The sequence below is a fragment of the Heterodontus francisci genome, chromosome 12 (genome assembly GCF_036365525.1).
Source record: "Heterodontus francisci isolate sHetFra1 chromosome 12, sHetFra1.hap1, whole genome shotgun sequence".
Classification (NCBI taxonomy): domain Eukaryota; kingdom Metazoa; phylum Chordata; class Chondrichthyes; order Heterodontiformes; family Heterodontidae; genus Heterodontus; species Heterodontus francisci.
In genome coordinates this window covers 47,328,292-47,400,380 of record NC_090382.1, presented here as the reverse complement: position 1 = coordinate 47,400,380, position 72,089 = coordinate 47,328,292, and positions in this window count along the sequence as shown.

The following is a 72,089-nucleotide window of genomic DNA, read 5'->3' as shown; positions in this document are numbered from 1 at the left end:
AAAATGGGCATAATTTTGAGTGCAGTTTGCCAATTGGATTCAAAGCAGAAACCCAACCCCCTGATCTTTAGTGTTTCAAATGGAGTTTGTGTACAAATCACAGTCTAAATATTTGGAAAGTGATCTTCATCCAACTATCAATGGTATAATATTGATCACAAATTAAATTCCAGAGCAGTCTAGTACAAGAAGAGTTCATATCCCTAGAAGTCTTAAGAGGCACGTGTGCCAGCTGTCTGTGGATTCTGGCTTCAAAAATTTAGGAAGTCTTGTGATCTTCAACGTCAAAAATGAGTCCTGAAAATAAACATAAACTCTGATTGCTGTCATACTGCAAATTTATTTGAAAATGGATGTTCTTAATTTTGGAAACCTTCATTAAAAACTCCCTGTCTTATTTTATCCCTGTTCTCTTCTCATTTTGCCTAGCTTCACTTTTAAGAACATAAGGACATAGGAAATAGGAGCAGGAGTAGACCATACGGTCTCTCAAGTCCACTCTGCCATTCAATACGATCATGCCTGATCTTCTGCCTCAATTCCACTTTCCTGCCTGCTCCCTTTATCCCTTGATTCCCTGAGAGATCAAAAATCTGTCTATCTGAGCCTTAAATATACTCAACAAAGGAGCATCCACAGCCATCTGGGGTAGAGAATTCCAAAGATTCACAATCCCTGAGTGAAGAAATTTCTCCTCATCTCAGTCCTAAATGATCAGCCCCATATCCTGAGACTGTCTCCCTTTGTGCTAGATTCCCCAGCCAGGCGAAACAACCTCTAAGTGTATAGCCAGTCAAGCCCCCTCAGAATCTTGTATGTTTTAATGAGATCACCTCTCATTCTTCTAAACTCCAGAGAGCATTTACTCAATTTACCCAATTTACTTAGCCTCTGATCTTTGTAAACCCATATTGACTTTGTCTGATCATACTATGATTTTCTAAGTGCATTGTTAAGACCTCCTTAATAATTTTCCTGAAGACTGAAGGACGGCACGGTGGCGCAGTGGTTAGCACCGCAGCCTTGCAGCTCCAGCGACCCGGGTTCAATTCTGGGTACTGTCTGTGTGGAGTTTGCAAGATCTCCCTGTGTCTGCGTGGGTTTCCTCTGGGTGCTCTGGTTTCCTCCCACAGCCAAAAGACTTGCAGGTTGATAGGTAAATTGGCCATTATAACTTGCCCCTAGTATAGGTAGGTGGTAGGGGAATATAGGGACAGGTGAGGATGTGGTAGGAATATGGGATTAGTGTAGGATTAGTATAAATGGGTGGTTAATGGTCAGCACAGACTCGGTGGGCAGAAGGGCCTGTTTCAGTGCTGTATCTCTAAATCTGAAATCTGAAACTGATGTCAGACTAACTGGCCTATAGTTCCCTGTTCTCTCTCTCTCCTTTCTTGAATAGTGGTGTTACATTTACAAACTTCCAATCCACTGGGACTGTTCTAGAATCAAGGGATCTCTTCGTTCACTGAATAAGACCTCTGACTTAAGCTTGGACTCATCACAAACTGGTGTCCACCATAACTCCAGTCACGGCAAAAATAAATGGATTCGAGTAAAACCACAAACTTCACAGTATATCATTCATAAGATAATGAATACATCGGAATTATTTCAAGACTATAATCTCTTCCTGATGTTCAGGTAACACATATAAATTGCTAAAGTTTTGCACTCGTTGTTTATGGTGAACCCCTCAATGTGATTACTGCCTTTTAACTACTTTCGAGTATCCATTATACGCTACATAATAAATCCTAAACTTACAATTTCAACTGTAGATCATTTTTGATAAACTTGCAGAATTTATGTCCTAATCATTAATTCTCTTGAGTGATGTTATTGCACATTAAACATATTAAGTACCCTGTCAACCCAGATCCATAATTACAGTCCCCGCAACAGTAAAAAAAGGAACAAAAAATATAACTCTCCTGCATAAAACTGAAACAGCATACAGTGGAAAAGGCAATTAATACCAGAGAGTGCTTTCAAGGCTATAATCTAAAGTTGGGATGCAGACAGCAATTTACAATGCCTTGATTAAATTAGTATCTTCATTTGGACCCTCAGGGATTAGTCTAAGTAAATCTCTTTATCCTTTTTTTGTTCTTAGTTCTAGTTCAATAATGAACTACATACTTTTGGTCTAACGTCCTCATTTAGTGTGTGGTTTATTTACCTGAAAATGTATTCTGCTGGGTATATACTATTTAGAAGAATATTCTTTAAAACATGTTGTTTTGCAATCTATTCTTATTTTTTCCCACCTTGCAGGAGAAGAGAGAACACGAGGGAGAGGAAAAGAATCAGAGGGAGCCCCATACTCATTTCGCAGCAACTGCAGAGGAGAAAGCAATGGAGATCAATGGAGCTTCAGCGTCACTAACCATCGAAGATAGTGGCGTAAATAAATATCAGCCATCCATATATCATACAGCACTCAGTCTTATTGACTTGATTTTAACAGTAAGTGAAATACGATCATCTTCACAGTGCCATCATTAGGACCGCCTATTTTACCTCCGTAACATCACCCGACTTCATCTTGTCTCAGCTCATCTGCTGCTGAAACCCACAATTATGCCTTCGTTATCTCTAGACTTGACTATTCCAATGCACTCCTGGCTGGTCTCCCACCTTCTACTCTCCGTAAACTTAAGGTCATCCAAAACTCCACTGCCCGTGTCTTAACTCACACCAAATCCCGTTCCCCTATCACCCCTGTGCTCACTGATTGACATTGGCTCCCAGTCAAGCAACATCTTGATTTAAAAATTCTCATCTTTGTTTTCAAATCCCTCCTTAGCCTTGCCCCTCCCTATATCTATAATCTGCACTAGCCCCACAACCCTCTGAGATATCGGTACTCCTCTAATTCTGGCCTCTAGTGCATCCATAATTTTAATCACTCCACCATTGGTGCTGTGCTTTCAGTTGCCTAGGCCCCGAGCTCTAGAATATTCTCCCTTAAAACCTACATCTTTGGCCAAGCTTTTGGTCATCTGACCTCATATCTCCTTTTATGTCTCGGTGTCATACTTTGATTATAATGCTCCTGTGAAGGGCCTTGGGACATTTTAATACTTTAAAGGCACTGTATAAATGTAAGTTGTTATTGTGATATCTTGCAATATTAAATTTTCAGGAATAATTCATGTCTTCTATCCCTGACAGGGCCTTCACACGTGCAGCAGAAGTCAGTAGAGGTGGCCAATAATGATTTCTCAGAGAAGCTGAGTCCTCCTGAGGATTCACCATTACAGGACTCAGGCAGATCATGCACCAGCTTAATACTTGCTTTTTGAAGTAAGTCACCTATGACTCACACCACACAAGTGAGCAAGTGCAGATTGTGGAGACAGGGACAGCAGTGAAAAGTGCATGTTGGAGGGTGCAGCCCTTTCCAAGCTCTACTCAGCTGGACACAGATGCTGTACTGCAGGGGCCATCGATGAAAAGAAGAACATTGAGCAGCAGCAATGTGTGATGCACTGACAGGCTTTCCAAGGTCACTATGTGTTGATGTCACAGCCATTGAGATGATGTGTTCTTCTATGGATAGAGTGGCCAGCACCATGGAACATCAAACAGCCAGATCAAATGAATGCATGCGCACCATGACCACTGTCATGTAGGTTCTGGACATCAACATGTCTGCCTCCTTAAATAGAATGATAGATACCTTAATCTTGGCCTTACAACACCCCATTAATATGCACCAAAATGCTCTCTAGCATGGTGGTAGCAGTGAAGTGTGGCTGGGACCTGAGACGGTTGATGGCGAAAGGGACATGTAAGTGGGGACTCCAATCAAGGCGTTTCCACTTCTCATCCACTGCCTCCACCCCCTCAGTCAGTAACCCAGATGCTGCCTTGTCTCCTGATTGCCAAGTCTGCCCTTGCACAGCTGAACAGCTGGAAGGATCCTGAGGCTAAAATGTTGAGGGGGTGGTGACTTTAGCCACTGGTAGCGTATAGCCACTAGGTCCAGCAAGGAGCATGTCCTCTTCTAGAAGGCTGCAGATGTCTGTTACCACCTGATGTGACAACCTGAGCTTCCTGAAACATTACTGTTCAGGCATGTCAAGAAAACTGATCCTCTGCCTGTACACCCTGTTTTGTAGGTAGTGCCTCCTGTGAGCTGCACTTCTCTGCTGGTCCCCTCCTTGCTGCTAACCTCTCTGTCACTGACCTCTCTGCTGCTCTCTCTCTGGTCTGCAGCTACAGGTCTGTGACCAGCAGGTCGGTGCTGCAGATGGTCATGTTGCTCCTAATCTGAGGTCCAACCTAAGGTAACATAAGCGATACCCTTCCTGATGCAAAGGAACAAAACTCCAAAGTGTAGAAAATCAACTTTCAGCAAATATGCTGTGATCAGTCTTTCCCACTAGCAGGTAAGAAAGTAGCTGTGTGTACTGAGTCTTTCTTATCATATTTCCCCAACACTGATTCAGGGTCCCTCAATTGCTTTCAATGGTGAGTTTCAGGAATCTTCAGAAACCCATGGACCCTTGTTTTAGTTTTAGTTTTTTTAGTTTTAGAGATACAGCACTGAAACAGGCCCTTCGGCCCACCGAGTCTGTGCCGACTATCAACCACCCATTTGTACTAATCCTACACTAATTTCATATTCCTACCACATCCCCACCTGTCCCTATATTTTTCCCTAGCACCTACCTATACTAGGGGCAATTGCTAATGGCCAATTTACCTATCAACCTGCAAGTCTTTGGCATGTGGGAGGAAACCGGAGCACCCAGGGGAAACTCACGCAGACACAGGGAGAACTTGCAAACTCCACACAGGCAGTACCCGGAATTGAACCCAGGTCCCTGGAGCTGTGAGGCTGCAGTGCTAACCACTGCGCCACTGTGCCACCCTTGTTAAACTTAAAAGTGAGCAATTAATATATGTTCATGGGGAACGCACCTCTAACAGAATCACAGAATTGTTACAGTGCAGAAGGAGGCCATTCGGCCCATCATGCCCACATCGGCTCTCCGAAAGAGCAATTCACTCAGTTCCATTCCCCAGTCTTCTTTCTTCCTTTTCATATAACAGTCCAGAGGGGGTTGTACACATGCAGCCTAATGCAATTGAGTGAAATGCAGAAGTTGGCGGGATGGAGCCAGCTTCCCCACATCCTGTCAGTTTATCTAGTTTTTACCACCCCCCCACCCCCACCTGCACCCAAACCATCACAATCCACCATGTTAGATTTACTCCCGAGTCTCACCAGGCTAGTTGGTAATGTAGGGACGTCACTACTGTACCCAATTATGCTCTCAGCTGATATTGATTGGCACTTGCACATTTTCAAGAAAAACCATTGGACAGCAAACAGGAGGAGCAATTGTGGCTTCTCCCCAACACAATACTCTGAGGTCAATTGTAACGTCCCCACCTCTACCCTAAGTAAGATCAACTAACTAAGGACAGACCAATGATTAATTCCTTTATTCAGATCTGTGTGAATGAGCTACTCACTGGATAAACTCATAAAGCCATTACATTAACTTTCATTTCTGAGAAACTCAACAGTTAGGCCAGACAACTGTGACATCACTGTGCTCCAAGTCAGAGCCATCAATCCTTTTTTATAATTACTTCTTATTAAATTAAGCAGACGTCACACATTCTAAATGTGGCGGTGACTCACAAATTTTCTTGGAAGAAAATAGGTATTTTTGCAACAAATATTCTTTTACCAATTTTTGTAAGTTTTAGCTACGAAAGGCTTTATTCAATTTTAATAATTTAACTAACAAGATTTGTTGTTAAAGGATCCTTTCATTCTGCTGTTGTTTCCAGGGAGAGGGAGTCAGAGATTGACCCTTGTGACCTCTCTTAGTCACCTGTAAAACAATACATTCTCCAGTGTATCTGGATTGATTTAAAACAAAAGATTTCAAAGAGGAAATAATGTCAGAGACTGATGTCTTAGTCAATAGCACTGCCTAGCCACCAACCACCAACCCCCCACCCCCACCCCCCAACCCCATCTGTGTGTTCCTTTGAATTTATTGAGCTGACAATGTTATAAAGCACATTCATTGTTTCACAATATTATGCCAACTTCTCGTCCTTTCTTGGTGCCATAAAGCTCACAATACATGTTGGTTGGTAGGTAAATTGGCCATTATAAATTGCCCCTAGTATAGGTAGGTGCTAGGGAAATATAGGGACAGGTGGGGATGTGGTAGGAATATGGGATTAGTGTAGGATTAGTATAAATGGGTGGTTGATGGTCGGCACAGACTCGGTTGGCTGAAGGGCCTGTTTCAGTGCTGTATCTCTAAACAAATAACATGAAACCAGTATTATGGCTTTCATCATTACTATGGCGTGAGTACAATAACTTGCAATTAAAGGAAAGATCTAAATAGCTGATCAAATTTAATAAATATGTTCTGAATTACCATTATTTTTTTCAAAAAATACCTAATGGCAAAGGTCAATAGGAATTGAGAAGAAATTCAGCAAATTCATGTGAAATCTGTGGTATCTGGCGCTCAGTAAGAAGCTCCTAATGGCACCCTTTTTTGTATTACTGAGAAGCCAGCAAGGCAAATTTAACCAGTACAGGTCTCAGAATTTTCAGGAAATATAATATTACTCCACTCTTGACATAGCAGTGTCAATTCTGGTTTTTCATTTCAGCAAGATGGACTGACTGACAGATTGGGCCTATAGAAGGGCCATGAGAGGGCACTCTGGTTCCAACAGAAGTATCATTGATGATTGACAGACATGACAGACTAATGCTTTCACTTCTTTTTATTTTTGTAGACAAGCCAGATAATCATTTTGAATGATGGAGCAGCTGTTTTATAGCAAGGATAGCAGCTATTTACAGCACCATAAAGAGTGATCTGTAATTCGGGACAGACTTTCAACAGCATGTCCAATTTGATTAATTTTTAACTTTATTTAAATTGCGCTGAAATTAAAAATAATTTTTCAAGCTCTGTATGAAAAAATTGTAACAATGTGGATATAATTTTATGAGAATGCACCACAGATAAAGAACAGAAGCCAATGCTGCACTCTACTGTTAGCAAAGTAAAATGCAGCCTATAGCATAGAGGGGTTTAAAAGAAGAATCTAAGTCTTATGTATGAGAATTTCCATTGTAGGCCATATACTTTCAAGTGCCAACTCCTGCTAAGACAAAACCATGGTTAGAAATGGCAAGCTTCCTCTTTCTTGTGGTCACAGCAGATAATTAAGCGACATTTGGATGTTCTCTCTTTCACTTGCTCTTTCTTTTCCTGTCTTTTTCCCCTTTTCTCTTTTTCTGTGTACCTTTCTCTATCTCCCTTTTTCTGTACTTTTGTTGCTCTTTAAACAGCCAGCTTAATGGAAGAACTTTTGAAGAGATAGTTGGATCAGCTGCGATGCCATCCATGGTTTTACAACCTTTTGATAGATGAAAATTGAGCACCACGATAAGGTAACAGAGGGCATGAGGACCCATGGAGCCAAAGTCCAACAAGGTATCAATGCCCTCAGGCGAAGAGGAGAAAACTGGTGCAACACTAGCAATGGTGAGAGATTTTACTGTTTCTGATATTTTCAGTCATTTCACTTCTTGTAATGGTATATCCAAGCAATATCTGTTCACACCATTTAGCAACCAGTAATTGCCAGCATTTCTGCAATTAAATAAGTATTCCTGATCTTGGAAAATATTGCAGTGAATATGCAGCCTATTTAATGAATAGACTATAAGTTTGGTACCGGAACGCTTCCAAGTTCATCCAAGATCCAGTAATGTATATGTGTGTGCTTATGTTCTGAAAACTATCTTAGTGTACTCTCAAATTGCAAGAATTGAACAACTTAACTGAACCTTATTGTTTCCAGATTTCATGTCTCAAGGTTCAATGCAGCAATGATGTGCATGGTGTCAATGGCATTAGAATGTGGAGCTATATAGACATAATAACAGGATACATGTAACCAGAAGTTGTCATCAGATTATGCAAACCACACTTTGGGCTGGATTTTGTTCTTCCCTAGGCATCAGGTTCTGTGGTGGGGGAGTGGGGGCGGTGGGGGGGTAGTGCCTGAAGATGGCTCCAGATGATGCCCGCCATGGACCTCGACACTGGGAGGGCCGGGCCTTATCATCCCGGTGGTGGCGAGGCTCCGTGGCGGCCTCCCCACCAGATGGCAACAGGACCACAATTTAAATATTCAAATGAATAAAATTAATAAATTTTAATAGACTTACCTGTGATCTTGAGCACTACCGCTATCTTCAGTGCGGTGGCCAGCACTCCCACGCCTTCAGATCCCCGTCTGGGGAAACGAGGTGCCATATTGTTAGGGAGGGTGAGGAGGTAAGTTTATCAGTGCGGTGGGGGAGGGGGGAACGGGGTCAAATACACATAACGGGTGTAGGGGATGGTGGGAAGGGTTGAACCTTTGTGCAGTTTGGTGGAGGGATCAGATGTGATAGGTAAGTGTTTTTTGGGGGAAAGGCCAAATAGTTATTGTAATTGTTATTGGGGGGGTGGGAAAGGGGGGAAGGACTTTAAAAATTTAAATTGGGCGGCAGGGCTAGCTGCCCTTTAAAATGGCATTAGCGCCTGCGCATAGGCAGCTGACGCTATTGCGGGGGACGGACAGCCCGCCCCCTCCATGAGATTGGGGGATGGGCCATCCCGGCTATTTAAATGAGCCGTCGCACTTGAGATCATGGTGACTCTTTGGCGTGCAGCCCGTGCAGGCGGGTCGTCATTTTTTGAGCTTGCTGCTGAGATCGGCAGTGGGCTCTTCAAATCAAGCCCTTTGAGTACTATGTCCTGTCTGGCAACTGTGGCATGAAAGAAACATTCAAGTGTTGGAAGTACTGCAGAAAATAGTGTTACGACCAGTTGAGAGAGGTGTCTAGGGGTCTTTTACTATCTTCATCTGGTCTTATTGTAACAGGATTTAATTTTAAGCACACTGTGTTTTGAGCTCCCCCTTTGTGAATTCTTGTTCACAGCTTTCCAATTATAAGGCAAAGAAATGAGCACACCAGGTTTTCTTTGAGTTTAAAGAAGAAAAGTGAAATTTATTAAACCTTAAACTTAAACTCTAATTCGGTTAATGCCTACGGATACATGCTGCACCCATGTTAGCATGCAAACACGATACACACATGCAAATAGAGACAGAAAAGAGAAAGAAAATAAAATGGAGAGGTTTAAGGCCATCTCTGAAGAGGGTTTTTTTTTTTTACTGTGCTTCATGCTCACTGTAGGGTCCTTGATTGTAGGTGTCATGCTTTCTATTGGGGCCCAGTATTCTTCTTAAACCTTGTTCACTGTAGGAGACTTTTCTCTCTCTGGGGTCCATATATCTTCAATGGTTTCCAAAGCTGGTGAGAGCGAGATAAGAGCAGACAGGCGAAAGGTGTTCTCAGTCGAGGAACTAACAGCCGTCTGAGTTCAAAATCCCTGTTGGAAATTCAAATTCAAAAAAACTCCAACAGTCAGCCAGTTTTGTGACCAAACTGGTCCGACCCCATCTGTTTGTGTATTCGGCCATCTTGGTAGTTAACCTGGAATGCTAGCCTTTCCACCTTCAATGTCTGGTAATCAAAAGTCCATTGTGGATTAAATTGAAGCAGGAAATAGTTCCTTTATCCTTTGAAGTACTTGCCTGTTGATATGCTAATGTCTCTTTCCAGCCAAAGTCTCCAATTGTCTTTTAAAGCAAGTTCTTTCTTCACCAACAATAGTTTAAAATCAATGTTCACATGGCAAAATTAATTTTCCTCATTCTTGGCATGTGGGGGGCTTGCCTGACAATGGCCATGTCATGAGGAAAAATTATAGCAACTTGGACTTTTCGCCCTTGAAAGAAAATGTGACAATTGGTCTTTGTTACAAAAGTGCCTCTGTGTTTTGTTAAATATTGATTCACTATTGAAAGATTGAAGAAATGTTAAACTTTGGGGTTTTCAAGGGGGTAATGTAAAGGCCACTTGACTTTAAAAACCAGTCCCTGGAAATATTTTTTAAAAGGTGCATTGAGAGGTCTTGTGAGGGGAAAAAAGACTGTCTGGGAAAGCACCTGACTTCCAGCTCAACAAATAACAGAGAACTTTGGACACATGGAGAAGTTGTTTACAAAGAAGTGACAGGTCAAGATTGATGGAGGTCAAAAGGTTGACCTCCTGTTATCAGTTTTGCTTTTGAATTGTTTGGAGTTGAGGTTGAACTGCATAAAAAGGGAGAGAATTTCCAAGGAGAGAAGAGAACTTCCAAGGAGAGAAGAGAATTCCCAAGGAAGGAGAGAAGACCACAATCCAGCTCAGCTTTCCAGAACCTCTCTAAAAGACCCTAAGAAGTCCACTGTGTCAACTCATGTTTTCTTTTGGCTTTGAAGAAAGCTTGCTAAATTAATTCTGAATGCTGCCTGAAAAGAACCGTTCTAAAAGATCCCAGTGACCCATCTACGTGTACTCGGTGGCCAGACTGCATGCCAGTTTTGGAACACAACATATCTCATCTGCTTTTTCTTCAAGAATGAGCAAGTATTTCATTCCAAGTGCTTTTTTTTTTGTCTGTTCTAGAGCTCTAAAAACAAAAATCCTTTTTTTTACTGTTAACCGATGTATGTGTGCACGAGGGGCTAAGGTAAAAAGGGAACTTTTATATTTCGATCTGCGTGTTTATGCTTTGCTTCATTACTGGTTAAGACTTGTTTTATAATAAACTGATAATGTTGTTATTTGTTAAAGAAACCTGGTTGGTGTGTTTTATTCTGGGATAAAAATAGAATCTATAATTGACCATATCGGTAAGTGGGGAAAAAATTATATGTTGTGACCTGTGGAGAAGTGGAACTAGAATAAAGAGTGCACTCCTCCTGCCTCGGTCATCGCATCTTGTGGATTTATATAACATTATAAATGGTAAGGAAAAGTAAATCTTCAAAATTACTTTCTATTAAATTGCAGCAGTGGAGCCCTTCTCAGTTTTAAACTAGTAAAAGACAAATTTAAGACTGATATCAGGATGTTCTTCTTCACACAAAGAGTGAACAATGTATGAAATGGATTCCTGATTAGTGCAATGGAGGTGGAAACCCTGAATTATTTAGGAAACACTTAAGTGCTGTAAAGGGGGAACTTCGGGGTCATTGTAGATGCTTCATAAGGATGCAAGCCTTTCTCATCCGTAATTAGCTGTGTAATTAGGTGCATATTTGAATAATTCATATGTGAGTCCTAGACATTTAATGAAACATGCATTACTGGAACTAAATTTGCTTCCAGTGCAAACCGATCCTATCCAGAATCTGGGTTTCAGAATCAAATATAACTGGGACAATGGAATAATCCTTAGGTTAAGCCTATTCTAGGTGATAACACAGTTACAAGAATCTAAAGCTTGTAACTCATTTCAAAATAATTATATAAAGCCTTTATGATTTTCTTGCATACCATTGATACCAAAATAACTGTTGATTTATGCTGTATGGGGTTACATTATACATCGTATGATCGGAACATTGGGCTGAATTTTTTGGGAAGGTAAGAAGCCCTGCTGCTGAGACTGAAAGCAGAACCAGACACCACACTGGCGGGCGGTAGGACCCTGGGGTGGCATTTCACCGGCAGTGGCCAATTAACAGACTGCCACAGGGTCCGCTGTCCAATTGAGGATGGTGGCCTGCCAATAGTGGCCCACCTCCCAGAGCTGCTGGCCCAATCAGAGAGCTGGCAGCTCAGCAGCCTCAGCAGCGCCACCATTAGAGGTGGCCACTGCTGAGGCTGCAGGATGAAGGAGAGGGTGCCTCAATGCCAAGGTGCCCTTGAAGACAGGTAAATTTGATTCCTGACCTTGACAGGGTCAGGCAGGTAGGGCTCCGGTGATCGAGGTGGGGGCAACATTTAATCAGTGACGCCATATCCTCCAGGGTGGGGGTGGGGGCCATTGCCGCCAGGAGACCCCTCTGTTGAATGTGGCACAGCCATAAAGGAGGGCCTCACCACCCCACTGGGAGTCCGTCAGGGTTTACCTGGCAGTGTCCCCACATGGTGGCAGCCCCTCCTGAAGATGGGAAATGCCAGTGTGGCAGGAGGTGGCCCTTAATAGGGCAATTAATTGCCACAATTGGCCGCCATTGGGTGGCTGCATAGTTGAGGATCCCGCTGCTGGCAATATGCAGTGACAGTGGGAAAACATCAGGCTCCCCTCCCACCACCTTCCGCCGCCATTTTACCATAGTACTGGTAAAATCCGGCCATGACACTTGTACATAAATTTGGTCAGCCTTAGATATTCTCTCGGATATAGGGACACAATTCACTTCTGTAAGTGTCGTATATTTATGGATGTGCCCACACTACCAAAGATGATAGCATAATCCAGAGGGGTAACAATGGTACCCATTTGTAATCTGAACTGAACATGCCTTTACATGCCTCTCTCCAATCTTTTCAAAAGTGGTCCAAGAAAACTATTAGTAGGTTGAGGCAATATATAAATCATTAAACTGCTTTATTTCACAACAAGTGTACATACAGAGCAAGAGATGATCAGGTTCACTAATTTAAATGATTTTTTTCTTCATGTAATAATACTAAATAATGAGTGTGTTATTCTGCTTTAAATAAACAAAATAACTTTTAATTACAGTGTTGCAGTGGTTAGCACCGCAGCCTCACAGCTCCAGCGATCCGGGTTCCATTCTGGATACTGCCTGTGCGGAGTTTGCAAGTTCTTCCTGTGACCGCGTGGGTTTTCGTCGGGTGCTCCGGTTTCCTCCCACAGCCAAGGACTTGCAGATTGATAGGTAAATTGGCCATTATAAATTGCCCCTAGTGTAGATAGGTGGTAGGGGAATTGAGGGAAGGTGGGGATGTGGTAGGAACATGGGATTAATGTAGGATTAGTATAAATGGGTGGTTGATGGTCGGCAGAGACTCGGTGGGCTGAAGGGCCTGTTTCAGTGCTGTATCTCTAAATAAAAATAAAAGAAAACCCTTCGGCATACTAACCTTTTGAATTTGGCAAATGATTGCTCTTACAGCCCACTCATTAAAAAAAACAGTCTGCAGTCTGTGATTCTTTCTGCCTTTGTTTTTATCTCCCTCAGTCCACAAGCCAAAAAAATGCCTAACCCAGAGTACCACTGCCAAACACTGCGGGGGCAGGACCTTCTGGCACAAGCGTGTGAGGTGTTTATTGATTAATGAGAAAGGCTAATGAATTGCTTATTGTTTTCAGTCTTTGGTGAAAGAAAGGGTCGCTCGTTAGCATTTTAACCACCTTGCATCTCAGTGCTCTCTTTTTAAGAACGCTTGTGAATGCATTTTGATTTAAACCTTGACATGTAAATACAACTTGAAACAAAAATGGAAAAAGCTGGAAATACTTAGATCTACAGAATTAGAAACAAAAGTTTGTCAACATTTCATGTCTAAGACCCTTTTAATGTAACTATTTTCCAAATCCCATCAGTAGAAATCTGGTTAACAAATCCTGAAACATGACAGTTGAAGCATAATAATGTTACCTAATATCAAGAGAGCAGAGAGAGAGGGAGAAAAAAATTACATGCAGTAATCTAATTGAAGGTTCCAGCAATGTCATTAACTGCAAGTACATAACCCGAGTGGTTTATAACTCTCCTTTGCACTGAAAGATTATATTACTGCCCTGAAACCATGCCATCATTCTTTTTCCAATGTACATACAGTTTTTATGGCTGGAATGGTTTCATTCAGTCTGTCTTGTATTGGCAATGCAGTCAGTGCAGCTGTTGACTGTCGGAACATTTTGTGTTGACAAGTAAAGACATTCACACCACAGCATTAAACAAGTGTGAATGTCATTACTGCAGAGCTTTTACTAAATCACTTGCTGTTGATCACCAGGAAGTTCTATAGCTAGTATGGGGCTAATTTTACAGATCCCCTGACGTCAGGGGTCATTGGCGGGGGGTGGAGGGGGGGGGGCCAGAAAATACCTCCGGCAGAGGATTCCATGGGCCTCATCGTCAGCAAGGCCCAGCCCGATATTGCCGGTGGCAGCGAAGCCTCATGGCGGAACATCCTCATGCTTGGCGACGAGACATCCATTAATATCTTTAAATCCATTCAAATGAATGAATTAACCAGACCTGCGCCTCCGCCTTCCATCCCGCTGCGATATTGGTTCCAGTGGCCGGCACCTTAGGAAACCCATCTGAGGATCCGAGGCAGACCACTGGTGGGGAGTGGGCAGCAGGTAAGTTTTTTAGTGCAAGAGTGGGTAGAGCAAAGTCAGAGACTTTTCATTGGTGTAGGGGATGGTGGGAAGGGGTAAAGTTTAAAGTTTACGAACTTTGTGGGGAGAATGTCAGGTGCACAAGGTAAGTATTTTGGGGTGGGAGAGGGCAAGGAATTAAATCTATGGTTGTTAGGGGGGTTGGAGAGGGGCGAGATCAATTTAATTGATTTTTTGAAATCCATTCTCCTTTAAATATTTAAATATAACAATAGGGCTCGAAGCCCTTTAAAAATGGCATCAGTGCCTGCACAAAGGCAGCTGACGCCATTTCTGGGGATGGACCGCCCGCCTCCTCCACAATATCGGGGTGGGGGGGGGACAGTCCGCCCCAGCCATTTAAATGAGCTGCTGCATTTAATATTGTGATGGCTCCATGAAGCGGGCCACCATTGTTTTTGCCCCCTGCCGATTTCAGTGCTGGGGCCATAAATTTTAACCCTATATGTGCAACAGTTTGTCAATTCATGAGGTAAAACCTTCAAACTGTTTTATCACTGGCCCTTTATCACTGGCCCTATTTACATGAACGTGACTAATTTTCCTCAACTATCACTAAGTTCACAAGAACAATCTGAGGCAACATCACAGCTAGAGTAAAATTAACCCCACTATTTAAAAAGGGAGGTAGTGAGAAAATAGGGAATTATAGACCAGTCAGCCTGACGTTGGTTGTGGGGAAAATTCTAGAGTCCATTATCAAAGATCTTATAGCAGAGCACTTGGAGAACAGTGGTAGAATCGGACAGAGTCAGCATGGATTTACGAAAGGGAAATCATGCTTGACATATCTATTAGAATTCTTCGAGGATGTAACTAGTAGAGTTGATGAGGGGAGCCGGTGGATGTGGTTTATTTGGACTTTCAGAAGGCTTTCAGCAAAGTCCCACATAAGAGATTAGCTTGTAAAATTAAAGTGCATGGGATTGGGGGTAGTGTATTGCGATGGATGGAAAATTGGTTGGCAGACAGGAAACAAAGAGTAGGAATAAACTTTTTTTTTCCAAATGGCAGGCCGTGACTAGTACGGTACCGCAGGCATCGGTGCTAGGACCCCAGCTATTCACAATATACATTAATGATTTAGATGAGGGAACTAAATGTAATATCTCCAAATTTGCAGATGACACAAAACTGGGTGGGAGGGTGAGTTGTGAGGAGGATGCAGAGAGGCTTCAGGGCGATTTGAACAAGTTGAGTGAATGGGCAAATGCATGGCAGATGCAGTATAATGTGGATAAATGTGAGGTTATCCACTTTGGTAGCAAAAACAGGAAGGCAGATTATTATCTGAACAGCTACAAACTGAGAGAGGGGAATATGCAAAGAGACCTGGTCGCTGAAGGTAAGCATGCAGGTGCAATAGGCAGTAAAAAAGGCAAATGGTATGTTGGCCTTCATTGCGAGAGGATTCAAGTACAGGAGCAGGGATGACTTGCTGCAATTATACAGGGGCCTGGTGAGGCCACACCTAGAATATTGTGTGCAGTTTTGGTCTCCTTATCTGAGGAAGGATGTTCTTGCTATCGAGGGATTGCAGCGAAGGTTTACCTGACTGATTCCTGGGATGGCGGGTCTGACGTATGAGGAGAGATTTAGTCGGTTAGGATTATATTGACTGGAGTTCAGAAGAGTGAGGAGCTATCTCATAAACTTCTAACAGGACTTGACAGGGTAGATGCAGGAAGGATGTTCCCAATGGTGGGGGAGTCCAGAAACAGGGGTCATAGTCTAAGGATACGGGATAAACCTTTCAGGACTGAGATGAAGAGAAATTTCTTCACCCAGAGAATGGTGAGCCTGTGGAATTCGCTACCATAGAAAGCAGTTGAGCCTAAAACATTGCATGTTTTCAAGAAGGAGTTAGATATAGCTCTTGGGGCGAAAGGGATCAAAGGATATGGGGGGAAAGCGGGAACAGGTTACTGAGTTGGATGATCAGCCATGATCATAATGAATGGCGGAGCAGGCTCGAAGGGTTGAATGGCCTACTCCTGCTCCTATTTTCTATGTTTCTATGTAACCAGTTAATAATTTCTGAAAATCATGGCACACTTATATTACGGAATGGCTTCTACTTGAAGTGGTTCCACTGAGTGCTGTGTTTGCCAGTGCTGCAGAGCTGCTTTACATTGGCCTGAGTGGGGTGATTGGGAAACGATGGTCTTATACATCTGGCAGCACATTCACTGTAAAATTGTTGGATTAGCTATGATTGGCTGGTGGGATGACCATTCTACTGCCAGTGTAAAAGATGATTCTGGCTCTGGGACCACATCTCTGGTGCAGCAACACCACAATTAACCAGCCAGATTCACTAAAACTGACTATTGGGAGGACTGTGTTTTTTTTTTGCTATTCTGAATTACAATGAATGTCATCTCATTATAATTTCACTATCTACTTAAACTGTCAAACAGGTTGAACATCTCATCCAGAGGACACCTCCAACAATGCACTGCTCCTTCAGTGGAGCATGGGATTGTCGACCTGGATTATGCAGGATCCAAATCCACAACTTTCTGGCGTGTAGATCAGTGTACTAGAAACTGACACTTAATTTGTAAAAGACTGGATTGACCTCAGCTGTAGTATGCCTTATGATCGATTATTGTCAAGGGTCATGAATAAAGAATGGTCATTTTGTTAAAATGACAGAGAACTTTGGCATCTGTGGACAAGTGTTTCAACCAAAGTTTGCACCTTTGGGAGAAGAGGAGAAAAAAACAAAAGGGAATAAAACATTGCACCCAGTGGAGGTTATTTTAACCCCTGAGAACAGGTGTCTGGGTCAGCTGAGAAGTTAAAATTTGAAGAATTTCAATCACATCTCAGTCCACCTATTTCCAGTTTTAACAAAGGTCAGATGGTGGGCAGGTGAACAATCTGCTTTCAGGAGGTGGGTTGGTTGCTAATAGCTTTTAAGAAGGGTGTTTGCCTCCATTTTACCTGCCTTTTATTTTTAACCCATTTCGACTGAGTTTTCCAGGCCTCAAAAAACCTTCAGGTGAAAGAAGGGTTGGCTACATAAGGTAAATGAGTTTACAGCACTGTTTGTGGACCAAGAGGAGCAAGAATGCTTACTCCAAACCCAACAAGCTTACCTGATTCCAGATCTGTGATCACTGACCTGACCCGCTCTCCCCCAGTAATATGCTCCCGTCTCCACGATCTCTTCCCACCTTCATCAAGATCTCTCCTCACACCCTAGCTTTTTTTTTATTCGTTTGTGGGATTTGGCATTGCTGACCAGGCCAGAACTTATTGCCCATCCCTAATTGCCCTTGAGTTGAATGGCTTGCTAGGTCATTTCAGAGGGCAGTTCAGAGTCAACCACATTACTGTGGGTCTGGAATCACATGTAGGCCAGACCAGGTAAGGACAGCAGATTTCCTTCGCTAAAGGACATTAGTGATGCTCCCTGCCTGCAGCCTTGTTCCACAGGCTTTCCCATCTGACAGGGAGTCAGCCTGTCAATCAGGCCGGCTGTTAGTCAAAACACCTGCAATCAGTTTCAGCAGGACGTTTGGGAAACCTGTACTTTTGGGTTTCCCATCCAGATCTCCCCACCACCAGCCCCCCCACAACATCCCCCAACCCCCCGTCCCATTCCCTCCCATCTACCCATAAATATCGGGGCCAGTATATCATGAGTGGCTGCACAGAATATCTGGGGCCCTGTATGAACACAATAAAAAATGAGAACGTTCATTGGGATAGACAGACAAGTGGGAATTTTAAAAGCTATGGCACTAAGCAATTTTGGAGTTAGTTTGTTGTGTTTTCTTCAGTCCTTTCTCTCCTGAATTTCATCCACAATACTGATTTTATCCTGATGGATAACTTATGATGAATCACAGTATACATTGCTCTGTGATGAAATTTGCTTGCATATGTCACTATTGAACTACTCCTGAGTCATTTATACAGCCCCAATGATAACAATACCTATAATTTCTTTGTGTTGGGTGAGTTATTTTTAAATTAATGCTTCTTCAGTTAAGGCCATGAGAGATTGGAAGCCACTTGTTATCTCCTCACACCTACATTGCTACAACCAGTTTCATTATGCTGACAGCAGAATTGCACACACATCATTTAATGGGTCTACAATGCTGTCAGGATAAAGCAGTCAGATTTATTTGAATGCAGTGCAGCCAACAGAGGGGTTCACAGGTTCCCCTCTGCTTGGTGATAATCATATAATGACAAAGTGTCCTTTAATAGATGCTTTGGTTTTGATAGTCTAATTTGCATTAGACAAAAGAATAGGCAAACTTTGCTGCATTCTGAAATGAAAATGTACATATTCCACAGTTTAATTTACATACGAAAGCGACAAATAGGTTAACCTTTCAGACGTACGCCTCCAACAGAACAGAACTGATGAAAAGACCCACAGATAAAATTTGAACCTTTCTCGGATATTGGTCAACTTGCTGTGTATTTTTTAGCATTTTCCAAATATTGTGTTCAAAATAGCATTTTTCAGCTTTTGGTATTCAATAATATAAAATTGTGCCAGCCCCTTGGGGCGTCAGCTTGTTAGCGATTGTACACAATGTGCAGCTGACTGCTGAATGATCTAAGCACAGTGTGAAGATTGATGCGCCATTAAAACCGAATCCTGTACTTTTATCCGAGTGATCAAATTGCAAAGGGTCACTTGAACTGACTCATAAATTGAGCCCTCCCTCACCCACAGATTAATAGGTTATGTGTGAAGTGTGATTTGTGAATCATATTTCATCTTTTGTAACTTTAAATGAGCCAAAGAGAGAACAGTAAATGAGAGGATGAACACCAGGCACCAGAAAATTCTTTAAAATGTTTAATCTTTGTTTCAATTTTAATGATTATGATTTTAGATTTAGAGATACAGCACTGAAACAGGCCCTTCAGCCCACCGAGTCTGTGCCGACCATCAACCACCCATTTATACTAATCCTACACTAATCCCATATTCCTACCACATCGCCACCTGTCCCTATATTTCCCTACCACCTACTTATACTCGGGGCAATTTATAATGGCCAATTAACCTATTAACCTGCAAGTCTTTGGCATGTGGGAGGAAACCAGAGCACCCGGAGGAAACCCACGCAGACACAGGGAGAACTTGCAAACTCCACACAGGCAGTACCCAGAATTGAACCCGGGTCGCTGGAGCTGTGAGGCTGCGGTGCTAACCACTGCGCCACTGTGCTGCCCTATTATGTTGCAGTTCAGGTTACATCACGTAGACGGTAAAGGATTTCTAGTCTGTTCCTAAGTCAAACAAATGCAGTCTAGATCCACTCTTAGAGAAAGAATGGATGTGTGTAAGAAGGGAAGAAAATATACAAAAATAACAACAACACCTGTAATGTAGTAAAATGTTCCAAGGTGCTTCACAGGGGCATTATCAAACAAGATTTAACACCCAGCCACATATAAGAAGAGAGCTGATGATCGAAAGCTTGATTAAAGAGGTAGGTTTTAAGGACCAAAAAGAGGTAAAGAGTCAGAGAGGTTTAGCAAGGGAATTCTAGAGCTTAGGGGCTCGGCAATTGAATACATGGCCACCATGGTGGAGCAATTAAAATCGGGGACACTTAAGAGGACAGAATTGGAGGAACACAGACATCTCAGAAGGTTGTAGGGCTGGAGGAGCTAACAGAGATAGGGAGACAGAAGGCCATGGAGGGACTTGAAAGCAAGGACAAGAATTTTAAAATTAAGGTGTTGCTTAACCGGGAGCCGTGATGGGTGAATGGGACTTGGTATGATTTAGGCAGTAGAGTTTTGGATGTCCAAAGGTTTGCAGAGGGTAGAACATGGGAGGCTGGCCAGGACAGCATTGGAATAATCACAATAGACGCAATTTCAAAATAAGGGGGAAGCCACTTAGAAGCGAGATGAGAAGAAAATTTCTTTACTCAGAGGGTTGGAATTCTCTACCCCAGGGGGCTGTGGAAGCTCAGTCACTGAGTATGTTTAAAGAGAGATTGACAGATTTCTAAATGACATAAGGGGATATGAGGATAGTATGGGAACAAGTCATTGAAGTGGATGATCAGCCATGATCGTATTCCGTGGCAGAGCAGACTCGATGGGCTGAATGGCCTACTCCTGCTCCTATGTTCCCATGTTCCTGGTCAGGTCTAGAGGTAATAAAGGCATGGAATGGGGTTTCAGCAGAAGAACTGAAGTGTGTAGTGTTGTGCTGTATTTTTAAGTCTTCATTAAATGACAACCGCAGGCTTTATATTCAGATTCAACACAAACACTATTGCCTTTCTTATCTTCATTTGCATAATTTCAGGTACAGTTCTTTTTCTTGCTGGTTTGTGTCATCTCTCTGTAAAGCCATGTGCTGAGTGAATGTCTCAGAATGCTGACTCCTTATATATGCCTGATGATGTCATCAATAACATCAGTGGCTTGATTTCTTAAAGGTATGGTTCCTTAAAGGTGAGGGTCACCACGGCACTACATTACAAAATGGGATGGAATCGAGCGATACTGCAAGAGTGGATATAGGTGGTTTTAGTGATGGTGCAGATATGTGGTCAGAAACTCACCTCGATGTGAAATATGACACCAAAGTTGTGAATGGTCTGTTTCAGCCTCAGACAGTTGCCAGGGAGAAGGATGGAATCTCTTTTGGTTCAAGTAGTTTGTTCTTTAAAGTGAGGAGTGCATGCCCCTGTCCTATGTCATTGAGAAGTGTCAGGTGAAACTCTGTCCTCTTTCGGTGAGGAGAAATGGATAAGATCTTATCCACAATGAAGAAAAGTGGATGAGATCCTGTTCTCTCAATGAGGATAGGACCATACACTCACTAAGTAAATGTGGTAGCAACAGCTAACTGCTATTTAGGTTTGTATTGAAGTGGTTTTGGCTTTTCCTGCAGACCACCTTAAGAAGCTGTAAACAAAGGTCACCAGAGGAAGTGATGTCACGTCACACATGACCAGGGAGTTGTGGATGTAGCCCAACAGAGTGAGATGTGTTTAGATGTGCTCGTACAGTAACTGTATATATATGTTCTAGTGAGGTTATAATAAAAACCCACATTTTCTTTGGCTATTACTTGGAATCCTGTGAATCTTACAATAGTTCACGTATCAAATGAACAAGTAAGGTTATAAAGGTTGCTGCAAGTTTACCATACAAACACATAAAGCATTGACAATCATAACGCGATGTCCATCAGTCTTGCACCAGCTCTCTCTGAAAGAGTTATTTAATCACTTCCTATGCCCGCAAGGTCATGCATCCATTATTATTTATCACAGAGTTCTGGCAATGCAGGACATTCACTCAGCCTTTGATATCTAGCCTGGCTCATTTTCCTGGTCTGGGCTAATTAAGTTTGTATGGCATCCTCACAGTAGGTGAAAAAGGAAGGAACACAGCTGCATCATCAGAAGATCCAGTGAGGGATATTAAAGGAACAGATGAGCCCCAAAGATCAGAAACCGAGATCCACTGGCAGTCTCAGTGGAGACCAAAGCTTTTAACAGTTAAGTCACCAGGGTCATAGTCAAGGGAGAGGCTCCCTTCCTTATGGGGACCACTTAAGGCAGTTACTGCTGCTCCCCAGGGCCCAGTGCCATTTTCCCCATGACTCCAAGAAGCAGCAGTAACATAAGTGGAAAGGAGGATAATTCATTCAGATTTGGGCCCTTTTGTATATGACAGTTAGGAAAGGATCGAGCAGCCGCATTCCCATTGAGAGTCAGGGAAGGGAAATCCTGGTCAGAATGATGAGGAAAATCTAGGTATCATCACTTCATTTCTGCTGTGATCAAGTCCAATTTCAGGTGGGATTATGGAGAAAAATCCTTCCCAAGACCTTCCTGATCTACATAATCTGACAAAATAAACACCAGATTGTTCAATTTTCCACTAAGCTATCAGAAGAACTTACATACTGTCAGGTCTTCTGTGCATTCTGATCTTCCTCACTTGAAGATGTGTCAGGGGAACCTGAGTGCGTGCCAAGACACATTATCATGGTTCCCTGTTTTATTTAGAACTCCAGTATTATACAAACAAAATGAGTTGGTTAAAGCTCATATTTGATCACATGCAGTGTCTGATGCTGCATATCCTTCTAACCCATGTGATGAGATATATAGAGTTAAAATGTAATTACTCAGAAAGAATAATGGTTGTAAATTAGATGCTAACAATACCTAACAGTTCCAAAAAATATTATTTGACATTAATGGGCCGTGAAATACTTTCTAATTGCAGCATGATTTTATAAAATTGCAAACAGACTTCACAGAGACCAGCATGCATGTTTCATAATTGGTTCTCGCAAGAAGATGTAAGGTGCAGTCGAACAAATTGCTGTGATAATATATTCTGGTTCTTGAGCAAAAGTTGGAGGGAACATTGTTGAGCAATCAAATTAAGCAAAAGTGCAATTATAGCATGTTTTCATTACTTTGAACTTTATAAGCCTGAATTATCATAGTTAAGTTGAGTGAAGTTAAAGAATTATCAAGTGAATTCTGTGAATGCTTGGATTTCCTGACCATTCAGTGAGTACTTACTTTAAATGTAGTCAATGCATTCACTGAACCTTGTAAATTCACAGATTACATGTATAAGAACATACTCTGTTGCTAATTACACCTGAGCAATTGCAGTATGTTAGACTATGCATGAATTAAATTTTGAGCAGTGTCATGAACCATAAAATGTCTCACTATAATTATCTGGAACAGGAAGAAATGTTTAATACTCGAAGGGCATTGTTCTACTCAGGGTACATATTTGAAACCAGTATTTGTTAAGAGTGAAGCAGCGCTTGTAGATTCTCGTTATTTTGGTGACACACAGTTAACAGAATTCACTCACTGGTATCCGATTGCCAGCTAAATTCTCAAAGTTATCAAAGAGCCGAAGGAACGGTTGGTTCTTTACTAGCGTTAAATTTTTAGAAATTAAGTTTGAACAGCTCCTTGGTGGTCCATCGGACTGCCTGAGACTACATCAATTTTGCTTCACACCTGTTGCAGTTATACTGCAACTGGTGCAAAGCCAAAATGGTGCAAGACTACACACCATCTGGTGCACACCATCTGCTCAAATGACTTTGCACCTAAGCCTCTTTTTGTGTGTTAATGCAAAATTGAAATCACTTTGCATCAGTGCAAAATGTATAACTGGCCTGTAAATTGCTCACTGCTGCTGTAAAATGCATTTGTACTTCAGAATGAGACTCATCCTTGACAGCATATGGATTCTACTGGAATAAATATCCTAGAACATCCAGAAGTGATAAGGCAAGACAGCCCTGCAGTTTCTCAAGAGAAACTGGAATGTGGACTATTTGACAAGCTTACTGAAATGTCCTCACTTTTCCATGTGATTTGACACCATCTTCAAAGCATGGATATTCAGACTCATATTTTAATAACATTTAACATGTTTTACTTGATACGTTTCTATGCAACAGGAAAAATGACTGCAACATACAGTTTAAAGATGTGAACCATATGCAGTATACCATCACCTATGAATGACTGGGTATATTTCAATTAATTTCAGTCATTTAAAATTAGTCAACCAATAATATCTGGACATTCTGGGTCGATTCAAATGAGTTGATCATAAATGGGAAGTCTGGAATAATAAAGAAATATTCCTGGTCAGTACAAGTTTTAATCTTTTTTTTCACAAGTATGACAACCCCAAACTCACAAGCAGCAAAATCAAGAGTTTTGCAAAAATGAGAAATAAAACAGCTGGAGCTCTCCGCCTAGGCCACGGTGAACTGATTTTTATAAATGAGACAAGTAGATTTAAGGGTATGAATTTCTCAAATACTGGTTGCTGTTGGCAGTTAAGTTTCATTCAACATCTGTGATTTTTTTAACTGTTTTATTTTCTCACATGGAATATTCAAAACTGTGGACAATGGAATTACCATGGTTTCTACTGATTGAATTTAAATAATTCAATAAGGTGCAAGAAAATTATAGAGACTCAAGGAGAAGATAATGCACTTTTATGTAGATATTCTAATGTGCGTTTATGCAAAGTGTTACGACCAGGTGAGAAAGGGGTCTAGGGGTTCCCTCTCAGCCTTTGCCTGGTCTAATCATAACAGGGTTTTATTTTTAAAAACACCGTGTTTTTAGCTCCCCCTCAGTGAACCCTTGTTCACCGCTTTCCAATTGTAAGACAAAGAAATCAACTAGACAGGCTTTCTTAGATTTAAACAAGAAAGGTGGAAGTTTATTCACCTTAAACTCTTATCCAGTTAATGACTATGAATATGAGATGCGACCACGCTAGCATGCATACGTGATAAACATAAACGCATGCAGATAGAGACAGAAAAAGTAGAAAGAATGAAGGAGAAAAGTTTGAGGCAATATCTGCTAGTTATTTACGGTTCTTTGAGTTCAATGTGGAGTCTTTGGTTGCCGGTAAGTCTTGCTTTCCGTTGGGGCCCATTGCATGCTTTAACTTGTTTCGATGTGGGAGTCTTCTCTCTCTTGAGGTTTAAGTGACTTCAGTGGGTCCGTAGGCTTGTGAGAAAGTGGGAGAGAGCCAGCCAGGAGAGAGGCTATCTTTATCCAGCTTCAGTTACAATCTGCAGTCTGACAAAACTGTGCTGTGTGCAGTTCAACAAAGAAAACCTGGGCCAGCCAGGTCACATAACCAGCTTCTTTAACAAACTCCTGCATTTGTGGATTCTATCATTTTAGTAGACTCTGGCATGCGAGCTTCCTTACACCTTCAAAGTCTGGTGATCAAAATCCATTTGGGTTAATTGGACCAGGGAGTAGCTCTTTTGTCTCCACAAGGACCGTCTCTTAGTATGCAAATGTCCTCCAGCTAAGTGTCTGCTGATCTCTTTTTAACAAATAATTTCTTCACTCCAGCAACAGTTTAAAAATTAATGTCCATATGACAAAATTAATGTGCCTCATTCTTGGCAAGTGGGGGTCTTCATGACAAAAGTATGGAAATAAATAATCTGGGAATAAACATTCTTGAACATTAAAAATTTGATTTTCCATGGCCATTATTCCTATTTCTCTCTAACTCCCAATTCTCATCTACAACCTACAACTTGGTGACATCATAGAGTTTGTTTTCACGTGTACGTGAATGACACCCAGCTCTACCTCACCACCACCTCTCTCAACTTCTCCGTTGTTGCTAAATGATCAAACTGCTGATCCAACATTCAGTATTGGGTGGACAGAAATTTTCTCCAATTAAATATTAGGAAGACTGAGCCATTGTTTTCTATCCCAGCTCAAAACTCTGTTCCCTAGCTACTGACTCCAGCCCTCTCCCTGGCATCTGTCTGAGACTAAACCAAATTTTTTATATCCTTGGTTTCTCATTTGACCCCAAGATGAGCATCTGACCACATATTTGTGCCATGACTAAGACCACCTATTTCCACCTCCGTAACATCACCCAACTTCACCTCTGCCTCAGCTCATCTGCTACTGAAACCCTCATTCATGACTTTGTTATCTGTGGATTTGACTATTCCAATGTACTCCAGGCTTGTCTCCCACATACTACTGTCCGCAAACTTGAGCTGATCCAAACCTCTGCTGTCTGTGTCCTAACTCGCACCAAGTTCCATTCACCCTTCACCCTTGTACTCGCTGACATACATGGCTCTTGGTCAAGCAACACCTTGATTTTAAAGTTCTCATCCTTGTTTTCAAATCTCTCCATGGCCTTCCCCCTCCCTCTCTCTGGAATTTCCAGCCCCACAACCCTCCGAGGATATCTGCAGTCCTGTAATTCTGGCCTCCTGAGCATCGCCGATTTTAATTGCTTCACCATTGGGGGCCCTGCCTTCTATTGCCTGGGCACTAATCTCTGTACTTCCCTCCCTATGCCTCTCTCTGTCTCTACCTCGCTTTCCTCCTTTAAAACCTTTTTGATCAAGCTTTTGGTCATCTGACCTAATATCGCCTTATGTGGCTCGGTGTCATATTTTGTTTTATAATGCTTCTGGGACGTTTTATTACATTAAAGGCGCTAAATCAATTTAAGTTATTGTTATCATTGATTTAATCATGAATATGGCTTTTGATACAGAGTTTAATCTTAAAAAGGAAAGGGATTAGGCTAGAATTATATTGCACATGGTACAACCTTGAACTACCGTAAGATGGCCTCCTGGAGAGAGTCTTACACCTCAGTACTTTAATGTGTTTGACAGTCTCTTGAAGTACACTGTCATTTTGTGTTGATCTGTACCCAATAACCCTACAAATCAGCATGGATACAAATACCACATCTGCACAGAACACAGATGCTCGGTGTGGTCTCGAGAAATGTATAGACTCTGTCTCACATAGCTTTAAACAGGGCTACTATTTCCTAACATTTTTTAAATGTTTTATATGAGAATCATATCGATCTGAAAAAGCAAAACCATTTGAATGAAAAGGGAATGAATAATTGTTGTTTTAATTCAAATACAGCTAGTTCAGGTTGGAGGAAAAAAATAGATTGGTGATTAAAAGATCTGATCCAAACTCATCCTTATACCCACCACTGTGATTGCAGATGGTGACTGAAGAACAGTCAAACACTTGAAAGTACAAGTATCAGACATGCGCAGCAGATCAGGCAACATCTGTGGAGAGGGAAACAAAGCTAACATTTCAGGTCAATGATCTTTCATCAGAACTGATGAAATGAAGAAGCGGTCTAGTGTGGATAAATATAAGAAATCTCGTCTTAAATTTTTTTTTCAGCTAAATGCAATCATTCTTTTGTTTTTAATTTTTGAAATAAGGCAACACAGTCTACATGTACTTAGTATTGCTGAGTTATGTTGTAAATCTAGCTTAAGGAGAAAAGTTTAACATAGATCAGGCTTAATCTTTTTCATCGAATAATTAATTAAAATCACCATTACAGATCTATACCATATATTTTGTTATAGACTATATTTTTGAGGAAGGAATTATGTAATGTCTTTAATCTTATTTCCCCTGTGTCTGAGACACCACCCCTGGTTGAACTTTTCTGTTAGTAATGAGACTACTTTGCACTAAACAATCCTGAAAAATACTGTTGTTATGTGGCTTTTGATAGTTTCTGGGTAGTAGCTGATGCATAACTAACATAACACTAAGGCACTATTCCTACTCGAACTAATGAGACCACAATTAGTCAGCTGAGTGGGCAGCAGAAAAGAGTCAGCATCAATAAAATATGGGCTACTTCAAGTGCTGGCAGGACAGACACTGCCAAAGGTTACCGAAAGTCACTTTCCAATTATTTAGAAAGGAAAAAAAAGGATAAAGTCTAATTATATCCAGGGCTAGTGGCAGGGGATGTGCAATGCAAGCATTCTCTGGGGCCCTCGGGCAAAAATGGGGCCCACTACCATTTAAGGAATATAACATCAAGGACATAGGAGACTGTTTGTTTATTAAAGGAGCACAATCTTTGTCCAAAAGTGTTTGAAAAACTTGCATTTGTTTATTTGCTTGACATAGCAGGATGGCACCATTTGTATTAAACCATATCCTTGCGTTGCACAAACACCATTGTCATTTGCACACGGCATCATCACATTTCTTTCCTCAATTTTCATTCAATCCCTCCTGTCCTTTTTTGAATATGGTGTGCAGTTTGACAGGCAATTGTCCAGTACTTTGACCAAGTACCCATTCTTCAAGCAGCTCAACTGGCGGGGATGAAAATGGCTTAAAGGTTCGAGCCAAGCCCATTTCTGTTGCCATCCATAATCCACATACCACTTCCTAGCAGAGGTCATTGGATAGATTAGAAATAGGAACTGAACCAATTTTTCTCTTGAGACCCTGCTGTCCTGAACACAGATCAGGGAGTGAATTGGGTCATCCTGGTCTATATTCCTCAGTAAACTTGTATATTTTTCTGGTTCTTCCCATTTGAATAAAGTTTTTTAGTAATAAATGGATTCAGATACTTTTATTAGAATCAAATATTTGTTGGCCAGATTTTTATTTCTAAATAATTGGTCATCAAAATCTAATTATCAGATAAGTTTTATATATGCTGACAAGTTAAAGACTTGCAGGTTAATACTACTTTACAGAAACCTTGCAAGCAGCTGGTAAAAACAACTTTTTTACTTATTGATGTTATTGCCCATAGAATACCAGTTGTACAAGGTTATAATTTGGGGCAGTAACATAAAAAATGGGTCCCATCTATATCTTGTGATTCAATTGCACCCTGTTATCTTACTCACTGATACTTTGTACAGCCCATATAAATTAGATTGTTTTTGTAGTTGTAGTGCTATAACATCTGTTGGAACAGTTGGGTCTGCAAATGATTCAGTTTATAACAAAGGCCATCAAATCATTTCCTCAAGATAGCTGGAATGCCTGATCTTCAGTGTACTTCGCCTCCACTGATCACCTCACTGATTGGTTTTAAACAAGTTTTTTTTTAAATCAAGGAGAACGGTTTTCAGTTGAAAGGTCTGTGCCATGCAGAGGTGTACTTTGTCCTTAATGACCTGAACTTTAATACTACTGATGTAGATATTCTCTGCTTTAAACACAAATCATTAATACAGCAAAACGCAAATGGAAGTGAGGGAAGAGTCACTTAAATTAAACACAGTGGCTGATCTTTTTCAGTTTCTACAATTTTTACCTCAGGCTGCGCTGATAAGATATCAATTCTTTAGCTTCGTTAATGTTCTCTTGTCTGCTTATTCTCGTTTTGCGGGTACAGAGCGCTTTAGCAATCTAATCACCATTGTATAAACTGAATATTTTTGCTAAGTGCTTTCACTTGGACTTGTTTAGATTGAATTTCTGGATGAATTATTAAATAAGCTGGGTGCATAGCTGTGCAAATTGTCTGGTTTTATGCACCATTTTCAGAAATTCCAAACAAAGCACAATGTTGAAGCAGACAAACTATATTTTGACAATAAAATATCTCCTTAAACTAGTTGTGCATTTCTCAAGATTTAACTGCACACATAAAGACCCCAGGGTGCAAACTGCAATAATCTGAAAGGTGCAATTACACCATAATTCTGGTGGAAGTTAGAGCAATCTGGGGCTGGACCTTAATCCACCATGTAATTGGTCCTTTTAAGCATTAGCAGGAAATTTTTCTTGAGGGAGGTGTTCTGCAAAGCCACTCCTGGTCCATTCCTCCATTACTCCCAACACCTCGTCCCCTTCCCAGGGCACGTTCCCATGCAATCTCAGGAGGTGTAATACCTGCCTTTTTACCTCCTTTCTCCTCACCATCCAAGGCCCCAAACACTCCTTTCAGGTGAAGCAGTGATTTACTTGTACGTCTTTCAATTTAGTATACTGTATTCGTTGTTCACAATGCGGTCGCCTCTACATTGGGGAGACCAAACACAGATTGGGTGCCCTCTTTGCAGAACACCTCCACTCAGTCCACAAGCATGACCCTGAGATTCCGGTTGCTTGCCATTTCAGTTCACCACCCTACTTTCATGTCCACATTTCTGTCATTGACCTGCTGCAGCGTTCCAACCAACATCAATGCAAGCTCAAGGAACAGCATCTCATTTTACGATTAAGCACTCTACAGCCTTCTGGACTGAACATGGAGTTCAACAATTTCAGTGCATGACTGGCCTTTTTTTAAATTATTATTTTATTTTATTTTGTTTTATCGTTTTTTTGTACCATGTGCCTGCCTTAAACTTGTTTTTTCATATTTGTGCTTTTGGACAGAGCTATTCATTATTCTGTCATTAACACGCTCTCTGCTGTACCACTTTGTCTTTCACCACACCATTAACACACTCCCTTTGCCTTTGTATCATAACCTGCTTGTCAGTTCATCTCTCCTGCCCTCTGCCCTATCACATACCATCCCTTTTGTTCTCTTTCTACCCACCCCCACTTCACTTGCTTAAAACCTATTACATCTCTAACCTTTGCCAATTCTGATGAAAGGTCACAGACCTGAAACATTAACTCTGCTTCTCTCTCTACAGATGCTGCTAGACCTGCTGAGTATTTCCAGCACTTTCTGTTTTTAGGAACAATAGGAACATAGGAGCAGGAGTAGGCCATTCAGCCCATCAAGCCTTCCCCGCCATTCAATACGATCATGCTGATCATCCACTTTAATGCCTTTTTCGTATACTATCCTCATATCCCCTTATGTCATTTGTATTTAGAAATCTGTCAATCGGAATATTTCAGATTTCCAGAATCTGCAGTATTTAGCTTTTATTATTATGCTGTTCGTGGATGTTTGTAAGAGATGCCTCTTCAGTATAAATTTGCTGGGAGTAAATTAGTAAATACTTACGAAGTAATTGAAGCACTGCTACATTGATAATCTGAGGGTGCAATCCATTATTTACAGTTTACTCTCAGACCAGCTTCCTTCCTATTTGTATTTTGAATTCTGGTTCTTTGAAGATTTCCTTTAAGCACTTCTATTTTTTAAAGTATCCTTTGTATTACCTCCTGATCCTTTCCTCACAACCTTTCCAGCAACTTAAAATTTCTCTAGAGAATGGGTGACCAGTTATTACTTTTGCTCTTCTCTGGTCCCTTGTACCCATCATTACCACATGATTTATTTTGTATTTCCATTTGTGTTCTGATTGGTGGGTATTAATTGACTTCATCACAATCTCTGGTCAAGTTTATGCAAAAAAAAAACTTTTTGCCAGTGAACAATTTAGCCACAATTGCACCTTCTTTAAGAACACAGATCAATCAAACAGGTTCTATCATCCAAGCAGAAAGAAAAAGTTCAAAAGTAGATTTATGACTAAAATCTCATTGAAAGTCAGGGTCACATCTCCACAATAAAAGTGTTCCTTAAACTTTGTACTGTCATGTCTATATTATATATACAATTGATAAATTGTCAAACACTGTGACAAGTTTTGTTTAATAATGCTCCTGTGAAGTGCCTTGGGACATTTTACTACATAAATGCAAGTTGTTGTTGTTTACAACAGCATGAACCACAATGCGCCAAACCTAATGTAAAATAGTACAAATCTCATTGGAACAGAGGCATTAAAACTGCAATACAACTGCATTTACACAAAGTATTTTTTTTCCATATGAAGGCTAATAAAAGGTTTTAAAATAGCAACACACTAACGCTTATGATTTATGATGTGACAACTTATTGTATTTAAGACAAAGTAATCATGAAGGCAATAAGGAAAGTGACAGGAAACACATTATTGAACTTGCCTGACGGAACATGTGTTGATTTATTTTTATATCATTTATTACTTGGATTTGTGGAAAGGATCTGTGCCTGTCATATGTTAGTTGTTTTACAGCTGTTAACTGTAACGATTTTGTTTTAACTATCGGTCAATTTTTTCATAATTATTATTATATTGAAATTTAAAATTAGCAGCAACATCTGCTCTTTCTTAAGGTTGTTGGGTTCTAAGTTATGTTAGTTAATCCAAATTACAGTGGCCATAAACTCCAAGCTTAAGGTTCCCCTGAAAACATCTTTAACTAAACAATTCAGCCCCATTCCCCACCTATCCCACTTTCATTCCAGGGACAGAGAATGTGACAAATGAAAATGTCAAAGTTATCATTTAGGGTATGTTGGAACCCATCGATGACAAAGGGAGACGAAGTCCGACCGTAACTTTTAGAAACTTTATTGCAGTAAATGGTTGTTACATTGCAAGGTTACAAAAAAAACAAAAAGCAAAACAAAAGAACATGAAAAAGAACAAAACAAAAGAACATGTGCTCATTACAGCAAGCCTTTCTTATAGTTATTCAAAAAAAACCAGTAACGCCCCCCCCCCTCCCCCCCTTGTTTCTGAGTGGTTTGCAGACTTCTGTTATCAGTGCATGATTCGTTCATTCGACTCAGCATTTTATTCTTGCATTTTATTTCACTAGTTTCACATCTCTCCTCCTTGAACTGTTAGGCCGATTATTAAACAATAGGCTACTATTAAGCTATCTGCAGCTGTCCTGTTAGCTTCTGCTTGTTATTATTTATAAATTGGCTCCGCAACTCCACAGTTAGTCTGTTAGCTGAGTAGCTTACTTTTAATCTGTTCCCACAGTCCCCCCTTTGATTCTTCAAACTCCTTTAAGAATCATCCCATCAATCCCGCCTTGGTGCCTTTAATGGTCTGTACTGGTCTAGAAACAGCCTTCAACACCCGGAGGGGTTGCGCTGAATACATCGCCCGCTTGTGCCACAAGAGGGGACGCTGGGAGCTCTTTAAAGGCAGAAACTTGGCAGGGGCTTCAGTTACTTGTTTACAACAGCACTTAATAAGTAAGAACATAAAATACAAAGTTATGATTATAACAAAAAGATCAAACCCTGTACCATTGAGGTTCCTATTGAGCCCAACCACCCGGTCGCCCAACTCCATAAGGTGGGAGTTGGGGGTTGTTTGAGTTTTTCTATGTCCTTTTGGATGTGCTCCGCCAGATTAGAGATCTCTTCGGAGCTGTCTGGAATGTAGGTGCAGCATTCAGGCCCTATCAAGGCGCAAGTACCCCCCTTTTCTGCAAGGATAAAATCTAGGGCCATTCGGTTCTGAAGGGCAACTGTCCGGATAGCCACCATTTCTGCACTTATTTTAACCAGGACTTCGGCGTGTCATTGGCCACCTTTTCTAGAACACAGGCCATGTTAGTAGACTCCCTGGCCAGCTTAGCTGTCCCAAACCAGGGAAACAAGATCGCAAAGAATCTCTCTGTCTCCGTGATAGCTCGCCTCATCCTTTGCCAGTGAGGTGGCACAGGCAGGGAGGTCAAGTGACGGATATAAGGTGTAACATAACCCAAATAACATGATCCCGTCCAAAGTTTCGGTAACCAGGGATAGGCCTTGTGGCTGCAAATAAAGTAAGTGCCATTATAGGAGGTGAATTTGGACGCATTTAGTTCCTTGGGCAGAAACGTGAGATTCCAATGGCTTTGACCTGTGTGATTAAAAAGGGAAATGGAGACGTTGTCGCCTGGGGGGTCTATGAACACTGGAGAGTTGCAAATGCTATCACCGACGGGGTAGCCATCGGTCAAATTACGGGACATGCACACTATTCCCACTGGCCGTCCCACTCCTGAGGTATTGGTCAATGCAAGATAAGGAGCTGTACTCAAGCCATTAAAGGAAGGTGTATACGAGCCCCACATGCTATCGTTATACCCGGATGATATCAGGTTTTGGCGAATCCTGAACCTATACGAAGGGGGTGGGGGGGTTGCAAACCCTCTGTCCCAACGTATGGGTTGTCAGCCACCATCCCATCTGGGATGTATTAAGAGGTATGGGCCATAACGGAATGCCTCCTCTGGAATGGATGGGCATGTGTGCACATACCCAACAGCTAGAGGTGTTAGCTGCCTTGGCATAGGTATAAAACATGTAAAGGAAAGTATTAACGTGCAATTCCCTGGACACTCGATTAGTTCCCCTAAGTGGAAAGGTTTGGTTAGTCAAAAGCAGATACTTAAAATGCATGCAAAGAGGATAATAAAAATTCTGAACATATTAGCAAATGGTAATTGTCCTAATAGCAGGTCGATGTTTAGTCATGGGTCGCTCGCTTGACGTGAAAGGCGTGTATCCAGGCTTTCTTCCCTTCAACTTTAACTGCTGCCTGGGTGGTCAGTAGCACCTGGAAAGGTCCCTCCCACTTGGCGCCCAATGGTTCTTTATGTATTTTCTTCACATATATAGACCCAGATCCCCGGGAAGATGTTGTGCCCTCCTTCTGGTGGGACACCCCAAGCTGCCGATACCTGCAAGGAAGCAGAACTGATAGCATTTGTTAGGTTCTGACAATATTCGAGTAGAGCGTCACTCATCAGGTGACAATCAGCTTTTCGCAAATCAATTGTTCCCGGCAGAGACATGGGTCTCCCTGTTATTATTTCAAATGGACTCAGGCCCGTAGTTCTGTTCGGAGTCGCCTTAATGCTGCACAGAACTATCGACAACGCCTGGGGCCATGGTATTCCTTCTTGGTGATACCTGGATAGTCGTTGCTTTAGGGTCTGGTTCTTTCGCTCCACTTGGCCTGAGGACTGTGGGTGGTGAGGACAGTGTAAATCCAATGTAATGTTCAGTAGCCGACAGACTTCCTGACAGACCGCGCCTGTAAAATGAGTCCCTTGGTCAGAATCAATGCTGACCGGTACTCCCCATCTGGGGATGCAGTCCTTACACAAGACCTTAGCGGTGTGGTTGGCCGTGGCTTTTCTGGCTGGGATGGGCTCTACCCATCTGGAAAATCTGTTGACAATAACGAGAATGCTGGTGTATCCCTGGCAAGGTGGGAGAGTGATATAGTCGACTTGCAAGCACTGGAATGGGCCAGCTGGAGCAGGAGCTCTTAGTTGAGGCATTATCGTGGTGGGTCCTGGATTGTTTTTCTGCAAGACCACACAATGTTCAGCCACCAACTGGTCGTGTTTTTTGAACCCCCGACCCCACCAGCTTTTCTGGAACCAAGCCGTCATCTGTTGCGGGGCCAGGTGCCCCCAGGATTGAATCTGTTGGGCTAAAAAGGGCATCAGCGCCTGTGTTGCGACTGGCATATCGGTGTCCCTTTGTCTCCAGATGCCGTCTTCACATAGCTTGATCCCTGCCTCTATCCATCTCCATTTTTCGTCTCTGGAGCACTCGCCCTGCATCATTTGTAGATCTTGTGCCAGACTGGGTGCGCCCAGTTTACATATTTGCGTCCCAACATCCAACGAATCACCCTGCGAGGCAGCTCCCTTGGCTGCCTGGTCGGCTGGGGCGTTCCCCTGCGCCTCTATGGTATTGTCCTTCGTATGGGCCTTACATTTCAGAATGGACACCTCTTGTGGTAATTGCATGGCCTCTAGCAAGTCTCGAACCGCTTTCCCGTTTCGGATAGGCGTAACAGCGGCAGTGAGAAATCCTCTCTAACGCCACAACTGACCAAAGTCGTGAGCAACTCCAAAGGCATATCATAAGTCCGTATAGATATTAGCTGTCTTTCCCTCCGCTATCCGACATGCCTCCGACAGGGCCTGCAATTTGGCCTGTTGGGCTGATGCCCCCGAGGGCAGACATCCCATCGCTACGACTTCGTGTAGGGTTGTCACCGCCCATCCTGCTTTCCAGGTACCGTTGTCAACAAAGGAGGAGCCGTCTGTAAAAAGGATTAAAATCTGGATTGTGCAATGCTTCCTCCGCCGCCAGGGTCAATTCTTCTGTCTCTCTCATAGCCTCCACGCAATCATGCTCTTCCCCCTCTTGCTCCCCAGGTAACGGGAGCATATTTGCTGGGTTTACTGGACTGGCTCGGACTATATGGAGGTTGGGGGCCTCTAGGACCGTTGTCCATCGGGTCTATCTGGCTGCTGTCACTTGGGATGCTCTGTTCATGGATAGCAATGTGTGGACGGTGTGCGGACACTTGATTGGTAGCTTTTGATCCAATACCAGACCTACAGTAGCCATCACAGCTTGGCATGTCGCTTCCATGACCCTTAGGCAACTGTCCCATACGGTGTCCAGTTTTCTCAAATAGTATCCAATAGGTCTCTGTCCCCATGCCCCTGTGTCAGTCTGGCAGTCATATATCCCTCTTTTTCATGTACAAACTGGGTAAACGGTTTCCCGTTGTGGGGGATTCCCAGGGCTGGCGCCGAGCTCAAGGCGCTCTTTAAGCTTTTGAAGGCCTCTTGTTGTTCTTTGGTTAGAGTAACTGATTCTTTAGAGGCCCACTTTTCCTTCAAGAGATCAGTTAATGGTCGGGCCAGCTGTGTGTAGGAGTCCATCCAATTTCTGTTGAAGTTACACATACCCAAAAAGGACCTATGCTCCTGGATAGTGGTGGGCTGTTTGGCAGTCCGAATGGCTGTGGTCCTGTCCTGGGTGAGTTCCCTATTTCCTTTTGAAATCTTTTGTCCCAAGTACATGACCTTTCCTTGGGCTATTTGTGCTTTGTCGATACTGGCTTTGTGCCCTCTCCGATGAAGGTGGTCCAGCAGGGTACGCAGATCTTGTTCGTGTTGTTCTTCCGTTTCAGAGGCTAACAGGATGTCGTCCACGTACTGGATGACCGTGGAGTGCATGGAAGGTAACTCCCTCAAATGGTTTTGTAGGGCCATATGAAATATCGTAGGGCTGTTGTGGAAACACTGTGGCAGCCGGGTCCAGGTGTACTGTTGTTGTTGAGGTGAAGGTGAACCACGGTTGGACCTCGGGTGCCAGTGGCACTGACCCGAAATCCATTGGCCATGTCAATAACAGAGAACCATTCATGTTCTGGCCTCAGGGCATTGAATACCATAGAGGGGTCAGCTACCAGAGGAGCCTTTTGATTAATACGCTGGTTAGCCCTTCTATAGTCAACAGTAAGCCACCAGGTCCCGTTTGGTTTCCGTACTGGCCACACAGGGCTGTTGGAGGTACTGTGTGTCTTAACCAGCATGCCTCGCTCCTCTGGCTGTCTAATTATGGGTAAGATTCCTGCAATAGATGTTAGACTAATGGGGTGTTGTTTAGTACAGGGCGGAGCGGATCCTGGAAACATTGCCGGTTCCATTTGAAGTAGTCCACAATCGTTCTTATCCCGAGCCCATATTGGGTGCTCCCTCAGCTCCTCTTTCTTTAGACTTCGGATGGACCAGATTACCTGGCCGCCTTCAAAATGCAACGAGGAGTTCAGCTGAGTGAGAACATCCATACCCAGAAGGGCCTGGTCCACTGACTCCGTGGGCAGTCTTAACTTTACTGTCCATCGGCATAGAGTTCCCGTATCGTTGAGGTAGGCACGTCAATTCGGCTCCGGTATCCAGTAGGCAGTCTATGTCTTGGTCGCCCACCCTCGTAGTTATGTACAATCCATCTCTTCGTTGTTTTATTAATGCCAGAAGGGGCGCCAAAAGGGCGAGGGGGGTCTCCCCAAGTAACTCCTTCTATTGCTGGGGCGTCAACTGTTTGAACTTCTCTAGGAGGTCATTACCATCAGGGGATGGACCTGGTCTTGGTGCCGGATTGTATCCTTGCCGTCCTCTGCCCCGTCCCTTTACTCTGCACGTCTTAGCCCAATGGCCTTCCTTTCCACAGTAGTAGCAGGCCCCGGGTCGCTTATCAGGGCCTTTGGGCGTCCAACCCGCCTGCAGGGCTCGGAGCTTTGCTCCCATGTCCCTGTCCAGCTGACTGCATCGGTCAACCACTGTTGTGAAGGATATATCTGTGCCGTCCCAATTCGGTAGGGTTACCTTCAACATCTTTGATAGTTCTGGTTTTAATCCCACAACAAACGCCGACTTCAGAGGTGGAAAGCCGGAGTCGTCTAGTGCCTCTGGGGCAAGGTCCATTATCCCCGAGTATTCCGACCAAACGGATCTAAACCTCTCTTCATACTCCCACACCTCTTCGGTACCGTGTTGGTGACAGGCTATAATTTTATTCCAATCCGTCTTTGCGGGACAGAACGCTTGCAGCCACTGTCGAATCACGACCCATCCAGCATCTAGTTGCTGCTCGTCCTCGCCCAAAGCAGTTTGGACCTCTCTGTTCAGCTTTCGCCCCGCTCACTCGGGCACCATGACGGTCAAAATCTGTACCCCGTCCCACGGGTGGAGGTGGTAAATTCCCTTCAGACGTACCAACTTTTCCCTTGTTTTCTGGCCCCCCTTTTTCGGGTCAGGCAATTTTTCAGACCATTTGTCAATTTTCTCAGGGTCCGCCGGGACATGTACCCAGTCTATCTGGTGCTCAGACGTGATCACCTCGTTACCGTCTGTAATCTTCTTTTCCTGCTTGACCTTAACACGTTTCTGTTTAAGGGGGGTGAGCCGCGCAAAAGGAAACTTATCATCCGAATCACTTTGATCGCTGGAGGACTCAGATTCCTCTATACCTGCTTCGTACCGTTGTGTTTTCTGTAATTTTTTTTGGAGTCCAAGTTCGGATACAAGTGGGGTGGTGGAGGTCTGCGGGGTGCGCAGGGTGGTCCTGGTCCCTTCGGTTAGGTCACCTGTTCTTCCCGTAATTGTTTCTTAAGTTCTTTTAATTCGGTTTCTAACTTTTCTGATTTAAGTTTCTCCTTCCTCAGTTGTCCGCAAACTGCCTTCAATTGGTCCTTCGCACTGGTCAGATCACGGTCGCGTTGTTTGTTGGATAATTTCATAATCTGTTGGATGTGTCCCATTAGGGCTAAGGATCATTGGGTTCGTTCTTTATCCTTCAAATGGGTCGTTTTCCCCCAAGCCCTCTTTATATCTTCCAGGGACCACTGTCCCTTGGAGGCACCGTATTTCTGTTCAATTTCAGTACAGGTTTTAGCCAAATTAAACTGTTGTTCTATATATCCTTTTAGCTGTTCAAGAATTTCATCTTCGGAAACGTCCGGCGGGGCCCGCCCGCCTTTGACGGTAGTCGGTAACTGTCGGTTTCCTTCGTCGGTTACTGTATCGATTCGTTCAGGGAGGGAAGGGGGTCTCGAGCCATGAGGTTTTTCAGCCGATCCGGTGTGAGCACAGTCAAACACTGCCGAGTCAGACGTCTATGAAAGGGGCCTCGAGCCTAAGAAAAGTTCGGGATCGCGTGGTGGTGAACCGAAATCAGACAACGGCCGAGGACTTTTTAACGTAAAGAGGAGTCGTTACCTCCGGGGCGCCGATATAGGTCCGATGTCTAGGGCTTCAGTTTTAATCCGCCAGCGATCCTGCCGACTACGCCAAGTTGTTGGATCCCATCGATTACAAAGAGAGACGAAGTCCGACCATAACTTTTAGAAACTTTATTGCAGTAAATGGTTGTTACATTGCAAGGTTACAAAAAGAACAAAAAGCAAAACAAAAGAACATGCAAAAGAACAAAACAAAAGAACATGTGCTCACTACAGCAAGCCTTTCTTATAGTTATTCAAAAAAAAACTAGTAACCCCCCCCCCCCCCTTGTTTCTGAGTGGTTTGCAGACTTCTGTTATCAGTGCATGATTGGTTCATTCGACTCAGCATTTTATTCTTGCATTTTATTTCACTAGTTTCATATCCCCTCCTTGAACTGTTAGGCTGATTATTAAACAATAGGCTACTATTAAGCTATCTGCAGCTGTCCTGTTAGCTTCTGCTTGTTATTTTTTATAAATTGGCTCCACAGTTAGTCTGTTAGCTGATTAGCTTATTTTTAATCTGTTCCCACAGGGTACAATTCTCAGTATGACTAGTTTCAAATAATAATGCAAAGCCATGAGAGTTCTGTTTATTCATGATCCAGTTTCTTGTTATTGGCACGGAGTAAAAATTGTAAATTAAACCTACATTTTGATGAACAGAGGAAAAAAAATCAAAGGATTTATAATATTGAAGTCATCAAATTTAATACTGTACGCTGAATTTAATGTGGCCGTTTAAAGCAGGAATGGTGACATGGGGGGACAGAGAATTGTGTCCAAATCATCCACCCGGAAATCTGGTGTGACATCGGTTCCGGATTATGTCAGAGGCAGGAAAGCACCAAGGCGGCATTGCCACCCCAACACGATGGGAATGTCATTTAAATTGCTGAGCAGATGATTGTAATGCTTTTCCGTCTGATCCACCTCTATTTACTTGTGATTTAGTGGACAGAAGGCAGCACTCATGTGCCTTTGTGGTCATGTCCATTAAGAGCTGGTGGCACCGAGGCGAGAAACTTCAGTGCCGTGATGGGCAGGCAGCCGTGAACTGTGCTGCATAGGGGAGAAGTGGGGGTTGTGGAGGGCATTGTTAGTCTGTGTGCTCTGCAAGGGGGTTCGGTATCTTGGTGTCTCTGACAGTGTGTTCAAGGTCTTGGGGTCTCTGACAGTGGATTCGGGGCTCATTTACTCTGCCAGTGGGTGGGGGGGGGGGGGGTGCAGGGGACGTGGTGGGGAGGGCGCAGGGGGCCTGGGTTTGGGTGGCTGTATTGGATGACCAAACTGTTGTGTGAGATGTTTAGGCACCCATACTGCTGGATAAGAGGGTTGGCAGCCAACCATGCCAAGAAGGGCCCATTGACACCAGAAAGTATACCTCAAATCAGAAACCTTCAAATATCCGAGCGGTGTTATCAGCACTGACTATGGCTCTCCAGGGAGGCTGTCACCAACTTTGGTGCTCTGTTGCAAGATGAATTGCGGCCTTTGGAATTTGGAGGTCACATTATGCCAGTGGCCCTAAAGATCTCAGTGGCGCTGAACTTTTACGCATCTGGATCTTTTCAAGGATCCACCAGGGACATATGTGGGTCTCCCAGGCAGCAGCTTACTGCTGCATTAAGGATGTGACCAATGCCCAGTGCAAGAGGGCCGGCAACTTTTTGGCATCGCTGGGGAAGAGGACCTCCTGCCTTTCCATTGCAGCCTGGAGAATATTGAGGAAGGCATCACTGAACTGTGGGGCCACCCTGTGTCTTCCTTCAGGTATAATTGCTGCAGGCTCAGGTTCAGCTCCTTGACTATCAGGCAGCAGAAGAGGTTCCAGGGCAGCAGAGGCTGCAGAAGAGGCCTCGGGGTAGCAGAAGCTGCAGAAGAGGTCTCGGGGCTGCAGAAGAGGTCTCGGGGCAGCAGAGGCCGCAGAAGAGATCCTGGGACAGCAAACAGTACTCTTGCAGACACTCTTAAACCAGGCAAGAGTGAAGGCAGGGCTGGCAGGCCTTTAAATATGGTGCCAGCACCTGCTCCAGGGTCACCTGACACCTTATTTAGCATCTCGCCTCCCCCGCTCTTGCCCACTGCATGATTGTGGGGGGGCCCACACCTCCAGTATGTAAAATGGCCACCCACTGCATGATCATGGTGGGGCAGCCATCCATATTACAATCGGAAACAACATCCATTTCCCGTCCCACTCACTAAATTCAGCCCAGTGTGTGTGGCAGAAGTGCAGTTTCTCTGAAGGATAGATTGTGAAAAGAAAGAATGCAGAAGAGATAGATGGGGCTAATTTTGATGTGTGGTGTTCCAGAGGTGGGGATAAGTGATGCGGAATGATTGGGATGCCCACTTGAATAGCAGAGTTACATTCACTATTTCCCAATCTGATTGGGGCCTTTCCAGAATCTAGGGAACTTTGGAAAATTAAAACCAATGCATCCACTATCTCAGCAGCCACTTTTAAGACCCTAGGATGAAGTCCAGCAGGACCTGGGGACTTTTCAGCTTGTAATTCCAATACTTTTTTCAGTACCCTTTCCCTGGTGATGGTTCCTCCCTCCCTTTCAACTCTTGAATCACAATTATTTCTGGGATGGTATTTGTATCCTCTATAGTGAAGACAGATGCAAAACATCTCTTCAATTCCTCTACCATTTCCTTATTTTCCATTATTAGCTCCCCGGTCTCACTCTCTCAAGGACCAACGCTAACTTTACTTACTGTTTTACTTTTTAAATACCTGTAGAAACTCTCACTACCCATTTTTATATTTCGATCTAGCTTTCTCTCATACTCTAATTTCTTTCTCATTATTCTTTTAGCCATTCTTTGCTGTTCTTTATATTCTGTCCAATCTTCTGACCTGTCACTACTCTTTGCTGAATTGTATGCTTTTTCTTTCAATTTGATACTATCTTTAATTTCCTTAGTTAGCCAGGGACGGTGCATCCTTCCCCTGGAGTCTTTCTTTCTCACTGGAATGCACATTTGCTGAGTGTTATGAAATATCTCCTTAAATGTCTGCCACTGCATCTGTACTGACCCAGCCCTTAACCTAATTTCCCAGTTTACTTTAGCCAGCTCTGTCTTCAAATCCTCATGAGTACCCTTATTTAAGTTTAAAACACTAGCCTTAGATCCACTCTTCTCACCCTCAAACTGAATGTGAAATTCAATCATGTTGTGATCACAGCTACCTTGGGGCACCTTTACTATGAGGTCATTAATTAATCCTGTCTCATCACACATTACCAGATCTAGAGTACCCTGTTTTCTGGTTGGCTCTAGAACATGCTGCTCTAAGAAACTGTCCTGAAAACATCCCATGAATTTATCTTTCAAACTACCTTTGCCGATCTGATTTGTCCAATCTATCCGAGATTAAAATCACCCATGATTATCGCCGTACCTTTCTCACAAGCCACCATTATTTCTTCCTGTATACCCTGTCCTACATTGTGGTTACTGTTAGGGGGCCTATAAACTACTCCCACAAATGACTTCCTCCCTTTACTATTTTTTATCTCTACTCAAACTGATTCTACATCTTGATTTTTAGAACTAAGGTCACTTCTCTCTATTGTATTAATGTCATCCTTAATTAACTTAATTAGCTACCCCTCCACCTTTTCCTAGTTTCCTGTCCTTCCGAAATGTCATGTATCCTTGAATATTCAGGTCCCAGCCTTTGTCATCTTGCAGCCATGTCTCTGTAATGGCCAACAGATCATACATATTTATTTCTATTTCAGCTATCAATTCATTTATTTTGCTACAAATTCTACGTGCATTCAAATACAGAGGCTTTAGTTCTGTCTTTTTACTACTTAAGCAACCTCCAGCCTTAGCTACTTGCAAACTCTTAATTTTGTATATTCTGTCTCTTCCTGCCACGCTCTGAATATTATTTCCCTTATTGCTACCTTGCTCTCTTGCCTTGTCCTCTCTAATTTATCATATCTTCCCTCACTTGATCCCTCACCGACACTATTTAGTTTAAAGCCCTCTCTACCACCCTAGGTATATGACTCAACAGAACACCTGTCCCAGCTTGGTTCAGATGAAGACCATTCTAAAGATACCGCTCCCACTTTCCCCAGTGCTGGTGCCAGTAACCCATGAATCGAAACCCATTTCTCCCACACCAATCTTTGAGCCATGCATTTAACTCTAATTTTATTTACCCTAAAGCATGGCTACCCAACCAAAACCCGACCAGACCCGACGACATGTGTCGGGTTCGGGTCGAGTCGGGCCTCTCTTCCGTGTATAGCATTCGGGCTCGGCTCGGGTCGGGCTGGACATGAATAATGCTGCCTTGCTGCGGGAAATAATCTTCAAATGAACATTCAGGACGCCAAGGCGGGAAACGTGCAGTCTGGACTCTGCACTCTAAAATGGGATTAGAATAGATAGGCTTGATGGCCGGCGCAGACACGGTGGGCCGAAGGGCCTGTTTCTGTGCTATATAACTCTATGACTCTAATTCACTACTTTTAGGAAAGGTGTGCAAATAGCTGGAATATAGAAAAATATAAAAGCTGGTGAGTCTGCTGTTGTGTTTTAGTTTAAGCGATAAGCCTGGCTACCTGACCAAACCCGACTAAATGTATCGAGTTCGGATCGGGTCGGGCATTTAAAAAAATTAAAGGACTCGGGCCTGGGTTGGGTTGGCTGTTGTTGTGTTGGGTCTGGGTCGGGTTTTAATTTTATACCCAAGCCAGGCTTTAATTTACCCTACGCCAATTTGCTCATGGCTCAAATAATAATGCAGAGATTATTGCCTTTGAGGTTCTGCTTTTTAATTTAGCCCTTAAATAATCCTGATGCAGAACCTCTTTCCCAGTCCTATTTATGTCATTGGTACCCACGTGGATCACAACAACTGGATCCTCCCCCTCCCACTGCAAGTTCCTCTCCAGCCCAGAGCAGATGTCCCGAACCCTGGCACCAGGCAGGCACACAGCCTTTTGGACTTTCGCTCTTGGCTGCAGAGAACTGTGTCTATCCCTCTGACTATACAATCTACTACTTGCCCTACATTTCTGTTTACTCCCTACACAGGAATGGCTTCCTGTACCATGGTGCCATGGTCAGTTTGCTCATCCACCCTGCAGCCTTCGCTCTCATCCGTACAAGCTGACAGAACCCAAACCTGTTGGACAATTTCAAGGGCTGAGGCTCCTCCTGTTCCTGGCCACTGACCAAATCAGACGACCCTATCCTAAGGGGTGTGACTGCCTTCTGGAACAAAGTGTCGAGGTAATTTTCCCCCTAGCTGATGTATCGCAGTGTCTGTAGCTCGGCCTCCAGCTCACTGACTCTGAGCCAAAGCTCCTCGAGCCGCAGACCCTTACTGCAGGCATGTTTGCCGTGGATCACACTGGTGTCCACCAGCTTCCACATACTGCAGCTACAACACATCACCTGCTCTGCCGTTCGTAACACATTTTAACTAACTGTTATTTTTTGTTATTAATGCCTCACCTCACCAGCAGTTACTGTACTAAGTTAAAACTTGGTAATACAATAAACCATATTGCTAAAAATAAAACACAACAGGAGACTCACAAGCTTTTACATTTTTCTATATTCCAGCTGTTCGTACACCTTTCCTAAAAGTAGTGAATTAGTCATAGAATTATATAGCACAGAAACAGGCCGTTCAGCCAACCATGTCCACGTCGGCCTCAAGCCCATCGATTCTAATCCCATTTTCCAGCACTTGGTCCGTAGACTTGTATGCTATGGCATTTCAAGTGCTCATCTAAATACTTCTTAAATGTTGTGAGGGTTCCTGCATCTACCACCTACTCAGGCAGTGTGTTCCAGATTCCAACCACCCTCTTGGTGAAAAAAAACTCCTCAAATCCCCTCTAAACCTCCTGCTCCTTGCCTTAAATCTATGCCCCCTGGTTATTGACACCTCCGCGAAGAGAAATAGTTTCTTCCTATCTACCCTATCTATGCGCCTTATAATTTTGTATACCTTAATCAGGTCCCCCCTCAGCTTTCTCTGCTCTAAAGAAAACAACCTTAGCCTATCCAGTCTCTCTTCACAGCTGAAATGCTCCAGTCCAGGCAACATCTTGGTGAATCTCCTCTACACCCTCTCCAGCACAATCACATCCTTCCTATAGTGTAGTGACCAGAACTGTACACAGTACTCCAGCTGTGGCCTAAGTAGCATATTATACAGCTCCATCATAACCTCCCTGCTCGTATATTCTATGCCTCAGCTAATAAAGGCAAGTATCCCATATGCCTTCCTAACCACCTTATCTACCTGTGCTGCTGACTTCAGTGATTTATGGACACGTACACCTTCTGTACTTCCTAGGGTCCTACCATCCATTGTATATTCCCTTGCCTTGTTAGTCCTCCCAAAATACATCACCTCACACTTCTCAGAATTAAATTCCATTTGCCACTGCTCTGCCCATCTTACCAGCCCATCTATATCATCCTGTAATCTAAGGCTTTCCTCCTCACTATTCACGACACCACCAATTTTTGTGTCATCTGCGAACTTACTGATCATATCTCCTATATTCACGTCTAAATCATTTGGGTACACTACAAACAGCAAGGGTTCCAGCACTGATCCCTGTGGTACACCACTAGTCACAGGCTTCCAATCGCAAAAACAACCCTCGACCATCACCCTCTGCCTCCTGCCACTAAGCCAAATTTGGATCCAATTTGCCAAATTGCCCTGGATCCCATGGGCTCTTACCTTCTTGACCAATCTCCCATGTAGGACCTTATCAAAAGCCTTACAGAAATCCATGTAGACTACATCAACTGCTTTACCCTCATCTACCCACCTAGTCACCACCTTGAAAAATTCAGTCAAATTTGTTAGACATGATCTCCCCCTGATAAAGCCATGCTGACTATCCTTGATTAATCCCTACCTCTCTAAGTGGAGATTAATCTTGTCCTTCAGAATTTTTTCCAATATTTTCCCTACCACTGATGTTAGACTCACTGGCCTGTAATTAACTGGTTTATCCCTACTACCCATCTTGAATAATGATACCATATTCGCTGTCCTCCAGTCCCTTGGCACTTCTCATGTGCCAGAGAGGATTTGAAAATTTGCGTCAGAGCCCTGCAATCTCCTCCCTTGCCTCACATAACAGCCTGGGATACATCTCATCTGGGCCTGGGAATTTATCCACTTTTAAGCCCGCTAAAACAGCTAATACGTCCTCCCTTTCAATGCTAATATGTTCAAGTACATCACAATCCCCCTCCCTGATCTCTACACCTACATCGTCCTTCTCCATAGTGAACACAGATGAAAAGTAATAATTTAAAACCTCACCTACGTCCTCCCGCTCCACACACAGATTGCCACTCTGGTCCTTAATGGGCCCTACTCTTGCCCTGGTTATTCTCTTCCCTTAATATACTTTTCAAACGCCTTGGGATTTTCCTTTATCTTGCCCGTCAGTGTTTTTTCATGTCCCCTCTTCGGTCTCCTAATTACTTTTTTTAAGTACCCCCCTACACTTTCTATACTCTTCCAGGGCCTCTGCTGTTTTCAGCCTTCTGAATCTGCCATGTCTCCTTTTTTTTCCTTATCCAATCCTCTATATCCCTAGACATCCAAGGTTCCCTGGACTTGTTGACCCTACCCTTCACCTTTATGGGAACATGTTGGCCCTGAACTCTCACTATTTCCTTTTTGAATGATTCCCACTGATTTGATGTAGACCTACAAGTGGTGCTCCCAGTCCACTTTGGCCAGATCCTGTTTTATTATATTGAAATCGGCCTTCCCCCAATTCAGTATCTTTATTTCCAATCCAATTTTGTCCTTTTCCATAACTACCTTAAATCTTACAGAGTTATGATCACTTTCCCTGAAATGCTCCCCCACTGACACTTCTACCACTTGTCTGGCTTCATTCCCTAAGATTAGATCCAGCACCCCCCGCCCCTTCTCTTGTAGGACTTTCTACATACTGGCTCAAAAGCTCTCCTGGATGCACTTTAAGAATTCTGCCCCCTTTAAGCCTTTTGCACTAAGATTATCCCAGTTAATATTGGGGAAGTTGAAATCCCCTACTATTATTGCCCTATTATTTTTACACGTCTCTGAGATTTGCCGACATTTCTGCTCCTCTATCTCTCCCTGACTGTTTGGAGGTCTGTAGTACACCCTCAGCAGAGTGATTGCCCCCTCTTTGTTTTTAAGTTCTACCCACATGGCCTCATTTGAGGAACCTTCTAAGATATCATCCCTCCTTATTGCAATAATTGTCTCCTTGATCAACAGTGCAATGCCACCTCCTCTTTTACCCCACCCCTCGCAACCCCCCACACACCCCCTCCCCCCCACCCCACCCTTACCCCCGTCATGCCTGAAGAGTCTATACCCTGGAATATTGAGCTGCCAGTCCTGCCCTTCCCTCAACTATATATCTATGATAGCAATAATATCATATTAACATGTGTTAATCAATGCCCTCAATTTATCTGTCTTACTTCTAAGATTCCTTGCATTAAATTAGCTCCAATCCAGCCTTGCATTATTCGCTTGTGCCAGGGCATCAGGAGAACTCTTCCGCTCCCTTTGAATAGTGCCATGGGATCTTTTACTTTCATCTGATAGGGCAAATGGGGCCTCAATTTAACTTCTCATCCATAAGACAGCAAAGAGTGCAAGCCTGGATTATGTACTCAAGTTTCTGAGATGGGGTTTTAACACATGACATTCTGACTCAGAAGCAAGAGTACAACCATTGAACCAAGACTGACTGTAATGCTAGAACATTAATGCAGTGGCTTTGAGGTCCCATTGCCTAGCATGAGATCCTGATTTGGATACCTAATGGCTCAGCATAACCCTCACTCAACAATTACCATCAAGCCAGGGGCCAATCCTGGTTCAGTGAGGAGTGTAGCAGAGCATGCAGGAGCAGTGCCAGGCATACCTAAAAATGATGTGCCAATCAGGTCAAGCTGCAACATGGACAAAAGAGCTGAATTCCAGAGGTGGGGTGAGAGTGACTGCCCTTGATATCAAGGCAACATTTGACTGAGCGTGGCATCAAGGAGCCCCAGTAAAATTGTGGGCAATGCGGATCGGGGGAAACTTCTCCACTGTTTGGAGTCATGCCTAGCATAAAGTAAGATGGTTGTAGTTGTTGGAGGCCTATTGTTCTCAGCGGCAGAAAGGACGTTTGAGGACTCATCTACTGAGGTAGTATGGGCCGAGGTTAGAAACAGGAGAGGAGAGGTCACCCCGTTGGGAGTTTTCTATAGACCTCCGAATAGTTCCAGAGATGTAGAGGAAAGGATAGCGAAGATGATTCTCGACAGGAGCGAGAGTAACAGGGTAGTTGTTATGGGGGACTTTAACTTTCCAAATATTGACTGGAAATACTATAGTTCGAGTACTTTAGATGGGTCAGTTTTTGTCCAGTGTGTGCAGGAGGGTTTTCTGACACAGTATGTAGACAGGCCAACCAGGGGCGATGCCACATTGGATTTGGTACTGGGAAATGAACCCGGCCAGGTGTTAGATTTAGATGTAGGTGAGCACTTTGGTGATAGTGATCACAATTCGGTTAGGTTTACCTTAGCGATGGGCAGGGACAGGTATATACCGCAGGGCAAGAATTATATCTGGGGGAAAGGAAATTATGATGCGATTAGGCAAGATTTAGGATGCGTAGGATGGGGAAGGAAACTGCAGGGGATGGGCACAATCGAAATGTGGAGCTTATTCAAGGAGCAGCTACTGCGTGTCCTTGATAAGTATGTACCTGTCAGGCAGGGAGGAAGTTGTCGAGCAAGGGAGCCGTGGTTTACTAAAGAGGTTGAAGCGCTTGTCAAGAGGAAGAAGGCGGCTTATGTTAGGATGAGACGTGAAGGCTCAGTTAGGGCGCTTGAGAGTTACCAGCTAGCCAGGAAGGATCTAAAGGGAGGGCTAAGAAGAGCGAGGAGAGGACACGAGAAGTCATTGGCGGATAGGATCAAGGAAAACCCTAAGGCTTTCTATAGGTATATCAGGAATAAAAGAATGACTAGAGTTAGATTAGGGCCAATCAAGGATAGTGGTGGGAAGTTGTGTGTGGAATCAGAGGAGATAGGGGAAGCGTTAAATTAATATTTTTCGTCAGTATTTACAGTCGAGAAAGAAAATGTTGTCGAGGAGAATACTGAGATACAGACTACCAGGCTAGATGGGATTGAGGTTCACAAGGAGGAGGTGTTAGCAATTTTGGAAAGTGTGAAAATAGATAAGTCCCCTGGGCCAGATGGGATTTATCCTAGGATTCTCTGGGAAGCCAGGGAGGAGATTGCAGAGCCTTTGTCCTTGATCTTTATGTCGTCATTGTCGACAGGAATAGTGCCGGAAGACTGGAGGATAGCAAATGTTGTCCCCTTGTTCAAGAAGGGGAGTAGAGACAGCCCTGGTAATTATAGACCTGTGAGCCTTACTTCGGTTGTGGGTAAAATGTTGGAAAAGGTTATAAGAGATAGGATTTATAATCATCTTGAAAAGAATAAGTTCATTAGCGATAGTCAGCACGGTTTTGTGAAGGGTAGGTCGTGCCTCACAAACCTTATTGAGTTTTTTGAGAAGGTGACCAAACAGGTGGATGAGGGTAAAGCCGTGGATGTGGTGTATATGGATTTCAGTAAGGCGTTTGATAAGGTTCCCCACGGTAGGCTATTGCAGAAAATACGGAAGTATGGGATTGAAGGTGATTTAGTGCTTTGGATCAGAAATTGGCTAGCTGAAAGAAGATAGAGGGTGGTGGTTGATGGCAAATGTTCATCCTGGAGTTTAGTTACTAGTGGTGTACCGCAAGGATCTGTTTTGGGGCCACTGCTGTTTGTCATTTTTATAAATGACCTGGATGAGGGTGTAGAAGGGTGGGTTAGTAAATTTGCGGATGACACGAAGGTCGGTGGAGTTGTGGATAGTGCCGAAGGATGTTGTAGGTTACAGAGGGACATAGATAGGCTGCAGAGCTGGGCTGAGAGATGGCAAATGGAGTTTAATGCGGAAAAGTGTGAGGTGATTCACTTTGGAAGGAGTAACAGGAATGCAGAGTACTGGGCTAATGGGAAGATTCTTGGTAGTGTAGATGAGCAGAGAGATCTTGGTGTCCAGGTACATAAATCCCTGAAAGTTGCCACCCAGGTTAATAGGGCTGTTAAGAAGGCATATGGTGTGTTAGCTTTTATTAGTAGGGGGATCGAGTTTCGGAGCCACGAGGTCATGCTGCAGCTGTACAAAACTCTGGTGCGGCCGCACCTGGAGTATTGCGTGCAGTTCTGGTCACCGCATTATAGGAAGGATGTGGAAGCTTTGGAAAGGGTGCAGAGGAGATTTACTAGGATGTTGCCTGATATGGAGGGAAGGTCTTACGAGGAAAGGCTGAGGGACTTGAGGTTGTTTTCGTTACAGAGAAGGAGGAGGAGAGGTGACTTAATAGAGACATATAAGATAATCAGAGAGTTAGATAGGGTGGATAGTGAGAGCTTTTTCCTCGGATGGTGATGGCAAACACGAGGGGACATAGCTTTAAGTTGAGGGGTGATAGATATAGGACAGATGTCAGAGGTAGTTTCTTTACTCAGAGAGTAGTAGGGGCGTGGAACGCCCTGCCTGAAACAGAAGTAGACTCGCCAACTTTAAGGGCATTTAAGTGGTCATTGGATAGACATATGGATGAAAATGGAATAGTTTAGATCAGATGGTTTCACAGGTCGGCGCAACATCAAGGGCCGAAGGGCCTGTACTGCGCTGTAATGTTCTATAGAGCTACATGCATGCTAAATAGTGGAAGCAGCATGCTGTAGACAGAGCAAAGTGATCACACAGCCAATGCATCAGATCATAGCTCTGCAGTCCTGTCAAATCCAATTGTGAATGGTGGTGGACAATTAAACAACTAATGGGAAGAGGACACTCAAACAACATTCCCATCCTCAATAATAGTGGATCCCAGTACGTCAGTACAAAAGACAAGGCTGAAGCATTTGCAACCACCTTCAGCCAGAAGTGCCGAGTGGATGATGCATTTCGGCCTCCTCTTGAGGTCCCAAGCATCACAGATGCCAGTTTTCAGCCAATTGAATTCACTCCACATGATATCAAGAAACAGCTGAACACACTGGATACAGCAAAGGCTATGGGCCCCAACAATATTCCAGCTATAGTGCTGAAGACTTTTGCTCCATCACTAGCCATACCCCTAATCAAGCTGTTCCAGTACAACTACAACACTGGCATCTACCTTTTTTTAATTTGTTCTTGGGATGTGGATGTCACTGGCTAGGCCAGCATTTTTTGCCCATCCTTAATTGCCCTTGAGAAGGTGGTGGTGAACTGCCTTCTTACCCGCTGCAAAAGTTGGGATGTAGGTACACCAAAAGTACTGTTAGAAAGGGACATTGCAGAAAATTGCCCAGGTACATCCTGTCCACAAAAAGCAGGACAAATCTGATCCAGGCAATTACCGCCCTGTTGGCTTACTTTCAATTAACAGCAAAGTAATGGAAGGAATCGCCGACAGTGCTATCAAGCAGCACTTACTCATCAATAATCTGGTCACCGATGCTCAGTTTGGGTTCCGCCAGGGCCACTCAATTCCAGACCTCATTACTGCCTTGTTCCAAACACGGACAAAAGAGCTGAATTCCAGAGGTGGGGTGAGAGTGACTGCCTTTGATATCAAGGCAACATTTGACTGAGTGTGGCATCAAGGAGCCCCAGTAAAATTGTAGGTAATGCGGATCGGGGGAAACTTCTCCACTGTTTGGAGTCATGCCTAGCATAAAGTAAGATGGTTGTAGTTGTTGGAGGCCTATTGTTCTCAGCCCCAGGTGTTGCAGAAGTTCCTCAGGGTAGTGTCCTAAGCCCAACCATTTTCAGTTGCTTTAACAATGACCTTTCTTTCATCATAAGACAGGAAGTGGGATTGTTTGCTGATGATTGCACAGTGTTCAGTTCCATTCGCAACTCCTCAGTCCATGCCTGCATGCAGCAAGACCTAGACAACATTCAGGATTTTTCTAATAAGTGGTAAGCAATATCTGTGCCACACAAGTGCCAGGCAATAACAATCTCCAATAACAGAGAATCCAACTATCTCTCCTTGACATTAAACATAATTACCATCGCTGAATCCCTCATCATCAACATCTCGGGGTGGGGGTTCACCACTGGCCAAAAATTTAACTGGACTGGCCATATAAATACAAGAACCGGTCAAACGCTGTGAATTTTGTGGTAAGTAACTCACCTCCTGACTGTTCACCATCTACAAAGCACAAGTCAGGAGTGTGATGGAATATTCTTCACTTGCCTGGATGAGTGCAGCTCCAACAACACTCAGGAACCCCAACATCATCCAGGACAAAGCAGCCCACTTGATTAACACCCCATGCACCACCTTAAACATTAATTGCTTTAACCACAGGTGCATCATGGCAGCAGTGTTTACCATCTATAAAATGCACTGCAGCAACTTTCCAAGGCTTCTTCAACAGCACCATCTAAACCCACGACCTCTACCACCTAGAAGGAGAAGGGTAGCATACGCATGGGAACACTACCAGCTGCAAGTTTCCCTCCAAGTCACATACGATCCTGATTTGGATCTATATCGCCATTCCTTCACTGTCGCTGGGTCAAAATCCTGGAATATTCTCCCTAACAGCACTGTCGGTAAACCTACATCCCAATGATTGCAGCAGCTCAAGAAGGCAGCTCACTACCACTTTCTTAAGAGCAATTAGGGATGGGTGATGAATGTTGGCCCCGCCAGCAATGCCCACATCCCATGAATGAATTTTAAAAAGCTTTAATGAAATGCCTACCTGCTTCAGTTGGGAGCTCTGACTGCCTACATCTAGACTCTGATCAAAATAACTGTGGGTAGAACAGCAGTAGAAAGGGGATGGCATGTTCTGCACTTTCATTTTCACTGTACTGCCACATCATTCCCACCTGAAGAAAGGGGTGACTTTAGATACCCTATTTAGGTTCTATTTCTGAGCCTTTCTCATTGTGACTTCTACTTGAACTTCTTACTCTCTTTCATGATTTATCCTACATTGCAATATGTTCAGCTTGGTTCTAGTTAATCTGAATGTCCCTTTCTCCATTTTCCTCAAATCTGTTGTTTTGCCCAAGTATTAATCAACATCCCTTCCTTATTGCCTGTTCCTTTGCTTTGTCATTGTGATTTGAACCTGTAACTATTTTCTTGCCAAAAAAATATATAAGATCATGACAGTTACAAGTAATAAAACTAGAAAACCCTTTGTTGGACAAAGAAAATGCTTCACAATGACATCTTGATTTCCACTGTGCAGGAGGAAGGAACTAACCTTAACAAGATTCACAAACAAAATAAAAGAAATCAATCATTCACCCTGCAACAAACTGAGAGTCTCACATGGTAGGGTGCAAGCAGATGGAAGTTGTTGGTTTGCATTTGAATTGAAATGGACCTCAGAGGATTTAGAACATTAACATTTGTTTTTCCATTTCAATTTATTAAAATAAACCTTTTAATTGTGTTTTCTCAAAGACTTTTCTTTTTCTTTTACCCCATCTCACAGTCTGTCAGAGAAATCTTATGGATTGTTAGGGATATAAACAAAATGAAAGAGGCAGCTATCCAGCCCATACTGTTCACAGGTTGAGAGATGTCAGAGCTAGGAAATTGAAAGTTTTTTTTTAAACTTTTAATTTATGGTCAATATCAAATACTCCTAACTTGGGCAAATCTCCTTCTACTCTAACTCAACAATGTGTCTTATTCTCAGGCTCAGAATCGTTCATGATATTGCACGAGTGTGACCATTTCCATTTCCTAGTGTTGCTGCATGCCCCAAGGTAGACAGCATTACAGTCATCCATTCAATCATGACAACACAGATCCACCTAGTGGACCTTTCCATCCTCCTAGCCAGACATGCATGATATTTTGCATGAGATCAAGTGACTCCCAGACATGAACCTAATCAAACAGAAATCTCCTTTTTTAAACAGGTCATGCATTTCAGAATCCCAAGGCACTGCAGCAGAAGCATAAGCAATGCTAACTATCAGGTGCCTGCTACCATCACATGTTCCTCCTCATTCGTGAATTGTGACCCCCCTCTGTGCTACTTCCTCAGTCTCAATTCTTATATCCTCTGGGGTCTGTGAAGTTGGGCTGGTGCTTGACAAAGATGTTGAGAATGACACATCATTCTGCGAGGTGCTGGTTTGCTTTGAGGCACTGACTGCACTGGCAGACTGTTCATCTTGTCTTAGAAAAGCAGAAGAGGAACATTGCTCAAAGTACTGGTTCTAAGATGCAGCTTCAAGTGATCATTGCATTGCAATACACTAAATAAATGGTATTTCTAGGTAGACTGTATGCTCGTATGCCATGGGGATGACATAATAAGGCCAGAATAGGACTAGCCTGAGCTTGGCTTCATTCTAGCCTACTCCCTCAAAGGTATCACTGTCAATGATATGCAGGATGACCTCTTCAAACAGCATCAAGAGCTTTGAACACTGATGTCCTCCTTCAATTTTATTGTGCTTCCATTATTGTGTGTCATCTTGACATATAAACAAATTAGTCTTGAAAGGTTAGTAGTTTAGATAATATGGGCAGTAACATGTAGTTGCACATTCTTCAGCTTAGTTTAGCTTACAAGCATTTCCTGGGTCAAGCCATTTTAAAATTTCTGGTTGCACACACGGAGTCACTGCGATTATTTCTCCAAAGCTAGCCTGTGGCTTTTCATGGTAAGCATTAAAGGGGCTGTTTCACTCATGACAGGAGTACATTTTGCATCTTCAGGATGTCCCAAATTTCTTCATAGTCATTGAATTACCATTGTTATGTCAGGAAACACGACAGTCAAATTGTGTGCACAGAACAATTCCACAATCGGCAGGTGTGTTAGTCGAGAGGTGCATCTTGGCCAGGACATTGGGAAAACTCTCTGTTCTTTTTTAAATAGTTGCATGGGATCCTTTACATACAACTGAACCAGCAGATGGGCCTCAGTTTAACATCTCACCTGCAAGATAGCACCTTCAATAATACAGCATTCATTCACTGTTGCATTGGAGTATCCTATGCAGTCGTATTCAGCTGGCCTCCGACACCGGAAACATCAGAGGAATGTATGATGGCATTAAGAGAGCTTTTGCGCCAACCATCAAGAAGATCGCCCCCCTCAAGTCTAAATCAGGGGAAGCGATCACTGACCAATGCAAGCAAATGGACCGCTGGGTGGAGCACGACCTAGAACTGTACTCCAGAGAAAATGTTGTCACTGATACTGCCCTCAATGCAGCCCAGTCTCTGCCAGTCATGGACGAGCTGAACGAACAGCCAACAAAATCGGAACTCAATGATGCCATTCATTCTCTAGCCAGTGGAAAAGCCCCTGAAAAGGATGGCATTACCCCTGAAATAATCAAGAGTGCAAAGCCTGCTATACTCTCAGCACTCCATGAACTGCTTTGCCTGTGCTGGGATGAGGGAACAGTACCACAGGCCATGCGCGATGCCAATATTATCACCCTCTATAAGAACAAGGGTGACCGCGGTGACTGCAACAACTACTATGGAATCTCCCTGCTCAGCATAGTGGGCAAAGTCTTCGCTCGATTAGTTTTAAACAGACTCCAGAAGCTGGCTGAGCGTGTCCACCCTGAGGCATAGTGCGGCTTTCGAGCAGAGAGATCCACCATTGACATGCTGTTCTCCCTTCACCAGCTACAGCAGAAATGCTGCAAACAACAGTTGCTTTCATAGATCTCACCAAAGCCTTTGACCTCGTCAGCATAAGTGGTCTCTTCAGACTACTAACAAAGATCGGATGTCCACCAAAGCTAATAAGTATCATCACCTCATTCCATTACAATATGAAAGGCATAATTCAGCCTCATCAGACCCCTTTCCTATCCTGAGTGGCGTGAAACAGGGCTGCGTTCTCGCACCTACACTGTAGGTGTAGGGATCTTCTTCTCACTGCTGCTCTCACATGCATTCAAGTCTTCAGAAGAAGGAATCTTCCTCCACACAAGATCAGGTGGCATGTTGTTCAACCTTCCCCATCTTAGAGCGAAGACCAAAGTACAGAAAGTCCTCATCAGGGAACTCATTTTCGCTGACGATGCTGCACTAACATCCCACACAGAAGAGTGTCTGCAGAGACTCATCGACAGGATTGTGGCTGCCTGCAACGAATTTGGCCTAACCATCAGCCTCAAGAAAACGAACATCATGGGACAGGACGTCAGAAATGTTCCGTCCCATCAATATCGGCGACCACACTCTGGAAGTGGTTCAAGAGTTCACCTACCTAACCTCAACTATCACCAGTAACCTGTCTCCTGATGCAGAAATCAAAAAGCGCATGGGAAAGGTGTCTGCTGCTATGTCCAGACTGGCCAAGTGGGTGTGGGAATATGGCGCACTGACTCGGAAACACAAAAGTCCGAGTGTTTCAAGCCTGTGTTCTCAGCACCTTGCTCTATGGCAGTGAGGCCTGGACAAAGTATGTCAGCCAAGAGCAACGTCTCAACTCATTCCCTCTTCGTTGCCTCCGGAGAATCCTTGGCTTCAGGTGGCAGGACCGTATCTCCAACATAGAAGTCCTCGTGGCGGCCAACAACCCCAGCATATACAGCCTACTGAGCCAGCGGCGCTTGAGATGGCTTGGTCATGTGAGCAACATGGAAGATGGCAGGATCACCAAGGACGCATTGTACAGCGAGCTCGTCACTGGTATCAGACCCATCGGCCGTGTCTCCGCTTTAAAGACGTCTGCAAACGCAACATGAAGTCCTGCGACGTTGACCACAAGTCATGGGAGTCAGTTGCCAGTGATCACCAGAGCTGGTGGACAGCCATAAAGGTGGGGCTAAAGAGTGGTGAGTCGAAGAGACTTAGCAGGTGGCAGGAAAAAAGACAGAAGCGCAAGGAGAGAGCCAACTGTGTAACAGCCCCGACAACCAATTTTATCTGCAGCGCCTGTGTAAGAACCTGTCACTTTAGAATTGGCCTTTATAGCCACTCCAGGCACTGCTCCACAAACCACTGACCACCTCTAGGCACTTACCCATTGTCTCTCGGGACAAGGGGGCCAAAGAAGAAGAATGCAGCATTCATTCACTGTTGCATTGGAGTGTCAGCCTAGCTTATGTGCTAAAAGCCTGCTGTGGGGTTTAAATGCATGACCTGACTCAGAGGGGAGAATGCTACCACTAGGCCAAGCTAACACTCTAGACGACAACCTATTAAATCTTAAACAAAAACAAGAAATGCTGGAATCACTCAGCAGGTCTGGCAGCATCTGTGGAAAGAGAAGCAGAGTTAACGTTTTGGGTCAGCGACCCTTCTTCGGAACTCAGCATCCGCAGTATTTTGCTTCTATTAAATCTTAAAATGGTTCAGGATGAAATGATTTTCAGATTATAAGGGTGCAACTGTGGTAGATGTGCTTGAGTCAGGTACTTGGAATTCAAAGCTGTACTTCAACCTTAGCACCTTACTTCGTCAGTCACTTTTCCCCCAGTTTATAAATAAGTGCTCTGAGTCTTTTAAGCAAATTTAGATTGTCAGCAATTTTCTTCAAAGCTATATGAACTGTTCTTTTTGAGGCTATATGATTTCTGTCCCATAAGGGCATCATTCCTGTCCTACAAGTCATAAAGGAGGACTTACAACCCTGAGTCATTGAAGTGCACCCTACCTGCTCCTCCAGTTCTACAGCAAATTCATTAAGAAAACCCCTGCCCTACTCTTCCCTGTATAAATGCAGGGCTTTAAATGCTGCTCCAATTGATAATCATTGCTGACATTCCATTCGACCGATGTGGGCGTCGCTGGCCAGGTCAACATTTATTGCCCATCCCTAATTGCCCTTGAGAAGGTGGTGGTGAGCTGCCTTCTTGAACTGCTGCAGTCCATGTGGGCTAGGTACACCAACAGTGCTGTTAGGAAGGGAGTTCCAGGTTTTTGACCCAGCGACAGTGAAGGAACAGCGATATAGTTCCAAGTCAGGATGGTGTGTGACTTGGAGGGGAACTTGCAGGTGGGGTGTTCCCATGCATTTGCTGCCCTTGTCTTCTAGTTGATAGAGGTCGCGGGTTTGGAAGGTGCTGTCTAAGGATCCCTGGTGCGTTGCTGCAGTGCATCTTGTAGATGGTACACACTGCTGCCACAATGCGTCGGTGATGGAGGGAGTGAATGTTTGTGGATGGGGTGCCAATCAAGCAGGCTGATTTGTCCTGGATGGTGTCAAGCTTCTTGTGTGTTGTTGGAGCTGCACACATCCAGGCAAATGGAGAGCATTCCATCACACTCCTGACTTGTACCTTGTAGATGGTGAACAGGCTTTGGGGAGTCAGGAGGTGAATTTTTCCCCGCAGGATTCCTCGCCTCTGACCTGCTCTTATAGCCACGGTATTTATATGGCTACTCCAGTTCAGTTTCTGGTCAATGGTAGCCCCTAGGATGTTGATAGTGGGGGATTCAGTGATCGTAATGCTATTGAATGTCAAGGGGGGATAGTTAGATTCTCTCTTGTTGGAGATGGTCATTGCCTGGTACCGGTGTGGTGGGAATGTTGCTTGCCACATATTAGCCCAAGCCTGGATATTGTCCAGCTCTTGTTGCATTTCTACATGGACTGCTTCAGTGTCTGAGAAGTCACGAATGGTGCTGAATATTGTGCAATCATCAGCGAACATCCCCACTTCTGACCTTATGATTGAAGGAAGGTCATTGATGAAGCAGCTGAAGTTGGTTGAGCCTAGGACACTACCTGGACAACTCCTGCAGTGATGTCCTGGAGCTCAGATGATTGACCTCCAACAACCACAACCATCTTCCTTTGCGCTAGGTATGACCCCAACCAGTGGAGCATTTTCCCCCTGATTCCCATTGACTCCCATTTTGCTAGGGCTCCTTGATGCTATACTCGGTCAAATGCTGCCTTGATGTCAAGGGCAGTCACTCTCATCTCACCTCTTGAGTTCAGCTCTTTTGTCCATGTTTGAACCAAGGCTGTAATGAGGTCAGGAGCTGAGTCACCCTGGAGGAACCCAATCTGAGCGTCACTGAGCAGCTTATTGCTAAGCAAGTGCTGCTTGATGTCAATGTCGATGACACCTTCCATCGCTTTACTGATGATTGAGAGTAGACTGATGTGGCGGTAATTGGTTGGACTTGCTCTGCATTTTATGTACAGGACATACCTGGACAATTTTCCACATTGCTGGGTAGGTGCCAGTGTTGTAGCTGTACTGGAACAGATTGGCTAGGGCCGTGGCAAGTTCTGAAGCATAGGTCTTCAGTACTATTGCCGGAATATTGTCAGGGAACATAGCCTTTGCAGTATCCAGTGCCTTCAGTCGTTTCTTGATGTCACGCAGAGTGAATCAAATTGGCTGACGTCTGGCATCCGTGATGCTGGGGACTTCAGGAGGAGGCCAAGATGGATCATCAACTCGGCACTTCTGGCTGAAGATTGTTGCAAATGCTTCAGCCTTATCTTTCGCACTGATGTGCTGGGCTCCCCCATCATTGAGGATGGGGATATTTGTGGAGCCACCTTCTCCAGTTAGTTGTTTAATTGTCCACCACCATTCACGGCTGGATGTGGCAGGACTGCAGAGCTTAGATCTGATCCGTTGGTTATGGGATCACTTAGCTCTGTCTATCGCATGCTGCTTACGCAGTTTGGCACGCAAGTAGTCCTGTGTTGTAGCTTCACCGGGTTGACACCTCATTTTGAGGTATGCCTGGTGCTGTTCTGGCATGTCCTCCTGCACTCTTTATTGAACCAGGGTTGGTCTCCTGGCTTGATGGTAATGGTGGAGTGGGGAATATGCTGGACCATGAGGTTGCAGATCGAGGTTGAATACAATTCTGCTGCTGCTGATGGCCCACTGCGCCTCATGGATGCCCAGTTTTTAGTTGCTAGATCTGTTGGAAATCTATCCTATTTAGCACGGTGGTAGTGCCACACAACACAATGGAGGGTATCCTCACTATGAAGGCAGGGCTTCGTCTCCACAAGGACTGTGCATTGGTCACTCCTACCAATACTGTCATGGACAGATGTATCTGCGGCAGGTAGGTTGGTGAGGACAAGGTCAAATATGTTTTTTCCTTTTTTTGGTTCCCTCACCACCTGCCGCAGACCCAGTCTAGCAGCTATGTCCTTTAGTACTCGGCCAGCTCGGTCAGTATTGGTGCTACCGAGCTACTCTTGGCGATGGACATTGAAGTCCCCCAACCAGAGTATATTCCGTGCCCTTGCCACCCTCAGTGCTTTCTCCAAGTGCTGTTCAACATGGAGGACTACTGACTCATCAGCTGAGGGAGGGCGGTCGGTGGTAATCAGCAAGAGGTTTTCTTGCCCATGTTTGACCTGATGCCATGAAACTTCATGGGGTCCGAAGTTGATGTTGAGGAGTCCCAGGGCAACTCCAGCCCAACCTTATACCACTGTGCCACCACCTCTGCTGGGTCTGTCCTGCTGGTGGGACAGGGCATACCCAGGGATGGTGATGGTAGTATCTGAGACATTATCTGTAAGGTATGATTCTGTGAGTATGACTATGTCAGGCTGTTGCTTGACTAGTCTGTGGGACAGCTCTCCCAACTTTGGCACCAGTTCCCAAATGTTAGTAAGGAGGACTTTGCAGGGTCGACAGGACTGGGTTTGCCATTGTCGTTTCCAGTTCTCCATCAACAGGAACATCATCAGGTCCGTCAATGTTCTGAGTATTGAGGTTATTCTGCCTAGTACCTTTTTTTTTCCAACTATCTGCAGTGAGCACATTCAGAGTTATTTCCAAGTACCCAGTGTTCATACCCTAAAAATATGTTTTGGCTTAGGTTCTGATGCAACAGCTGTTTCAAATGTATTGCCTGAAGATCTTTCCCACACGGTTCTGCAATTTCAGTCACCAACTTTCCCAGAATTGCATGAGAATTAGCTTTGTTAAAATCTTTTACATCAACCTTAGATCACAGTAATTTTAAATGAGCCATTAGCTCTGTACCAAGTGGAAAATGTTCCATTAAAGAGTTCAGTTTACCCTGCATGGACAACTACATGGAATTTAATAATATACTGATGTTATCAGTATCATGAAACAAAATCATTTCTTTTGGCCTGCCAATGAAGAAAAGAACAGGCATGCAGAATTAAATTGCAGAAAGTAAAATTTGTTTTGTTTATGTAATGTGAATCGGCTGCAAATTATATCATGTAAATGAAGGACATACAAACTACATTAAACTAATATCAAAACCAAGTTCAGAATTACTTACCTTGTAGTTGGTACTGATAACTTCTATTATTCTTTCATACATTGGATGGAAGGGTCAGTCACCGCTTCCCATGGGTAAAAGAAAATATTAACATCCCAGAAAAATAGCCTTGAACATTTCCGTAGGCACTGCCAACTCTATTTATGCTCTTTGAAAAGTAACACTGTCATATGAGATCCAACTATTCCAGTAATTCTGTAGTTGTAATTATTGTTATGGGAAAATATGTCCTGATGGACATTGGATTTTGAATCTCTGAATTATTCTGTACACACTGGGAAAGTCTCAAATGCTGAAATCTTAAATCAGTTATGAAAAATTTCCTCATGAAATATAATACATTCAGTATTCTATTACCATTCATCATAATATCATAAGGATACTGCAGGAGAAAAATGTGATGTTATTAATATTTCCATGTTGATCATTATATGGCATAAGAAAAATGATTATTCTTTGCAGAAAAAAACAGAGATTTTAAAATATTAAATAAGTGAGATACATCCCAAGTTAAATTTAAGAATAATCTATGATAAGCTCCGTATAGTCTTATTTTGGTCAGAATGGCATCATATCATAAAGGCTGCATTTGTTTCAAATAATCATTCAAGAGTTCGTGAGGAGAACTAGTGGATGGTGCAGTAATAAGTCATACTGTCACAGTTTCAATTCCTGGTCAATGATGAGTTAGCTGATCTCAGCTGGGTCAATGGTACCAGACCTAACATTGGTTTCTGAGCTAAGGTGAGTAAAATTGAACCCTGGTTTCTGCTCCCATTCAGTGATGCATGCCAGAAAGTGCACATGTCTGTATGTCGGGTGAAAATAGGATCAGATTTGGCAGTGGTGTCCACTCATGTTGTGTATTCTGCAAAGCCTATCGATGCTTAATAGTGAAAGCATTATGGCCTCTCTAATTCAATTGGGTACTGAATTTTTGTTTGTGTTCCCTGGACCTGTGTCCACAAGGAACTGGGTCGTGATTGCCCAAACTCGTTTAACATGGACTCTTTGTAGATAAGGAGAATTATATCACTTCTAAATACTGTGAACAAAAGAGCTCCTAGAACCATGCTTTGCTACCTAATTAGAACTATTGCTATTAGCAAGTACTCTCTGTTTTCTATTAGCTACTTAATTCATTATTCAATTAAAAATATCCTCCCTTATTCTGTAAGATTCCACTTTAGCTTCAAATACCTACAAGGACCTGATCTTGATCCACAATTTGTGCAACTGTTTCTAGTTAAACATTTTTATTACATTGCTAGAGAAAGTTTACCTTTCATAATCCAGCATTGGCTTAAAATGATTGTTTTTAACTCAGTGAATACTTTTTCCTTATAATAAATTCCAGTACTGTTCTTACAATAGCATGAAAGTAAAATTACCTTTATAGAGCAGTGAAATAACAGTAAATATTTAATTATGCCCACTTAATTGTGAAACATTTTGTCACAACATTCCAAACATTGCTTTCACTCCCTATATTTTGGTCCCTATATTTTGGTCCTGATGTTTATACCTATTTCAGCATTTTATATTTAAAAATCCATTCAATTACTGGCCTACTTCTTATATGGGCTTGGAGGTATCCATCCCTACAAAAGATGAGAAAGGCAAGGTACCAATGTTTCAATCGTGAAAAATATTGTTATCAAGTAACTTCTGATTACCTCTCTAACTCTCTCACCACTCTTATCATTAAAGGGGCATAATTTGCTCTTTTACATGAGTTCATTAGCTGATATTGTTTTAATTTTTCACATCTATTGCCAATTTTGTCATGCATCCTTGTTTTTCCCATTACTGCTACTGAGTTCTTTTTATCCAGATTCAAATGAAGGTTTCACAAAAAACGTAGTGCTTTTCATGACCTCAGGATGTCCCGAAGCGCTTTATAACGAATGAAGCACTTTTGAAGTGTAGTCATTGCCGTAATGTAGGAAACGCAGCAGCCAATTTGTGCACAGCAATACACCACAAACAGCAATGAAATAAATGACCAGATAATCCTTATTAGTTATATTGGTTGAGCCAGGAAACTAAGAGAATTTGTTTTTATTCTTTAATGGGACGTGAGCATCACGGGCAAGGCCAGTATTTGTTCCCCATTCCTAATTGCCCTTGACAACTGAGTGGCTTGCTAGACTATTTCAGAGGGCAGTTAAGAGTCAACCACATTGCTGTGGGTCTGCAGTCACATGGAGGGCAGACCAGCATAGATTATATGCTGAAGTCACTGAACAGGGACTCAATCCCATCACCTTGTGACTCAATACCAAGAGCGCTACCATTGAATCAAGGCTGACACCTAAAAAATCCTGCAATGTACCATAATCCCATGATTTGAATAATTTAGGCAGACAATAATACAAATACATTTTATGCATTATATGGTGAAGCATTTCAATTTGTTCACAATTGGTTATCTTTAATCTACACAGAACCCTCCATTATCATGAGGCAGAAATTGTGGGCTCAAAATTGGATAACCTCGATTTTTGGACTCGGGCAGCAATTCACAACTTGCCTGTGTTTGTTCAGATTGAGATGGGAATCGTACAAAATCTGTGTACCCTTTATCCGCATGATTGTGGCACTAGCTGATGTCCTTCCAGCATTACTGTCTGCTCCTGAACACTGCTGACAAACTCTGTGCTCAGCAGGAGGCCACAGCAGCTTTGTTTTCAGACCATGTGGTACAGCCAGTCTGGCCTTCTTAAAGACAGGCTTCTTAAAGGGAAGCGATACCAAAAGATCACTGCAATGTAAATTATTACAAAGTGAACACCAGGGCAGAGGGAGGGTTCCAGACTGATGTATGCAGCGTTAGAGATATTGTTGGGCAGGTGGACAGGAAGAGAGATGCAATGGTCCTGTGGGGGACCAAGGGACCCTTAAGGACCATAGTCAGAAGGGAGTGGGAGCATCTGGGCAGGAAGGTCAACTCCTGGAGTCTGGACCCAAGAACCTGGCAGCAGTGCCCCAAGAAGTCCAATGATGTCACATGGATGGTCAATGTGAGTGAATGTATCACCACATGATATTTCCCACCCACCGCATCACCAGCCTCTCATGCTTCTCAATGCACCACATCTCCATCACTCATCCAGCAGCACTTCCAGGCACTCAGGATCCATGCCTAACATTCAGATACACCAGCTCACCCTCACATAAGTACCACTGCCCCCAGCCTCACTTCCGCCTCTCATTGCCTCTACATGGCTCCAGCTATTCAACTATGGCAGTCTCATCACCCAAATACCACGCTACACAATCACTGACATTGTGCCCTCTCTCTTGCAGGACAAGGTGGAACACCATAAAAAGGGAGCACAATACAGCCAGTGGGGGACAAGGATACCTGCATCACCTGAGTCCTATAGAGGAGATAGTTCACTGCATCATAGGGCTGGCTATGCCAGGACTCATGGCATCCAATGTCACTGAGAACATTGAGGATGACTCTATGTCCCTGCCTTATGCCCTTTCCCAACTCTAAATACATCCTCATCCTGTTATCTGTCATGACGAGCAATCTGCTGCTGATGTGACCTCTTGCTTCCCACCCCACCCCACCCCTTCCCTCACCCCATCTTGCCCTTCTGATTTTCTGCTTTCAGACACTCAAGAACTACTGCCTCTGCAGCCACAGAAGCCCCAGGAGGAGGAAAAGAGAGCAACTGCATAGAACTGATGAAGCGGTCCCATCACTTGATCTGACACTCACAGACACCAGCTCAGGTCCTGGCACTGCACTTAACCTTGGAGCTAGCATAGAGTTTTGATCTGCACATGGTGAGTCATTCAGGCATGAGTGGGCCGCAGCCAAGCCAAGGGTACAGAATAGTTTGTTTGCCAGATCACCAGAGGACGAGTAACAGACAAGTACTGCTCCAGAGGACTCAGATGAGGACCCCGATGGGGCAGTTTACAGGAGAGTGCTGAATGGGCATGCACAATGAGATACTGGGTGCATTGCCTGGCCTACCAGACAACCTCCTGTCACTGTCAAGGAGCATAGATGAAACTAGCTCCAACTTGACAAATGGCATGGCACAGAGTTTGCCCTCTCTATAACCTCTGCAACTGCAGCCCCCATACTTGATGTCGCCTTTGTGTGCACAGGTCACCTATTCCTTTGTTATACCTGTGAAAATGAGGCAACACTCTCTGGCAGATGCAGGGACTTGTCAAAACGCCTCCAAAAACAATAGAAAAAGTTTGAAATATTTAGCTTACCTCCATTCAGGTGCTTGGTCCTTTAAATAACACCTCTGCAGGATCCATCTTGCAGCTTCATGCTTGTCTTTTCTTGACTAAACAACACAGACATCTGTTGCCAAAATTTGGGAGCACAGCATCACATCAGCTGGTGGAGCTGAGTGGTGTTACAGTAGCACTAAATCAAAGAGTTCCAGTGCACACAGTTGATGCCCCTGTATCTGCCCTTATCCTCCAGCAGTGCTGCATGGGTCATGAAGGAAGTGGTCAGTGATGCATCGTGCCCCTGGAAAACAGAGGTAGGTGTGCCCTGCACTGCATCACAATGAATTTCTTGCCTTATATATATTACTAATATACTATAATCCCTTAGGCCCTTGCTCATATTCATTAAGCTCTCTGATATCTGGTAAATAGAGTGGGATCCAAATAAAATATGTCTTGGCAATTATAACTAGTTAACATGACACAAAAAGTAAGCTTAGATGGTGCATTCATTTAATCACTCAGTTTAGTTCATCCTTCTATTAAAATAATAAAGAAGTGTAAAATAATGTGAGATAAGTAGCAGGCATCCAAAGACACTTGAGTTTAACTGCATTCATGGAATACTGTTACGCATATGAGAAACAAGATGGGATTGGACATATCCAACATTCCAAAGTTGGCTAAAAAGAGCCTCCTTTTTGTTTTTGTGTTGGGCCAGTTGAATTCCATGTATTCTCAAAAAAAGAAAGGCTTGCATTTATCATTTCATTCATGACTTAAAAGCACTTTACAATCAATTAATTACATTCTCGAAGTGCAGCAACTGTTGCAATGTAGGAAATTTGTACAGCAAGGTCCTACAAACAATGTGATAATGACCAGATATGTTTTTTGAGGGATAAATACTGCCCCAGCTCCCCTCCTCTTCTCTGAAATAGGGTTTGGGATATTTTATGTCCACCTGAGAGAGCAGAGGAGACAAGGCCTAGGTTTAATGCCTCATCGAAAAGATGGCACGTGGTGGATTATAATCCTGGCCCTTTTTGGGGCTAGCCCAGATCAGGCATACTTCTCAGATGATCAATCGCACTAAAGTTTGAGAAAGACAGATCCTAAAGACACTTGAATGGGTCTGAAGGACTGATCTAACTCTCCCTAAAGGAAAGGAACCAGCTGAAAACATTACCGTCTTCCAGATAGCCTTTTTAACAGGTTTCAGACAGATTATAATAACCTGGATATTATAAGGGTCCGTGAATCTCTCCTCAGTAATGTACCTCCTCACTAAAGAGTGTACAGAGATAGATTCATGAGTTAGCGATACAGAAGGCTATGTGAGACAATATAATGTCTAAATTGTTAAAAGTTTATTCAAGAACCGAACACGCAATTCACAATTGGAGAGACAGTCAATCGCAACATTGGTAGTTCTAGGAAAAGAAAGTATAATCTTGTTTCTAGTAGAGAATCCAATTTTTAAATCTAAATATTGTTACAGTAAAATATTTAAGGTATCCAGCAATTGTTAAAGCAACATTTACCTTAAATCCCTAAGTAGAAGGCTAGAGTTTAGCGAGATACCTCTGTCCCAGTTAAGGGGAGAACTATTGTCGCCTCACCCTAATAGCCATATGTTTACCATGAGACAAGTCCAATGAATCTAAAAATCCACTGTGTTGTTCCAATCCTTATACTGTTTCCAAGTTGCGTAACTTTTTTTTTACATATAGGGGTATTACCTCTTTTGCAAATAGGTTTGTCCCCCTTTTTTTCCCAAATTAGGCTGTATAACTGTTAATTTCTAGTTAAGATCCACCTTCTTTGATTCCTAAGAAAGGTTAGGCATGCAGCAAGCTGTGAGTCCTGCCTAGTGGTCAATTTCCATTTGTGTTTCAAGATTATAGATCAGTTTCTTGCGTTTGGTCAGTTTTGCCAAAAAATTCAGTTGACTGTGGTTTAGGGCTGTCCGTCTAAAACAATCTTATCAACTGTGGTAGTTTGCGTGACTGTTTGTAAAATTATGTTATCAATATTTTACCATGTGGTAAGTTTTGTGACATTAGGAGTGAATCCTCCTCATCAGAAGCTGCCTCTATGTTCTAAGCTGATGTATGCCCTTCAACATAAAGGCATGTCAGAGGCATGCCCATGAACTTTTTTAACCTTTTAGGAAGATGAAACCTGCCCTAATTCATAGGAAAACAACTCTTTAAACCCCTCATTATGGCTGGATTCCTCCACAGGCACACTTCCTCTGTACTGCACTGAAATGCCCACCTAGATGTTGTGCTCAGATCTTTGGAATGGGATTTGAATCCACAATCTTCTGACTCAGAGGCAAGAGTGCTACCAAATGGCCATGCTCTCAGAATGATCCCCATTCATTGTGATAGATTCAAGCTATACAGCTAATTCCGATGTTACTCTTTGCCCACTAACATCCAAATGTTGGTTAAATGTTAATGTTAAAAGAGCTAGTTACAGGACCATCAGCTATTTGATTTCAAAATGCTACCAGGCAGTCTAACAGAAACTTTTGGAACTTTGTTTATCCTACAGGAGTGTAGGATGACCTGCTGAAAGTCATCCCAACCCAATTGTCTAAATCCAACTTGGATGACTTCACATCTGGATTACAGTGTACTGGATTTACAGGGCTATGAGGAAAAAGCAGGATAGTGGGACTAATTGGATAGCCCTTTCACAGGCACAATAGGTGGAATGGTCTCCTCCTGTGTTGTGTCATTCTATTCTATGTGGAGCCAGAACTGTTTCATGTCCAGACAAATTGGTTGGTATAAATGGCTTCTACAGATTTTTGAAAATTCAGGTAATTTGAGCTATGATCAAAATTGACTCAATAAGTTGTAGCTGATTTTCCAGTGTTAATGGAGATTTTAATGTGACAATTTGAACTAATAACCGCAGTATCTTAATTTAAGAAACACTTTAGGTAAGGAAGACAGCAGGTATACCACATAAACAGCAATTTTAAGGTAATGATATAAATGTGAGCATTAGATACAGGAAACTTCATCCTCTTATAATTTCTGACACCTATCCTTACAATCTGCATGTTATGGTTCTTATAACTTTCTATCTTCAAATGCAGATAATCATTGTCCTATAATAATTGTAGCATCTTAATGGTAACTGTTGTTCATTCTTGACAGTCTCCTCAACCCAATGAAATGCTTTCATTTTTCATAACCAGAAACAGTGTTCAGCAAAGTGATCATCCATCTATCTATCTATACATTTATACATGAAATAATAGCTGATCAGCGGATGAATTATAAATGTGTCTGAGACACTTATTGGTTTTGGACTCACATGTGGGCAAGTGGTGAATGGGCCAAAAGTGTCTCAAGACAGCATCGATGTCTGGAATTCACCCATGACAGTTTACTACCCAATACAAAAAAAAACTTCAAAAATTAGAAATAGGACACTGTTGGTAATGCTAAATCATTTTGATAAATAAACACAATTTAACTTTGATTTTATTAAAGCTTTCAAATGTTTAGGTTGAGGATTTGGTTTCTTTTGACTAATCTTGTGATTCTTACATGCTGATTCTATTTGTGGTAATTCATTCAACTCAATGTGAAACATTAAATGTATTGATGCAGATTTTGGTGTATAGACCATCTAGTTGCCACTGGGATCACTTTAAGCGCAGAGTTTATATAATAGGTGATTCATTAGAGTTGACCTTTTGGGATTTAACGTGTTCCACTTAAGTATGTCTCCAAAATGAATCAATATTAGATTTCTGAGATTTTCTACAAAAGAACTGAGACCTTTAGCATTAAAGGATAATTTAGAAAAATGCCCTATTCTTCATACATACAAACAATATGTAATATGTGGACGAATACTTTGCGGGGGTATAATTCCATTAGTATCAATAGTCCTCTGGTATCATCCAACTATCTGATTTTAATATGTGAAGCAAGCTGTGCTTGCTGGAATTTTGAAGTCTGCATGTCTATCCTAGTCAGTAGAACTGGGAGAAGACCTCATTGCCTTTGGGCAAACTGTCTCCTGGGCTGTCCCTGCTATCAATACCTGCTACTGCACGTTAATGCTAGATGCATCACTACATGTAGACCACTCTTACTCACTCTTTAACCCAGCTGTGGTGTCAATCCCTGCTGGTGCTTGGGTGTAGTAGAGGCACAAAGAAATGCAACTTGTTTTAAAAGGTGCATTGCCACTATAAATGTAGATGGGTTTTCCATTGGGTCAGCCAATTCTAAGAGCATAGGAATTGGAATAAGCCATTCAGCCCTCAAGACTGTTCCATCGTTCAATTGGACCATGGCTTATTTGTATTTTAATTTCATCTATTCACCTTGGTTCTGTAACTCTTAATAGTCCCGCCTAACAAAAATGAATTAATCCTAGTTTTTAAATTTTCAATTGACCTCGAAATATAGGAACATAGCAACAGAAGTAGGCCATTTTGCCCTCGAGCCTATTCCACCATTCAATGAGATCATGGGTGATCTGCAGCCTAACTCCATATACCCGACTTTGTCCCATATCGTTTAATACCTTTGGCTAACAAAAATCTTTCAATCCTGGTTTTAAGATTAACAATTGATCTAGCATCAATTGCCATTTATGGAAGAGTGTTCCAAACTACTACCATGAGGAACTTTGTGTGCAGCAGTGTTTCCTAATTTCACTCCTGAAAGGTCTGGCTCTATGTTTTAGACTATGCTCCATAGTCCTAGACTCCATAACTAACAGAAACTGTTTTTCCTATTCTACCCTATCTGTTTCCCTTAATGTCTTGAAAACTTTGATCAAATCATCCCTGAACCTTCTAAATTCCAGGGAATTTTAGTTTGTTTAATCTCTTTTGTAACAATCATTGGAGTTCAGGTATCATTCCAGTTAATCTAAGGCCCAGAACTGCTCAAAGAGCTCCAGGTGTGATCTAACCAGGGTTTTGTATAGCTGAAGCATGACTTCTACCCCTTGTATTCTATTCCTCTGGATATAAAGGCCAGCATTGTATTAGCATTTCTGATTCTTTTCTGTACCTGTTCATGACATTTTAATTATCTATGTACCTGGACTCCCACGTCTCTTTGGTTTTCCACTGTTTTCAGTTTTTCACCATTTAAAAAGTACACTATTGTATCGTTCTTAGGTCCTAAGTGGATGACCTCACATTTCACTACATTGAAATCTATTTGCCACAGTTTTTCCCATTCACTTAATCTATCAGTATCATTTTGTAATTTTACACTTCTGCCTACTTAGGATCATAGGAGGCCATTCAGCTAGTTGAGCCTGCCCCGCCATTTAAACAGATCACAACTGATCAACTACCTCTGTGCCATTTTTACCCACCATCCCCATATCCCTTGATGTCGTTAGTATTCAGAAATCAATTGATTTCTGTCTTGAACATGCTCAATGATTGAGCTTCCACAGCCCTCTGGGGTAGAGAATTCCACAGATTCACCACCCTCTGAGTAAAGAAATTCCTCCTCATCTCAGTCTTCAATGGCCTGTCCCTTATTCTGGGACTGTGTCCCCTTGTTCTAGACTCACCAGCCAGAGGAAACAAACTATCCACATCCACCCTGTCACACCCTGTAAGAATTTTGTAAGTTTCAATGAGATCACCTCTCATTCTTCAAAACTGTAGAGAATACAGGCCCAGTTTCTGCAATCTGTCCTCATAAGACAATCCTGCCATCCCAGGGGTCAGTCTGGTGAACCTCCATTGTACTCCCTCTAACGCAAGTATATCCTTCCTTAGATAAGGAGATCAAAACTGTACACAATACTCCCGGCGCAGTCTCACCAATATTTTATACAATTGAAGCAAGACATCCTTACTCCTGTACTCAAATCCCCTTGCAATGAAGGCCAACATACTAATTGCTTGCTGCAGCTACGTGCTAGTTTTTAGTGACTCGTGAACAGGGACACCCAGGTCTCTTTGGACATCAACACTTCCCAACCTTTCACCATTTAAGAAATACTCTGTCATTCTGTTTTTTTCTACCAAAGTGCCATGTTCTTGCCCATTCACTTATCCTGTCCAAATCCCCTTGAAGCCTCCTTGCATTCTCCTCACAACTTACATTTCTTCCTAGTTTTGTGTCATCTGCAAATTTGGAAAAATTACAATTGGTCCCCATATCCAAGCCATTTACATAGATTGTAAACAACTGTGCCTCAAGCACTGATCCTTGTGGTACCTCACTAGTAACAGCCTGCTATCCTGAGAATGACTCATTTATTCCTACTCTCAGCTTTCTGTCTGTTAACCAATTCTCAATACATTGCAGTATATTACCCCCAATCCCCTGTGCTCTAATTTTGTCTACTAACCTTCTGTGTGGGACCTTATCAAAAGCTTTCCAAAAATCCAAATACACCACATCCACTGGTTCTCCTTTATCTACGCTACAAGCACCATCCTCCAGAAACTCCAACAGGTTTGTCAAACATGTTTTCCCTTTCACAAATCCATGTTGACTCTGCCCAATCATATCATTATTTTCCAAGTGTCCAGTTATCTCATCCTTTAGAATAGATACATAATAGCTAACTTACAGTACTTATTGCCTATCTTTATGCCATCAACATTTGGATATGTGGCTTTCT